The sequence below is a fragment of the Brachionichthys hirsutus genome, chromosome 4 (assembly GCF_040956055.1).
Source record: "Brachionichthys hirsutus isolate HB-005 chromosome 4, CSIRO-AGI_Bhir_v1, whole genome shotgun sequence".
In the NCBI taxonomy this organism is placed as follows: Eukaryota; Metazoa; Chordata; class Actinopteri; order Lophiiformes; family Brachionichthyidae; genus Brachionichthys; species Brachionichthys hirsutus.
Window position 1 is genome coordinate 9,266,247 of NC_090900.1, and position 72,089 is coordinate 9,338,335.

Genomic DNA, 72,089 nt, shown 5'->3' on the forward strand with positions numbered 1-72,089 from the left:
TCACTGAGGGACTCTGTCTCCACCAAAGCTGCATCTGGAAGCTGCAGCGCTTTTGCAGAAGATTAGGCTGATATCCAATAGGATTTCGTCCATTACACCCCATGAAAGCACCATGTAAATGGGTCCATCAAATGATCCAACTTAATATGATTAAAAATAATTCTACCCATATACACATGCGTTCCATCTCTTGTTCCGTTGGTTTGGGTCTGACACACCACAACACTGTTTTACCCAGGGCTTTTCTCATTATACAGTACCAAGCCAGATGTCCACAATTTTAGAGCAGGATTTACACCACACTTTACACAACACCCACTAGAGCTCTGACCGTTTAATACACTGTGACGTAACATTTGAACACCATGTAGCCACAATGACTGCGCAGAGCAAAATGTTTTATTTCATTTATTTATTTTCAATTTCCTTGATGCAATTTATTTGCCGGCAAATGGTTATTGCTTGGAGGGGCTTGGAACTATGCAGCAACACCGGTGCCGTCTGGTGCTTTTCCAAGTATTGTTAGTTGAATTGGCCTCGGTTCTTGGAAGCGGTGTTCCTTGACATTTCTGCTGTTCGGCTCAATATACAGTATAATTATGTATGGCTTCATGTCTTGAAAGTGAAGGTAATTGTTAAAGGAGCAAAGACCCACATGATATCTTTGCCTCCTTTCAGTTGCACTAGTCCCATTATTAATGCAGCATGCAATGCATTTATATCAACGCATACAATTACTCATGACGTATATTAAAGATACATTTTTTACAGATATTGACATAAAAAAAAAAGGCTTAAAAATTAAAGCACTCAGTTCCTCAGGAGCCTAATCAAATATGCACATGAGGAAATGCGTCATTCAAATTGAGGGTTACTGACAGCAATGAATGACCATCTCCTTGTGGGTGTCTTCACTACGTACAGTATGATGGATATGCTGATTTATCCAAACTTTTGATTGGACGGTCACATCAGCCACTTAGTTTGTGCTGATCTTACTGAATAAACAATTACACTTTCTAGTGCTCATAAGAAATGTTTAATGTTGATAACAAATTGCCCACGTTTTTTTCTGCTTTCTTTTTTTTTTTAACAATAAAACAGCTTGTTCTCAATTTCCACCACTGTATGTTGCAAATGCTTGAGAATCCATACACAGGAAATACAGTAGGTTGAGTCGTCTCACTGAGTACCAATGAGATAAACAAGGGATGGATGTGCTTATATAGGACTAAGACGAGCCACCATCCAAACCCATACGTTACAGAATGAAACTCAACACAGGACTAACATGTTGGATAGATGTACTAATTGCAGCAAAAGCCATCTTCGTGGTCAGAACATGGTCTTAACTGGGAGAGCTGTGCAAGCCAACATTTCTTGATATTCTTCAGGGGTTAAGGGGCCTGATGCCACTTCTGTACACTTCTATGTGTAATGGAGCTAAATGTTTGAGAACTAAATCAGGCCTCCAGCACTACAGGGCTTCAGAATAAAATAAAATCAATCTGTGTTCATCTTTTACGATGAATAATTCAAATAATAAATGACGAAGCCCCTTTACAGCCTTTTCACCAGATATTTTTCTTGATTTCTGTCAATGGCCGTATTCATACTTCAGCCATTTTTTGTAGTTCTTAGACATGTAACCAACTCAAAAAGCTGAAGGACATAATTCTTTTCTACTTTCCATCCAGGATTGGCTTGTAATTATTCTCCTTCACTGCTGATAACTTGATCACTTATTGGCACAGGTTAAGTACTTCCAGCCGTTTTATGCCTGTAAATACTACTGATTCCTTTTCATCTGCATCATTGTGTAACACTGAGGTTTGTCTAAATCTCCTCCTTCTAGGATTTAGACAGTGAAGAAAGTGCAAAGAGAGAAGAGAAGGGAGAACTGGAGGGAGGCAGGTGGGAGCGAGAGTTGTTCACTGCTGCAGTGACTTCAGCCAAACCTTAATCATTTGTCTGGTTAGAAACTGCTCTGGAGCTGATATCATTAACTTGCCCACACACCCATACCCTCTCAAAGGGGCCTTGCAAACTCTGAAGAACCTTATTCAATGATACACCAACATATAGATAGATATATTTTGCTTGAGTAAAAATGTAGAAGCCTGTAATGGAAGTGAAAGAGAACATTCACCGTCTAGTAACGATCACAGTGGCGTGTATAGCCTTTCCCCCCACTGTCACCCACTTATAATCCTTTCCTATCTCCCCTTATCTGATTGCAGCCACAGGGTTCATGGTGTGAGATTACAAACATCTGGTGGGTCATCTACTCTCAAGCTGTTATTATGAACTCACATAACATAGGCCTTCTGGAAAAGTACAAGGACGTTTAGTGATGTATATCCTACACAAAGTCCTCATTGCAATGCTTCATCATTGTAATGAGAGCCACCACCTAATACCCTGCTGGGGTGGATATGTGATTAAAAAGCGTAATCTGAGAGGTACGGAGTGATGTGTAGTGTATTACTTCACAGCCAGACCGCTTCCTCTCAGCTGTATTTTTTTTAAACAGACTATCAAGTATTATATGCCAAAATTCAACTAAAAAAAGCAAACAAGGGAGATAAGAAAATAGAGGAAGAAATAGCCTACACATGACTGAGCCCAGATATTACAGGAAAGCGCTGAACGTGTCATGGGAAGAAATTATATTCATACATTGGCATGCACAGATCAAAAAAAGATGCTTATTCTCACCAGAACATCCGACATGTCTGAAGGTCTGGCAAAAGATCAAACCAAGCACCAAATGGAGAACTGAAGCTTGTTAGGATGGACTGCATTAGATATATTATATTTTGCACATGCAGCCATAACAAAAGTGGCAAAATAACAATAAGCCTTTCCAGTAATTAATTTAAGTGTTCAGAATATTTCCATCAAAATCAGGCTGCATTTTCCATCAAAGCTAAAGTTAGGAAAGGTGTTTATTAGTGATTAATAATCAATTTGAATAGAGACAAAATAAAAAATCAGTTGTGTGGGCAGCAACTGTGACTGGAGAAAACACATTTGTGAAATGTCATTGCTTGAATTCAGTTGTCCATCTTACTATGAACAATTTTGAAAAAAGGCCATGGTTTGCATTAAATTGAAACTCAAGAATTGGGCAAAGCTGTGACGCCAGCCAAGAGAGCGAATACCTCTGTGAGAACCTGAGATACAAATGATGCATCTCTGTTCTCAAACCACTTTTCCTCTGACCTCTCATAACAACTTCATATTAGGGAACAGATTTTCACGAACACCAAATAAAGTCTGGCAAGAGACCCAGCCCAAGAATCATTTAAATGAATCCTTCTGCTAAGGCTTGCCTTTAAGCTCTAGATCTAAAAATGTGCTGGTGAAACAAACAGGGAGGCAGTTTGTTTTCATGCTCATGTAGAGTTGGGGAAATAAATTGGATGTGGATTTGGCAAATTAGAATTCATTGCAGGAACTTTCTGATCCTTGAGATTCAAGGGTTCTGGATAAACAAGGCTGATTGTTTCAGCATGCATACATTGCCGGTACCCTTATTTGAGCTTGAGCTAGTATGCATGGACGGCTAAGGGAAAGGCAAACAAGTCTCATAACTGTTCTGCAGAAATAAATATGGCTGGATGAGAGACTTTTCTTACTCAAGTGAAGAAGGTCTTGACACAGGTTTCTTCTAATTTAATAAATGTTTGATCAATCAAATGCAAATTATGTACCTTTCAGGATCAGCACATATATTGCTCATCAGTTTTCTGACCTTACATTGAGATCGTTGTGCTGTTATTAACTTGTAATGTTTGCTTCTAATAAAAATACAATAAAATCCTCTTTCAGACTAAATCTATCTCTATGGTTGTTGGGCAGGATACAGCGGGTCAGTCCAGATCATGTGAGACTTGTGTGGAAGATTGGCTGTACAACAGCAGCTTGGGTTTGACATCCAGGCACTGACCTGAATCTGTTTGTCTACAGAGAGGCATTGGGGAGTGATGATCAAATATCAAGAACCCCTTACTAGAGACTATAGTTGGATGACAGGGCGGCGCGGCATTGATGAGTAGAGGGAGATCTGAGAAATGATTGCATCTGAAACACTGCACCAGTTGGGAGGGTGTGTTGGATGACGTTTGGGGAGAATGAGGCTTTGCTTTATTCAGGGGGAGGACACTCTGCCAGTTCAATCAGGAAGTACTTATGTTATTTATTATATTACTTGTCCTGCCTGTCTTTCCTTTAAAACAGAGTCCACATTATTGGAGAAAATAATAGTAAAGGAGGCAATAATTAGCCAAAGTACAAACATTTAGTCATCACCTAAGCCGACACAATAAATGATCTAATGTACATGTTTCTCATTTGGTCTGTTTCCTCTTGGGTTGTTTGCCAAGATGTGGTCAGAGCAATCTACTTCATGTAAGTCCTTAAAATTGGTTCAGAGTCTCTACTTCACACCCCTCTGATCTAGAATTGTCCATTACAGCGTCTACCAAGCAGCTGACTTGGGAGTCACGGACAGAGAGGCCGGATCCTCACAGGAGTAGCGGAGAAAAACTCTGTGAATCTTCCTCACAAGCTTCTCACCAGAGTTTGACCTTTGGACAGTTAACAATTAAATACAATATAATTTTGATTTATTTGAAATAATAAATTAATGTAGGTAGCATGAAGAGCTTTTCTATTGTGTTTTGTGTATTAATATAATGTTCCGTATGAATAGTTTTCTTTTGTGGTGGCTGGTCTCTGCCGAGCTAAACTCTCTTTCCTCCCATATGGGTTCACTCATAGGTAATGAATCTATTTGGCTGCTTTATATTAAGATTTCAATGCTGTGGAAGTGAACGTCATTACTTTAAATAAGTTGTTTAGATAAATCTACTGACAGAGATAGACTGACAGATTTTAGAGAAAAGATCTGCTTATGTTCCACAGTAAAACGATAGCATTACAGTACAATAAATTACAAATCCTAATTAATAAGTAATGACAAATGTGTAACTCTTTTTGGATAATGTTAAAACTGATGGTATTATGGGTGTATCTGGAACAGGTGATGATTAACATATTTATTATATAGAATGTTAGAGCAGTACAATTACAGTCAAACAGTAGTATGTATTACAGTACAAGTACAGTGAAACATCCTGTCTAAGAGGAGAATTTCGGTCTTGTTTCCGTTGAAAGTCCTTAGTACATAAATCATCGACATTTAACAATACCAGTAAAAATAAAAATAAATTACTCCACTGATGCAAAATAACAATAAATTAAGAAGACACATAATATGTACAATGTCTGTATATCATGTTGGGAAGACATTTAATGCATATGCCCAAAAATATCAAAATGCTATCAAAGCTTTGTTCCACAACAAGACAGCAGGAAATTAACATAAAAGACGTGTGATTGTGCCAAAATGCCCAAATTAGTATCAAGTGCAGCAGCATATACCACGGAGATGCGTTGTCCTTAATAAGAATGTGGCCCCAAATGATGAGCTGCTGCTACCTTCTGGTGCAAGTTCTTGAAGTTATGGCCCCTTTGTCTTTACGTTGGTTCAACAGTATGCAAATCGTGGTATTTAGCAGGATTTCATTTTGTGCATTGTCAGAGAGAGAACTAGTATTATTAACTCTTGCCCCAAGACATGTTAATTGTAACCAAGATTGTATTTGTTTTTTGAATGTAAGTGAAGATACTGTGTCTGCATTTATTGCACCAACAGGTTTTAGAGACATATTCATCGGCTGTGGTAGGTCAACCAAGAGGTATTCACCTCACAAGCCCTTTTGGAATATAATATATTAAAGAGGGATAAGCCTTTACCCAGATAAGAGGTTTTCCTTTTAATACCGAAGGTTAAAATAGCACCACACATCAACGGAAATCAGCCGCTGATTTATCCGGAGATGGGGTCTGATAACACATAAAACACATTTGTGAAACCAGTAAAACAATGACTCCTTCAAGCACCTTCTGTCAGTCAGACACAGTTTAATGTCATTAATTTGATGAATATATATGTTCATGGAGCTTTATCATGTCTCCAATACAAAGATCCATGTCAATATTGGACAGTATGGGATCGTAAGTTTCATTCTTCAACATGTCATGGTGTTTTGTTTTTTTAATTGTTGTGTTGTTGTTGTTTTTTTTATATTTTGCTGTTGACTTTTTCAGCTATTTTGTCAATTCTTGTACCATTTTGTCTTTCCCTGCCTTTCCATGGTTTCTTGTTCTATGCTGTTTTCCACTTTGTGGGTTCCTGCATGTTTTGGGCTGCCCCGCTCTGATTGCTATCAGCTATGTGTCATTATCTTCTCTTCTCAAAGTGGCAAATGCTGCCATTTTGTTTGCCCTGTTAAATGCGTTGTCCTTGTCTCATGGTCTGTGTTTGCATTGTTGCATTTTCTCTTTCTTTCATCTTCTTTGTGTCCTGTACCTACCTGCCCTCTGCTTGTTCTCCACAGTGATTGTCAGATTGTTCCCAAATACCTGTGATTTTCTCCTCCTCATGCCATTTATCTTCATTCCTGAGTTCAGAACCAGATCACAAAGCTAAATCTTTGTCAATTACGTCCCTAAACTCATTTAACAGCCTGCCTTGTCTATGGATACACTTTCTTTTTTCCATGATTGTTTCATATTGTATTATCCTGCTGTTTTTTTTTTTTGTTATCATTAATAGTACAATTTTCTAGTTTGTTTCTTTTGGTGCATATATTTAAAGTTATAGTTATTCTGAAATGCAAAACGCATTCTTTAAAATCTAGCCCAGTGCAGCATCAAACAGTCAATGTAAATAGAAGCTACCAAGAGTGAAAGAATCCTGTTCAATAATTTGTGACTATACCTAAAAAGGTGAGCCATTTTTGGTAGGCATCATTAATGTCAATAGAGATGAAACCGAGTCAGCCGTTCAAACTTGAGTGGCAATACACTGCAGCTGTCAGCTCATTACTGGGGCTTCAGTGAGGCAAAGCTGTTTGCAGGATGGACAGCGGTTTCCCTGTAGCCAGGGTAAATGCCTTGCCCTTCTGCTGTATTCCCAAGATTCATTATACTGCAAGCCAACATGTGGGATAAACTGTCGGGATATACCATTTCCATTACCCACTAAATCCTTTTACAGTTGCTTTAACTTGTTGAATGAGACTGATGTTGATTTAAAGTGGGTGGTGAGGGTTGGGAGTAGTACTTGGGTTGATTCAAATGCCAAAATTACTTGGAAAAATACCTTTTGCATATCAGGTCCAGCAAACGTTTTCACAAGCAATGTTTGAAGGAATTGTGGTGCATATAATCAATTTCTGCTGATCCAAATTATTTTATTGATGGGTCTGCATTGCTAAATATTAAAATTATTATATTATTTGGCAAATAATGTGACACATAAATGATGAAAAAAAACTTTCAATGAGATACAGATGAGAAGAACAGGTAAAACTGAAGTAAGAATTTATTTCCTTTTATTTAGATGACAACTTGTTAAAGATCCAGGCAACTGAAGTCACCCTCAGCCAAGATAGTGCAGGTGTTTTTATTTTAATTCATCCATCCATCCATCCATTTTCTTGTAGACAAGACAATTGCAACTGTCTCGTCTACAGCCACTCGACTGCCTTGCGGCTCACGGGTTTTGCTGGAGCCTATCCCAGTTGACTATAGGCAAGATGCAGGAGGATACATCCCGAATGAGATGCCAGCTCATCACGGGGATGCATGAAAGACAAAAGAAAAAAAAGCACACACGCTCGCACACATGGACAATTTGGGGAGACCAATTCACCTAAATTGCATGTTTTTGGAGGAAGAAGGAAACCGGAGAGAATCCACGCCGAGAAAATATAACCTACTAAAAAAGGAATCGAACCCAGAACCCAGAAGCCATTTTCCATTCTAAGACTGTCTCTCCCAGGGGATTACTTTGTGTGTGCCTGTGATTCATGATCCTACAACATCTTGCCTTGAAGAAAAACTGACAAATATCTCCAATAATTGAGGTAAATGATGGTTATGTCTCCTATTAATTGATTTTTGCCTGCAGTTCGTTGAGTACGGTACACAAAGTATCGTGCATGTATTTCATCTTTTGAAGCTACAGTAAGGAGTGTTTACACCCTACTTCAATACGAGAGAATAGAATGTATGTGTACTTACACTATTAAATGTACGACAACCAGCTTTGTGGACACTATTCTTATAAAAAAAAAAGATCCATGTATTAATATAAATTGTCCATAAGTCAAAACCATTAGCTAACTCTCCCTGAATGCAATTGCACCATCAAGCTTGAATTACCAGTTCTCAGCTCCGTTCTGCACAGTTGGCCGTTGTGATTGGAAATGCACACAGTAGCAGATGATGTGGAAAAAATCTAAAGGTACATGTTCAAAAGCCTCAGCAGGTTCACATCTCTGTCAGAACCACACCCCCATGGCTGTTACCTCTGACAGTCATATTGATTGCTGCATGCTGTACATTCCTGCCACACACTTTCAGAGCACAATACCTTTCACTCTCAAGTAACGGCATCAAAATGATGGACACATTTCCTCCGGTGGCAACATTCACACAAGATAAATGCTTTCCATTTATAGCAAGGGGCGGGTGCTGCTAGAGCTACATGCGTTAGAGCACGGCAGCAATTATTCTGCAAAATAAAGATTCATTTTACAGCTCATCTGCCAATGGACAAATACACAGGGTCACGCTGAGGTCACAGTTCCAATAAATCAATGTTGGAACAGTGACCTCACTAAATGGTGAGCAACGTTTTGCAAAGTCAAGATCAACCGGTCGCCGTCACCAGTTGCTCCACAAATGTAGTGCAGCTTTTTAATGACTATAATGATGCTGCTGCAACAAGGAATGTGTCCCAGATTGACATGACAGTATATCATACCTGTCAACTAATACGGGTTCGCCGTATTTTCGTGTGGGAAAATCGGATTTTTGAGCAGTACGCCATACTGTGGAAATTAGTACAGGAAAATTAAAAATAGAGCAGGAATTCTGAAAACACCGAAATGAAAAGCGAAGACGCGAAAGGAAGTGTAAAGTGACATGTCCGTCTGCTAACTGCTAACATTTTCTTTCGCGTCTTCGCTTTTCATTTTGGTATTTTCAGAATTCCTGCTCTATTTTTAATTTTCCTGTACTAATTTCCACAGTATGGCGTACTGCTCAAAAATCCGATCCTGAAATTGGCGTACTGCTCAAAAATTGGATCCTGCCTATGCAAGACAGTGACTCACATTATTCATGCCGATGAATTGAAATTTGTTGCATAGCGCATTAGAAAATAGTTGATTGGATGGTATAGAGAGAGAGAGAGCTTTATCACAAACTTGAAACACCTCCAAAACATCTTTTTGAACGAAATAATTATTTTCATCAATGCAAAGTCAGTCTAATTATCTGTGTCCTCCCTATGTTCTGTAACCAGTGGCAACATTAAATAACTGTTCTTCAGATGTCAGGTTTCCTCCGGTTGTTGCTTGCCAAAGGCTACACCCGATTGGAAAATCCTAATTAATAGCCTTTGAATATCCAATACCTAAAGGACCCCACCTATAGTGTAAGTTTCAGCACATTTCCTGTGCGAGGCTGGACAACTCATTGACTCTGTGGATCATTGGCCACTGACCAAATCCACACAAGTTGATTAATAAAGTACAGGGTTTTTTTTTCTCTGCTGCACATGAGGTAACAAAATATGACTAATGATTAATGCATATATCTTATAGATGCGTCTAAAACAATTGCAATTAAAATGCACTATTATTTGTTAATTCAGAAAAATATAAAATCAAAATTGATCCAAGAAACATCACTTGAAGGTACAGAATGAAATGCAAATTCAGAAATGGCTTAATTCCACGGTAATCTATCAAAATACTGTAATTAAAATATAATTCCATTATGTGTGTTACTGGATACAATAACCAAATGATCAACTGTGGCCTCTAATGAGATGAATATTTTTAGATGCATGAAAAAAAACATGTCCTCATCATTATGCTAATTTCATTCCCTAAATGTAATTGCTTGGTGACCCGCTCACATTTCTGATTTTTTTGTTCTTTTCTGTTGCTTGAAAGAGTGAGCATAACTGGCACTATCATCTTGACGCATGTATGAAATTAAATCTGTCCTTACTAATTGCAATGTAATGAAAAAGGAAGTGTCCTTTATGTTTGATTAGCTAATACTAACCCCCCCCCCCCCCACAAATAACTCTGATCGATGTCTAAGGCCATGGCACTTAAATGCTTCTAACACTCGAGGAAATTGGCACATTTCAAATCGACTCCTTCAATGTTGAACAACTCTCATAGTCTGTTTTAAATGCATTTTTCAGCAAATGAAAACTTGTATCATACTTAAATAACAGATTTTGTCAGGAAAAATTCAAAAACCTGATCTCCTCTGTATTCGTTCTCCACTGCTGTTCTCTTGATCACCTCTTGCTGTTAGAGTGATTGTTGCAGGTTTTATTAATAAAGCATGCATTTCTTCAGCACTTTCCCTAGCTGTGATTAGTTTTTACCAACAAAGGTGAAATTTTGTCAAAGGAAAGTTGATGACAAAAACAAATCACATGACATGAGGCATGTTTAAGCAACAGCACATAAATATCCTTCATGGCAGACAATCACAAAAACCTTCACGGACAGCAGTTAGATTAATGCAATATATCATCAAATACAGGGGAGATTACTAAAAGTGGCATGCACATATAGTGATGGAAAAGCCTTTATACTGTGATTCATTACGCCATTAATGAGGCATTTGTCAGATTGGTAGAGATTGACTAGACATAATGTATTCAGACTGTAGAGATTTTCTGATCCTCCTTGCTAACTGTGAAATGCCTTTATCACAAAAAAAACAAGTGTCCTGTGATAAAGTAGCGTACCACAATCTGGATCTGATGAATAATTCTGGTTCTATCATACAGTGAGTAATTATGTAGTCCCCACTTTTAATGTAGGTAATGCAATAAAAAAAAAAAGTCTATAAAAGAACCAGAAATAATGAAACTGGACATGCCCTCTATGTAAAATTTTGTAAAGTTAAACAGATATGTAATCACCGTCATGTAAAACTTAGAATCATCAGGAGAGTATATCCTCTATAGAGCAACATATAATCATAATTGACAAAATTTGTGTGTCTGTGTGTGCGGGATTTGAGTTCGCAAATAAACAATCAAGGTCCAAAAATAAATGAACATGTTGCACAGTGTATTACTAAACTGCAGTATGGATAAGCCTGGAGACTACACTTCTCAGAATAATAAATTTTGAATGGGTTTTGCGATATATTTAATTATACAAGCGCTTACATTTTGAATATATTACATATTTGGCAATTTGTTAATATTATCTTTAATGGCTCAACATTAGTCCAAATCTCTCTGAGAGCAGTGCACTCTAAGAGTAGTCTTTGAGAATAAGTATTTCAGTGTGTATATTGGGGGAAATTCCCAGTTGAATGTTTCAGAATCAGTTGATAAGGGACATAAGTCTTCATGGATCCCCCCGAGGAATAATAGCTGCCAGTGTTGCAAGCCATTCAGGGAAGCACAGGAATGGAAATGCTTGGAAAGCCTCTGTAAGAGAGACTCCCAGATGGTATTTTGCACTGAAGAGTCGGTGACAGTGGCTGGTTTCTGGTTATTTTTCCAGCTCAGGGGTTTGCAGAAGTACACTTGTTAGATTGTTTGTAACATAGACTGGTGATCCTGTAACTGCTCATCGCAAGGTGCCTTACAGAAGTCCTGGTACAAATGGAGTATGTACCTGGGCAGAGACATGGCGCACACACACACACACAAACAACCACGGGGCACTCACCAAATTAACTCCTCCACCCTGGAGGTAAAAAATAGTTTCCTCCTTCAGCCTCTTGGCACAGCATGAAAGAGTGCAATCACTACATATAAGACAAGGTGAAGGGAAATAAATGACAAATGAACCATAGAAGTAACTGTCTGGAGTTCATCTTCAAGGACTGAGACGAGCTGCCTGACAGTGCTGACATTTGATCCGCAGTGCACCTGATAGGTCAGAAAGCAGCAAGCAGAGTGAGTTTACTAAGGCCAAACTGCATTCAGCAAGGTTTGAATGCAGGGATGGAAAGTCAATACTTGAAGAATTGATTGCACATTTGCTGAGACAAGGCCAAGCAAAAGCTTGGCAAATGCCAACAAATTTTGAAGTTGCAAAGCCGTTAGTGTATCAATGGGTTGCTGCACTATTCATTTGATTTCAGAAAGTTGAACAGCAGTGAAAGGAGGGGTGATTGCAAGACCACACATTTGGCAGGAGTAGCTTTTCATTACACAAATTGCTTTCTGTTATCCAACATTTGGATGCAAACTGAATTATATCCTCTTGGGCTAAAATATTAGGAATTGAAATAATGTTTCATTCTCTGACATTTCAGTCATACTGTATTTACACAGTGCTCAAATCTCGTGTTTATTTAAAAACCCAGAGTAGTACTGGCATTTTTTAAGGGAAATGTAGTTTAAACACACGTCACATATAGTACTGTTACAGTTGGTGGTTGCTAACATATAATTACCAACTCCCTTTTTGGATTCATGTATGTTACATGAGTTGCCTTCATCTGGGATTATTAAATGAACTTATTGAAGTACAGTTAGGCATTTCGTGCATTGTACATGTCTAGGCACAATACTTCATATTTATGTTTTCCAAGTAAACAAGAAGTCATTCATTTAAACCAATCAGAAACCAATATCTGAACACACATGTTTCTTGTTTTGATTGTATTTTGTTCAACACTAAATCTTAGATTATGTTTATTTGGTTTAAGGAAGAGTTAGGTGATAGCTAGCCATGCATTTGCATGCAGCCTGACACCGACGTGTAATTGGAAAATTTATTTATGAGCTTTCGAATGAAAGCCGTGATTTACAGAGGTAAACTGCGATTTCTGTCAGCAGGTCGGTCCTGTGTTTGGTCCATGATGTAATTTTGTGAAACGTCTATTTGCTGAAACAGAATTATTGACGAGACCGATAACAAAGTTCCCTTACATGACATGTGCTAAAGATCCACAAAGGACTGACACTCTGAAGAGTTAGCATATTGGTTGATCTAGATGGTGGTTCATAGGAAAGTACTGCACAAATTCACATTGCATGTACTTAAGAAGACAAGTGCATTTCTAATGCAGATATAATTAAACGAGTGCAGTGCACATTCTAAACATTTCTGAAAACACAACAGTAACATTATATTCAGTCAATGAGCCATGGCAAGTAAAGACAACCTGTGGATGTAGGAGAGGACACCCCAGACTCAGTAAGTGCAAACTTGAGTCAACAATAAGATGGCACGAAAGGGGAGGGGGGAAATGATGCACCTAACAGAGTGGGGAGGACACTCACAACACGAGTGGGGTGTGGTAGATCTAAATATAGGAAGCAGGTGAATGACAAAATAGAAAAGAAATCTGGAACTTGGAATGAACTGGTACAAAAAGAAGGCGATGACATCAACTAAACACAAGAAAAAAAAAAAGGATTAATCAGGGAGAGGTGAAACTAACTGTGCTGAAACAGGTGGGAATTAAGAGAGAGGAAGCGTAAAGTGAAACGGGACATAAAAAATATGTTACAAAATAAACGCTGAACTGATAAACTAAAATCCAAACTATCAGCAGCATAAGCCGTCAAATCTGATTATGTAGCTAAACTGAACGTTTTAGAGAACAACCCATCTGAATAAACACAAGCTTGAAAACACACAGAAATATGCATCAAAGGGTTTGACTTTTTTTGGGCAGCGGGGGGTATTTTGGCTACAAAAGATCATGCAGTATGGATGAAGCCATTTTTATTGATTTGTTTTTTCTTTCAGTGGTTTCCAGGGTTCCTTGCTGTGCTATGCTTACTACTATGAATATAATGACTTAATGGTAATCATATTCAGTTTATTCACCAATGTCAGTTAAAGGATTCACAAACTAGGATTTTTTCTTGGTGCAATCATGCAACATGTAACATAAAATGTCATAGTGGGGATATCTTATAAAATGGCATCAAATTTGTATCTGTTTTTGAGTTAGCATCAAAGTTATGGGACCACTGGCTCAGGAAAACGTTGCAACACTTTTATTTGAAGCTTGGAAAAAAAAACTAATCTGTGGACTAATAAAACTTCACCCAACTTCCTATCAGCATGGCGGAGGAAAACAACACCATTTTCACATGCACTGTTCATTTGAGCTATCAATGCACACAGTGAGTATAATTCAAAATCCAAATATTTTGAAATGATGTATGTGATACCTATCCATTCCTATTTTTAAGGAGTATTTTGAAATTTAGATTCTGATTTCATAATCATCATATATTCACCACATCAGCATCCCAAAGGGGGTGCTTGGGGGGGGTTATTACCCAACACACATGCTGCATGTGATTTCAGTTAGTTAATATGAGCCTTTATTGAATGCATGTTTAATAACTTCTCATTTACTACAAGGACATATACATAGTCGAATGCTAAAATACATTGCAGGTTTCCTGCAGAATAGACACATTCTTTTATTGAATCAATTCAAGAACTTCACAAATTGGCAGCAAGACATCTGTTGGGCTTCTGGAGATAGCAGCACTTGAGCCAGTCATGTAGAGAGACCCTCAGATGCCTCTGTGAGCCAAGCAGTCAATAAAGAGGTTCAGTGCTGCTGTTTGGCTTGTCTTTTTTTTCTATTTGGCCTTTTGGCGGCACTTGATTGATTAGCCTTGTCTTGCCATTTGCCAAAATGGATGACGAGCAAAAAGAGCTGCAGTCAGGGGTATCAGATGCCTTTGAAAAGCTGACCTTCAAGTCGTGAGATTGAGACACACTTTTGAGTCGAGCACATTCAAACCAATCATCACTTAACAGAAATTAGGTTTGCCATTTGTCCACACAGAAGAGACTACATTCATGGAATGAGCCGAACTTTCTTCATAAAAAAACAAGTTTTTAATCATATCCAAATGAAATTGGAACAGCAGTGCCGTATCTTCAAATGCATTGTCATGGATCAATTTGTTTGTTTTAATCAGGTTGGCAATAAGAAAACTGTAGGATATTCTAGCAGCATCATTGGAACAAATATTCAACATGCTTGCACATAAAAAAATAGTACTGTATCTCAGCCAGTCAGCCTCGAGGCCATCAATAGTGTAAACTGTAGACCCTTTTACTGTATCACAGGCATTGAATTTGTTTAATGGTGAGATTTTAGGGCAAACATAGAGAATAATTGCTCCTCCAGGGACAGGCGACAGTGTGCCTGGCAGTAATTGACTCATGCTTCTCTCAGAGGTCAGAGGGTTTGGAGTATTTCCCACGATCCATCAGCTAATTCCAACTGTGTGATGCAACTGACATTTTCTAATACGCATCAGCAGAGAAAGAAGTGGAAATATTCTCGCCTTATGATGTCATTTTACAATGAGCTGATTCCGTATTTTCTTTTTTTTGTCTCTCCTAAATTTAATAGTGAATCCCCTGTAACACTTAAACAGATTTAAATAATTAAATATATTGAGGAAAAAGGACGTTCCTTTTTCTCCACGGTCCTTGTAAGCACAGAAATACATGTTTTTCATGTATTGGTTTTTAATTGTGATTGCCTACTCAATCCTCCAGTGACTGAATCTCTCATTGGCCACGTCGCCACCTAAGATGCCTTTACTTTTAGTGTAAAGAAAGTGGATCTCTAATTTGTGTGACATCAAATTGCAAAACGCTGACTGTTCCATAATCGAATCAGCAAGCGTGACTTGGCTGAATAATAACTGCTGTACCATTAGCCTTTAGCCCACAACCAGGTGGACTTTATATTTCTTTTATCTTTATCATATTTTATTTATGTAATGTTTTTTTGCCACATGTGCATCAGTCAGGTTGGAAGCATGCTGTGGTGGACGTTTCCACCTTGCTTATCCTTCAGGATTAGCGTTTAAACCATGACCTAGTGGCTCCAGGAAGATTAGAACAGTGTTCCAATCTCCCCATCTTCAGTGTGGACAGGAAATTGTGTCCATCAGCCGAGAGCCCGCCACCCCCCATCATGGAAACTCACTCAGGCACGCGCACATTGCTTCAAGTTAGAGTTAGATTTTTCAGACCTCTAAAGTCATCAATTGGTCTGATATGCCGAGATCTGGTAATATGGTTAGTCTAGAAATGAAAAGGTTTATATTTTTAACTTGATAAATATGAATAATGAATTAAATGCAGACTGAGATCTACAATGAGTTTCTAAATTCAGCTTTATTTAGATTTACATGCTGCAATTAGTGTGACAAGCCCAGTCTTGTTAAAGGGAGAAATCCTGCTGTCAGCTGTACTGGCACCACTCTTCAGCTTATCAATGCCTGCTCTTCTTTTCACTGAAGTTTTACAGTTTAACTGTGCGGAAGTGTTTCCAATTACTAATTGTGTAATCAAACTTTCAGGTACAGACTAATCAGCAAAATCATCCTGCGGCTTAGTGTGAGAGAATTGACAGAATATTCATTACTGGGAAATCTCACAGGTGTTAACATTGGTCATTCTGCCCACTGTAACAACTATCACACAGGACCAGCTTCTTCATGAACCGACACCGTATACAGATTTAGATCAGTTCTGAGTTAGGAGTGCAAAGGATCCTGGGACTCTTAATGTTCAAGTTAAAAAGTGATGTTTTGGGGTATGCTTCTACTTTACCTGAATCACTTGTTCTTGTATTATATTGTAAAAACCTGGAGGACAATAATTCAATCTGGTATATTGCAACTCTTGGTACCAGCTCTCTGTAATATTTGTGATGCTACTCAAATGAATATGCTGACATTTTGAAATACTAATGTTTTAAGTCAGGGGTGCCCAAACTGTTCCACGAAGGGCTGAGACACTGCAGGTTTTCCTTCCAGCCGGTTAAAGCAGGTGATTTTTTTTATCAACACCTCCTTCAATTTGAGAAAAGGTGCTCATTAGTGAGATCAGCTGCTGGAGAGATGGTTGGAAAGGAAACCTGGAGTGTGATAGATTACAGCAAAATCACACGAGGTAAACTCAAAGGAAGACAAGGAACAGTTTGGACACCTCTGTTTTAAATGTTTTTAGACCACCTTGTGCAGTCATGGCAACAAAAAGATTTTGCACACAAACGTATCTCGTACCTCTGGGGGTCTGTGTCCCCACAAAGGTCTGACCTCAGAACTGCCCCTCTCCTACGCAAAGGAATTATTTGGCAATTTAATGGGTTTTGCCGTTTGTGATGGAGGATGTGTCTTGTCTTCATAAAAGCTTGACTCTAGAGCCCAGTGACTTCTGCTTTTCTTCTGCCTTTTCTGTAACCTTAGCTGGATGGCCTCCTCAGGCCAGCTGGTGGATGGTACAGAGACACACAGCTGCATGTGCAGGAGTCTGCCTAGAAGGCACTTGTTCAGGGAACTGAATAGGATTAGTCCATCACCCAGTGTTTCCTGTTTCAAGGCTGCTGCCCACGGTCCCTGAAATGGTGTGCCAAGGCCACAGAGCTTCCTGCCTAAACTGCTGCTTCTGTGGACTTGGAGGAGAATAGGCAAGCTACTGTGCCTTTTTTTTCTTCTTAAATGTTGCAAGGACACTTCAGAGGACCATTGATCTCATGAGCCCAATCTACACGATGTATTTACTGTCTTGACAGTTAGAAACTAGAAGTATATGGCTTGTTGTGACTTACAGAGAAGGCTATTTTTTTACATTTAATGTAAAAAACATTCTAATTTATTGGGTTTTGTTTGTTTCTCTCTGCTATTATTGCAGTCATTTTTATTGACAACATGCAACCCATTTTCTATTTAATGACAAATTAAATAAAAATAAATAAAGTTCAATAGTGAATAATCAGCTTCACTCAAGAAGAACGAGAAGGCACAAAACTCTACGAAAGGGAATATTTTACTGAACACAAAATTATTAGAACTCCTCTTAGACACAGGGAATGTTGTCATCCCCACTGGGGGTGCTGTCAGTACTACCCACCATAGATTCTGCAATGCGTCTGTCAGTGTCCAACGGACACAAAAAATAATATCTGTCTTATCTCCTCTATTCTAAAGCATACACAATCAGAGGAGGGGGAGACGTGGATGGCCTTGTGAGCACAGGAAGGAGAGATTCCCTTCTAATGAGTATCTGGCGACTGTTCTCTTGGAGTCATGACTTGTTTGTTCTTCTGTTATTCCCAAAGTCCTCTATTTCTCCATCCCAGCTCATGTGAGGGACCCCAGCTCAGAGATGATGTTGCTCCAGCGTAAGGCTTGCCATGGCCTCCTGTCTGAGGAAGCTAATTGGATACAGGCAGATTGACACTTATTTAAATACTACACTTCAAATAAAAATAACAATTTGTCTGGTTTAAAACATACTTCATAAAGAAACGCAATATTTCAAAGGCTTTTTAACCAAGATGTACTTAAGCCTTATTGTTTTATTATTACTTATTATTTGGAACATCCCCCTTTTCTTACAATAACATCAAAAAACTTTAGAATGAACTGGATTTTAAAATCTTGACTCTTATTTACTGTGAGTTTAATCTCTTTCTTCTTGTGGTTCCTTCATTGGATGACTTTAAACTTCACTTGTTTGGACTCCCAAACATTGCTTCCTGACCCATTTCTTTCAGCACGTATGTATTTTGCTAGAATTTGCTGGATTCCAGTATCCTGGAGAACAAGGAAGGGAAGAGAACATGGTGTGAGCATATAGCATCGACTCACCTAATTAGCAGGCAGAGGATAAAAGGCTGTCATTCATAATTGAAGCTGGTGGAGGAACCCTGTCATCCTTGAATTTGCAAGTGAGAATGTTGAAGATGCGTGATGCCTGCCCTGCTTTCATCTGAAGAAAATCTAAAGGGCTAGATGTGGCAGTATTTAGGCTGGAGAAAGAAAATCAAGCCACAGTAAAATAACCATATTCTAACAAATATGTTCTCTTTTCAAATGTAGCTTTTTTCCAAGGGGTGATAAACAGGATGACTATCAGCTGATTTGATGTGATCCAGAGCAGATGAACCCGCTCTGTGGAGTTACACCATGTGTCAACACTTTGCAGAAAGCTAATCAATCAAGTGCTGAAGGAGAGCTGGCTTCCTGCTTCTCACAAGTCTACAGTGTTGAAACAGTTTTTCTACATTGTTATTCTGAGTCACAACTAGACCTTTGAGATTCTATCGCTGCAGCAAAATTAGCTCACTGCAATGGGATCTAAAGCAGAACAAAAATAATGAGTTATTGTGGAAGCAGATTTCATAAGTAAAATGGAGACACTAAAAATGCACTTAATTTAGCAATTTTGTACTAACAAATTCTGATAGACATTAGATGTGGACAGTATTGGCGTCAGATGTGTTTGGAGGTTTAGTTTAATTAGTGCCAATTTTGCCTCATAAGATCTGTCTTCATGTGGCGTCTCCCAACTGCATGAAAACATAATTAGTATATATCTCAACCTATGAGCACTCTCTCGCTCTAGGTGTGTGCAAGTGTGTGTTTGCATGTCATATAGAATCAAGTATTGGTACACAATAAGCCCTTACATCTGCAGGTGTTTGGTGTCGACCGTTTCCCCCCTCGTGTCCTCATTATTAGCTCCGCCGAGGTGAGGCAGAGGTTATGTGATCAGCGGTATTTGTCTGTATGTCCGTCCATCTGTTAGCAAGATAACTCAAAAGGTTCTGGATGGATCTTAATTAAATTTTTAGGAAATGTTGGGAACCAGATGGTTACATGTTGGTGATGATCCAGAAGAGATCCTGGATTCTGGATCACTTTGAAATTCTCGTTAACATGATGTTTATGGAATTTGACACAGTCATGTTGGGTGAGAAACTCTATCTTAGCACTGAATTTCATTCGGATCGGATCCAGAATGGAGTCAGTACAAAATATTTCATTTTAACATTGAAAACGCCATTTACTGATTAAAAAATCTGTTTCAAATACAAATCAACCATAATTCACTTTTACTTTTCATGGTTGGTGTATAAAGATGTTAGAACCTTTTGATGATGATCCAGATCACCATGTGGACGGTGTAAATCCAATCAGGAGGGGGAATGAGCTGCTCGGCGGAGGTCTGTGCTCTCTGTGCTTTTCTTTGGGATTAATAAAGTATTCTGAATTCAAGGGTTTCTTTTGTTTTCCATCCTCCGAGTATCTGATGTCTGTTGTTTCTCCCAGTACGTCTGTCTCTACTTCAGCAGGGCGGGGCTAACATTCCTCCAATACCTGGCCATCTAGTTTCTACACAGCACACCTGAAGGTCATCTTCTCATCAAGGCTCGTTCTTTCTCTCAGTTTGTTTCCCGTCTCAGCATCCACTCTGCCCTTAGATTTCTTTTCAGATATTTGCTGTCTGTTCTTTTGTAAGTTGGTTGTTTTCCTCTTTTGACTTTAATCTCTTGTGCTCCAGGTTGTCCTGTTGCTCAACATTCAACTTTGTCCCATTTACCCCGGTGCCCATTGATTTGGAGCTAGTGAGAATCTGTTGCCCCGTCCTTCCTGGGTTTGTCTCTTGTGTTTGGACAACATGTTTTCCCCTGCCTTGAAACATTCAGTTAAAATTAGCCTCTGGCCTCCTGCCTGTCCACTCGCAGTTTGTGTTCCATCCAAGCCAGAGGTTGTTTTGAATTAGTCCCCTGCAACTGAGAACGGCATAATGACATCACACATCAGCCTGGGGTTATTTATTTAGTTATTCATTTTAATTGTCAAACAACACATACAAAAGAAGACCAGAAGCAAAGATCAATAAGGCCACATGCTGATCTGTCAATCGATATTGCATGACTTCCCCTGCATCTGAGTCGAACATAAAATACAGATCTTCACAAATGGGTTTCAATTAAAATGTTATTCTATACAGGTTCAACAATTTCCGGAAAAGGTTGAACATTGTATTTTTTCACAACACGATTGCATTTGCTGAGGACAATTTCGGAGCATAGCCTTCATGCATCACTGAGTGAATCTGACCGGATATAGGTTTGATGTAACCAGCCCTTCAGTTTGGTGCTGTTGCAGGTCGCTGTAACATTCTCAACTGAACCTACTTTATTGAGCTATCTCCCAAGACTATCTTACATTTACCTCACTGGTACCAATCTAGGACAATGCACTCCCATCTCAGCGGTCATCCTGAGTCTTTTTGCTCTGCTTGGCTTTGAATGGTCCCTGTGGTCTGCAGCTCTGGTGTAATGTCTGCCTCCTTGTCGGACAAACAAACACTCAGGGAAGAAAAGGAAAGACCGTTTCTAATCAATGCATACAGCTTCCATATAACACCCGTAGGAGCTGTGTTAAATTTAGGCATTAATTGTCGAGGTAGCATGTATGCATTAAAGTGATTGATTTACAAATTCGGACAATTCTTGTTTTAAAGAATCAAGGTGGCATGGTGGCACAGTGAGTAGCGCAGTTACCTCATAGCAAGAAGGTACCGGGTTAGACTCCCTTCTGTGCGGAGTTTGTTTGTTCAGATTTAGCCTCTTCCCTTCCCAACATATTTTAAAACTGTATGCAGAGGACTGCATGGGACAAATCACTGTAGGGGGACAAGGCCTCATAGAAATGTGTTATGTGATGCAAAAGATGAGGAGACACAAACACTTCAACAGACTGACCTGTTATACCGGTGCTTCCTGCTGAGTAGCAGGAACGACCATCTGGTAGTCAGAGCTAACCAACCATGATCTGCTGCTGTCAGACTCTGTGTTCGCAGTGGAAACACAACGACTGTGCTACATTCAGAAGCAAAAAGTCCTTGTGGTGTTTGTGCTGTATGTGAAGGAGGAATTCATGAGAGGCTGCTTCCAGAGCATGTATTTGTCGGTATGCAGACATAGCCCTAATAGAAATTGGCTTTGTGGTGATTCTACAGACGTCAGAGCAGCACGCTGATAGAACCACTATGATGTTAAAAAGAAGAAGAGAACCGATGAACATTCAACAAATGTGATGCAAATATTTTGCATAAAACAATCACATACAAAGCTGAGCAGATGCAAATTTGATCTGTATTTAGAGGGATGCTAATGGACAGCACGGTGGTGTAGTAGTTGCGCTGTTGCCTCACAGCAAGAAGGTCACAGGTTCAAATCCTCCTTTCTGTGAAGAGTTTACATGTTCTCCCTGTGTCTGCGTGTGTTCTCTCTGGGTTCTCCACCAAAAACATGCAAATTAGTCAAATTGTTTACACTAAATTGTCGGTATGTGTAGGTGTGTGTGTGTGTGTGTGAATGATTGTATGTCTATCTGTGGTCCTGCATTGAACTGGCGCCTTGTCCTGGCTCCACGACCTGGTAATGAACAAAGCGGATGAGAAGATGAATGAATGAATGAATGACTTTAGATGTTAATGATGAAAATGGCATTACAGTTCTTGCTCTTGCTGAAAATAAAAGTGACACTGTGGTGCAAAAGTCATTCAGTGTTGAGATTGGCAGCGGCGGCTTGAAATTATGGCTCTCTGCTATCAGAAAAATGCAAATGCCTACAGGTGATCGACCTTATCTTGACTGCCTAAAATGTGATTTTAAATGTTCCTGGAGTGACTGTAGAATGCAGAGCAGAAGTATTAGCTCAGACTGCCTTCAGAGTACTCACGAAAACCTAAATTAATGTTAATTAATTTGTATTATTTTACATTTTGAATTAAAAACATGTTTCCATGTAAGTAATGCAGTACTGCGGAGTCATATTATATTACCGCTGATTCTTGTTTGGGGTTGATTCTTAAATACTAATGTTGAGCAACAAAACATTCAATGAGGCATAAATACCACATTTTATGACTTTAGGGTATTCATTGCAGTGGGCCTGAATCAGTGTGTATTGGAGGCCACATGGCTCTTTCTCCTTATTTTTCTCCTTCCCTCAGTAAAAATAAATAGGCCTAATGGCGCTCCAGTTCGACATGCCACTTTCCAGCAGATGGTGGCTCCATGTGAGGCTTAACTAATCATAAACATGTAAATAATGCAAGGCATTCTGGCCGAGAGAGCTTGCTGTCGTGAAGGAGACAGAGAGACAGATGGGACCCAAGGCTTCCTCAAATAGGCTCACCTTATCTGTGAGCCACTAAAATGCACAAGTACCGAGGCCACTCCATGGCATCTTCCATTTATAGGATTTCCATATTAATAGAGGTAATCTTTTTCATCGGAGTAATTAAGACCTTATGTGTGCGCAGTATGCTGTGTATATTTACTGATGAATTTTGATTAAGAGTCGGGCCTAAGTCTGTCATGACATCGTGCAAGAGGAATGAAGTGGAGATTCTCCACAGAGGAGAGACACTCATCATCAGCCTGATGAGTGAAGTCATTTCTAAGACAACATGTTTCCCCTTGACGCAAATCATTATCTTCAGGTGGTCCTTCAAGCTCATTGACTTTTATCTTCACGTTTTGTCAAGCAATTTATCTCCCTTTTAAGTGGCAACCCAAAGATAGAAATGCGTCCAATGATCAAATAATAGATCTTTAACTGTTAGATGTTCCTGGTTGTGGTTACGGGCGAGAAAATTGGCCGTATAGTATATGTTGGTCTCGTTATCTGCATATCTCTGGCAGTGTAACAGTGTAAAAACAACATAAGCTCCAAAATTACTCACATATTTTTTGAGATATATATTTATTCATTTGTAATATTTTGGATTCTCTAAGATTCAAGGTACATTCTGCCTCCGAATAGGGCCCAAGCCACCTTTAGCTATGTGTGTTTTGGTCAGAGGAATATTGAGGAATGTCTTATGGCAGAAGCACTACAGAGCATCTTTAAAATCTAAGTAATAATTCATCACATAGCAAAGCTCATGATGAAGTGAATTGTCTAGACTTTTTTCCTCCCAGGAATCTTTGTTTGGAAATGAGAGCATGAAAGTTTGATGAGACAAAGCTCCATGCTGACAGTCAGATGTGGTTGTAATGACTTGCACTATAAGCTAGAAAAAACAGGGTCGTGCAAATCTTTTTTTACCTTCAAAGCTTGACATTATGACACATTTGTAATTTTCTGAAGCATAAAATGCTGAAATAATTTGACATTGTGCAATAATCAGACCTTGGCATAGAGGTGACTCATATTTTAAATTCAAATTACTTGGCTTTTCTCACTGCTTACTTTATGCCGAACAAAATTAGTGTTTTATCATCAGAGTTTTTATTTAATCGACTTTAAATTCTGGAAGGAACAACATGGTTTATGAAACTGAGCCAAAGCTGTATTAATTAATTTAGCTCCTTATGCATTAAATGTATATGAAAAATGTCCACATGCAGAGACAAGTATTCACATCCTTCTTTCTCAGTAGTGTAATATTTTACAGAACACACTCTTGATTTTGTAAAAGAGTTTCAAATGTGTGGAAAATATAATTGATGTTTATTTTTGTCAAAGTCAGCAGTCAATCAACTTCAGATATTTCTCACATCAAAGCTTCAAGAGAAAATGGGACTATTCCCATGTTAGCACTTTATAACCACTATAAGAAATTAAATGTTACATGTTCCTGGTCTTTTCCAGGATGTGTCAGTCACAATTCAACTTGCTGTGTACTTTTTGCAGTGCTTCTCATGTGCTGTATTGACCCTTCTTTGGTTTTGCACACATGAAATCTGCAACAGTCTGTCAACAAAAAAGATCCCTACCCTCAGATGCAACGACCAGCGGACCTTCTGTTTAAGATGATGCTTTAAAAATGCATGTCTCACCTGCCTCCAGTAAACAAGCCTAAGGCTACGGAATCTCCTGCCCTTCACATTGAGAGACAGTGGTTTTGCCAACATGAATATATCTGTACTCCACATCTCTAACAGGAAAAACAAGCAAGATTATAAAAAGAAAAAGAAAAGAAAACTTCTTTTAAACATCATTCAAGAAAGTAATCACAAAATTGTATTTATACAATGGAGTTTGTGCCGTTCACCATACAGTTCTAATGTTACTCTTTGACAGTTTTGAGTTATGGACAGTCGAGCTGTTTTTGTAGGTGGTTTCGTATCACTGTGTTTTGTCAGACACTGAATAGCCATCAAAACCTGAGTTTGTGTGAATGCTAACCACCACTGATGAACAGATGGTGTTTTGTATGGTAGCCTCAGCCATCATATAACGTAACTTGGCTTTAGCGGGGGTACAGTCTCCATCAGCCACTCAGTACCAGAGAAACCCAGTAATTGTACGTCCTATTCCAGTGAATGACGACTACACCAGGAACATTTTATGTAAATCAGTGGTTTGTCACAAAATGCATGCTTCCTGTTGTTATCACTGCAGTTGACATGGCTTCAGGTCCATTATCCAACATGTTCAGTCTGGTAAAGATTGGACAGTGGACAATGCTAATATTTCATGGCTAATAATGACCCCCAGTTCTCTGAAGTAAAAGGTACATATACTACAACAAATTACTGCCACTACTTTATTATCTAAATTGTCTGTTCCTATGTAGTTGTTAAGTGATGTCGCTACTTGAGCAATAAAAATAAGATACTGGGGAGACTTACAGTTGCAGCTCCAATATTCAGACAACAGGCAATTCAAATTAACTTCAGTGTACATGGTGATAAGTGAAGGAGGCTCTTGCCAACAGGTCAATCAAACTGCGTGTAATAATAACGATAGGTGAAGCAGACATTAGCTGAATTAAATGCACTGCTAGAAAACCCTGACAGCTACTCCTACAAAGTAATTGCTTCCAGGAAAGCAGAGGCTTTGAGGTTCTATTGATGCTGTGGGTCATATTTTGTGTGGATTACACACAGCACAGTGCATGCATCTGGAGGCCGCACTTGCATTTCAATGACTGAGCTTTTACCCCAATGAAGTACCGGTGATTGTATAATCATCACTGAGCTGCTGTAATGAGGTACGACCTGCCAGGCATCAGTCCCGTATAAACGCATGGCAAAAACCACGACAACAAGTTTACCTTTAATTGTGGAACCACAATGTCCCCTGAGAGATAATAAATCATGACTGATTATTTCTACTTTCTTTATCAACCACGGTTATAGTCAAGCTCTGCACGTTTCGTTTTCAACACTCACTTGTAAAACTCCAGTCAGATTGAAATTATGGAATTATCTATGTACTGTATCTCATTGTGTAAAATAACCACGCATCTATTTTATGTTATTTTTATTCCCAGTCTAGAATGCTGGCTAAGCATTAACAAGCTAAACAAATGTATTGAATCAATTGAGAGTTATTTAAGAAGAGATTGGAATTTGTGTTCATTGTTTGAGCATTTTGTTTTTTGTATGTACTTTTTTTTATGGGGGGAAGATACTTCTTGTGCCTAAACCGATGCATAATATTTAAATTCTCTTTGCTGCACTGTTTTCTTTAGGAAGGTTTTTATTTATTTAAATAATTTGTTACTTTCATCAAAGATAATTGTTGTAATTTTGAGCTATCCTAAGGTAATATATATATATATATATATATATCACTACATGTTGTAATGATATATATAAATTAAACGCCAGCAATGAACCTTGAATGCTAACTGAAATGTGAAAGCTCGAAATACGATTTAGGCGTCTCCCATTATTGAATTGCCTCCTGTAAAACGTGCTGCTGTTCACAACAACTGATTTCAAGGTTTTCCTCTTTGAATTCCTCCTCCCACGCATCCTTGAGCGACTCAGAGCCGACGGGCTGCGGAAGGATACAGCAGAGAAGCACTGAGGATGTATCAGCAGCAGGTCAGGAGTGCTGTGTGCCCTGTGGCCACTCGATAATCTCATATGCATGCTGACCATGTTGTACCCTGCCCAGCCACATTTGCATTTTTCTTGAACATTTCAGCAACCTCAACCATGACACTTCAATACTTTGCTCAGAAGTGAATAGTCCTGCCTAATTCATGAACATGTTGCATTTGCTGTCTCAAAAGACACCAGTAGATATTCAAAGGACGTAATTCGTTTGTGTTATTACACATACAGGAGGGCAGCAAAGAAACAATGGAGGCTCAACATCCACTCGGGGAATAATGTCAAGGACAGTTGTGCAGACTGAGCTGAGATGTGCAACAATTATCTAGAGCAAATCCTAATTTTCCTGTCTCAGTCTTAATGAAATGTACACCCTCTTTGATTAAGTAATTAACAGAGGTCACAGGCACACTTTGATCAATGAAGAATGCAATCAAACAACAATTACAACAATAATGATGACGTTCAGTGTTAATGCGTATTAAATGGAGTAATTGCACAGAGGAACACCGCTCAGTTACATACTGTGCTGTAACTCCAAGATTCATTATCGCAGTCTCATTACCAACCTGCTTATGATTCTCCTCAGTTCTTCTGTGTTTTGGGCCTTGGATGTAACAACAGCGTGAGCTGAAAAAAATACCTGAGGCATCAATGAACTGTTATGCAACAATGATGGCTCATACAGTCCGACCTATTGTTAATTAGCAGAGATCGCAAATCTCATCCCTGTGCGATTTCTATGTAAAAGAAAATGAATTTGAGCCTCAGTCATATGAACATGGGGAAGACAACTAAAATACATCCTGGCAATGTGTTTCACATATTACCATATTCAGAGGATTATCAGCTTTGAGAAGATAGGATAAGGGGATGGTGGGCTTATCTACAGCAATGGGAAATGTATTAGATCTTTGTACTTTGGTACCTGTCATTTAAAAATGGATTTTCACACTGATTATTAAATTTTTAAAGTAATTGAAGTAATTGACCTCTAAAAGGGTCATTGCATCAGGTAGGACAGAGTGTGCAACCAGGAAAGTGGAATGCACTTGCCCTTTCTTTTTGGTGAGCAGTCTGGTAATGCACATAAAGACTGCCCACATGGTATATACTATATAGATGTTTGAGGCTTGCAAGTTAACTTGCTAACATGCTAAGTCAGGAAGATGTGGTCAGTCGGCACTCTGGGAGATTATCACCCTCCACATACATTATGAGCAACCTCCTCTTTTGGATACGTGAATCTAAGTGCACTGTTTTTGCAATGAAGCAGGTTTCCTTCATGTCAGCAAATCAGATCATCTTAAAATTCACACCACATATTCTGTGAGCTTCACTCATGATTTCCACTCCACAAAGGTTTACTCTGTGGAGACAGATCAGAATGTGCCGGAGCCATCCTGCTCTTTTGACCCCATTTGAAGCCGACAGGCCGTTTTTTTTTTTCAGGAACCTTCAGGAAGTGCAGTGTTTGTGCATCATAATAGAACATCTGATAAATACTGGTGTATGATTAGTTTTGTTTAGCTCAAAATAAAATAATTGTTTCATAATTATAAAAATATTAAAGTTGATGATACAAAAATAAATGTGGTGATATGGTACCTCGTCATGGGCATTGCTATATTATCTCCATAGGCAACCATGAGAAACAAATATGAAAAGTGAAAAAGTGAGAATCAAAAGCAAGTTGGTGAAAGAGAGAGTGGGATGAGACAGACACGAGTGCGAGAACATGGGACAAAATGACTTGGCACTCACCCAGCTGGATCATTACCTTGTGCTCCACACATGTGATGTGGAGGAGAAGGTGAAACTGATAGTTTAGAAAAGAGAGGGGGGTGCCGGACTGATGCTTAATCATTACCACCACTACAGCATGGCAGCTCCAGGCTCCAAGGTGTTCTCTCCTGATGTTCACTGGAATAGATCGACAAGCTTGTTCTCCACCTCCAAAGGAAGGAGTGTGGCATGAAGCGATTAAAAAGACACTGCCCGCGTTATAACTGTCTGCTCAGTACAAATGGTCTGACAAGAAAATATTTGCTTGGAATTAGTTTGATTTATTGGTGCCACGCTGTAAACAACAGATGTGAGTGTGCCACTGGTCTTTTCAGGTGTGTGTCAGATGTTATACAGATAGACTGTATAATTCTGGAAAGTGTATTAGATGTATAGTCACATTTTACGCCATGAGTGAGGAACGGATGATGACTTGCTGATATGCGTCAACCTGCGGTGACATGCATCATTATTGCTGCTGCATTTTCAGGATATAATTTAAAAAGTATGTGTGTGTGTATATATATAACAAATTAAATATGTGTTCAAATGACAAAATATAAATGCAATAGGTCAGCATCCTGATAAGATGTCAATGACAGAGTGAGAGAGGACACCAGCACCAGACCCGGTGTGGAGAAACACATGTCACTGGACTGCAACACTTTAAAATATATTTTTTAAATGCACATCATGTTTGTATTTATTAAAATATTTTCCATGTCATGGAGAAAAAATTGAAGAATATTTCCATGAACCGTAGATGGCATTTTTCATACATTTGACCCTCACTGAGAGCAGGTTCGTTTTGGTGTCATGTTACCTGATATACCATGCATGACATGTGCAGCAGTTTCAGTGTGTGAATTACATTTTATCGCTTTCAATGAATACTTTGTTATATTCTCACAAGAATATTGTGACGTGGCCACATTACATAATGTTGTTGCAATTATTTGTTTTATTCAATAGAGACAAATCTACTCTTGAATGTGAAACACACAGCAAATTAATCCAATTCATTTCATCATCATTGTTTGCAGAAACTAGGCTGATTATGCAATCTGTGTCGTGCTATATCTTCAGACTTAAAGCTTTAGCAGCTTCAGCCATGCAATAAAAAAGAAAGAACCTATGTGATCGCAGAGCCTACTTCTTCATGAGCAACGTCGAAGCTGTGCGATTTTAGTACACTTGATAGTCGAGATAAGCAAGTTCAAGTGGTGATTTGACAGACTGAGCATTGAAGCAAGAGTGAATGCACCTCTGAGAGAGCTCAAGCTGTCTCGTATTTCCTGAGTCTTTGGTCCTCTGTGGAGAGGATGGTGGCTATTGATCACTGTGCAAATACCTTTTCATCTCATCTAATCAATGGAATTTTGGAATTTCTCTAATGATGACAAGAACAATGACTAAGTGTGCCAAGGCTGTATTAATGCTTGCGTGGACACCCTCACAAACGGTGATCAATACACTTCAGACACATAATTTCTCCAATTTTACTCACATTAGTTGGCTGTTTAAGTGGTTCTTGGCTCAGAAGTCAGAGTTATCTTACAGGTTGAAAATTGCTGTATGGCTCCTTGATTCTGATTGGGTAGGTAAACAACCCAAAAGAACAATAGAGCCTCCTTAAAAGTTGACTTCTGCTGACAGTCAGCTAAAATATATGTTGGTGGAGAATTGTGAACTTCAATAAACAGCAGCTTGATAAATGGTAGGGTTTGAAAAACAAAAGCACAGCAATGACAGGCTGTTCCAATTTGGTGGCTGCACTTCCCTGTTGCTTGCAAAACTGTGGGGAAGAGCAACTTACAATTTGGAAACAGTTTGTTTTCACTTCACTTCTTCTAGTACCTATTTTCTCATTTTGCATGTCAATGGTATGATTTCAAATTCTGAAGAAAAGAAAAGTGCAATAAGACATTGTGAGTCATTGCTAAAATGTTTGCTATCAAGGCAGCCATCCCCAGTGTGTTGTTGCAAAGGAGCAGACTGATGTCAACATACAGAATCAACTCATGTTGAAAGTATAATCATGTCCCTTCTAGATGTTTTCTTTTTCAGTAAAATGTTTTAAAGTGAATAGAGTAAGCACAAGCAAAAGGTCACAGCAATTGGTGAGAATTTTATTCCAATATTATGAAATACATTAGGCATAGAAAAATATAGCAGTTATGTGTAATACAAGTTGACAGGAATTTCTGTTGCTTTATCCAATTAAAATTCGTTTTCAGTCACAGCCTCAATGATCAAGGATTTCAATATGGAGCTGGGAGAGTTATTTCTAACTCATTTCACCGTAATGGTGTTCCCTGAAAGCATGTTGCAGAAATTAATCAGGGACATTTACAAACAAGCATAACAGTGAATTTGCTGATGCCGACTCACTCATTGTTCACATGACTATTTGAATTTGCTGATCTAATTCATTATGCATGTGATAAACTGGCAGCTTGTCCAGGGTGTACCCCCCTCTTACCTGCAGACTGCTGGGATAAGCTCCAGTAGATCCTGCGACCCGGATTTAGGAATAAGCAATTAAGAAAATTAATGAATGAATAATTTATGTATTGTGTGTTCCTCCTCCAGTGTTATTTGTTGGTGATACCCACTAGATACTTGTACTTTCATAAGGGTGGAAAGGTGGCGTAGTGGTTAGTGCTGTTGCCTCACAGTAATAAGGTACATGGTTCGAATCCCATCTGTGTGGAGTTTGTATGTTCTCCCCGCGTTCGTTTGCGTTTCCTCCCACCTCCAAAAGCATGCAATTTGGAGTTTATTACTCTAAATTGTCCGTAGTGTGTGCTTCAATGGTTGTCTGTCTCTGCGTGGCCCCCCGAGTTGTGCTGGCAACGCGTCCGGGGCAACGCGTACCCTGGATCCCGTCCACAACAAGCTGGGACAGGCTCTAGCAAACTTCCGTGACCTGGAAAGCAGAAGTGAATGAATGAAATATTTTGTGACATGACAGTGACAATAGTTGAAAAAACAAAAGTAGCATTTATCTTTGCACTGCATAAATATTTCCTGTACAAGAACAAAAAAAATGCCATATTCTATGACCTTTGTCAAGGTGAGTGGACTTGGAAGGATTATGTGATGATAAAGTTACACGAGAACATCAACGTAATGCGAACATTTCTGTCACGGTGAACTTAGGTTCAAACAGATAAAATCTAGAAGTGTTACTTCTCTTCTTTCTGGTGTGCAGAAAGAAGAGAAGGAAGGTGAAAGAAAGTAAGAAATAGGCTTTATTATTACATGTATTATTACATGTAGTTTTGTTGTACAATCACAATTGTACAACAAAACTACATGTGTGTGGGGGGGAGTAAGACGACAATTAACCGTATACAGGGTGACAGCTATATTGTCTTATTACAGCAGATCTAACCTGGTATTACTGAAATAGTCAGATGTATGCTTTAACATATTCACAATAAGTAAGTTCTGATTCTACAATATAATACTACTAATGCCAGATTGGGTTACTGTAAGGCTTGGTCGGGGGGGGGGGGATTGTTTGTTTCCACTTTAAATAAAGGCTTAATAAAAACCTGCAACCAGTCTGCTCTGAAAGAATATCCACATCTGCCTGAGTCTGACAGCTGACAGTCGACTCCAGAGCAATCTCCTTCCACGTCATTCAGTAAAGGCAGGGAAACAGTCCCCAGGTAGCAGTTCCTTTCCTCTTTATTCATGTCAACATCTGATCTGACAAAATCCAATTTAAGGCTTATGTTAAGAATGTTAAGAGGTGACTGTATCTGATAGTCATGTTGGGAGGGAGAAAGGAGGATCTTGGGTTCACTTTCAGAATCAGCCTCAGCGAAGCAGCAGATCTAAGAAAACATAGCTCTTTTCTTTATGTGTGCATTTAATCTCCATCTATTTATTGTTGGGCATGAGTTAAAGTGAGCTGATCAACTGTGTTTATACTTGCTACGCAATGCGCTGGCGAGTGGCGACACATTGGGGGGTGTCCTCCGCCTCTAGCCTGTAGTCAGCTGGGATAGGCTCATCAATGTGGAGGTTTGTGTGAGGAGAGCTGAAACTGTTTTCGTACATTCTTTATTAACTCTTACTCTCGTGCGTGGCTTTACAGCAAGACCGTATATTTGAACCAGAATATCAAGCATGCACAGTGGGTACTACGGCAACTGGTGTAGGACACACGTAATAAACATTAAACCGAATGATCGACAAGCAACACCCACGAACCGCAAGGCGGAAAAGCAGCTGAGACGAACGAGGCCATCTCGTCTACAAGAAGAAGGATGGATGGATGGACGGGCGCATTTCTATTAGTTAGCCAGTACTACTTACCGGTTACCTGTTTTACTAGTATAAAACGACAGTTATTCTTATTAATACTCCATGGATGCAAATAAGGTTTGCTCAGTTATCCATGCCCCAATTTCAGTCATATTCTAAATTAATTAAGAACTAAAACTAAAATTAAGATGTAAAACTCAAAATTGACAATTTAGAGTGTGAAGTTGGTTTCCTCCTGTCAAAAGAAGTTAAACCGGCTCAATTCATCTCCATGGTCATGCATGCATTAAGACATTTGATGAGCTGCATGAAGGCACTGGGAGATAAGATTGATGGATAAGATGGATGGATTCAAGGCCCCCCAATGAAGCAGACGTGCCCTTGGTTCAGAGATATTTGTCAGGCATTTGCTGAAATCAAATATTTTTGATTTTGAAACCAATTTGTTTCTCCAGATTCCATCTTATTCATCAGAGTGAACAAGTGCAGCTTGTCAAAGAGACACGAGAGCAATACATGATGGTACAGCCACCTTCAGCAAAGCTTTACAGTTTTAATCAAGACTGATTATTACAACTGTGAAAAGTTCATTGCATCTATTCTGTGAAATAGAGCATAATCCTCTGAGACCTACATTTTGTCGAAACATATTTCAACATAATTCAATTCATGTCTGACTTTCAATTTACCTGTCATGAAAAACATGAATAATTGTCCTTGGAATTTATTTAAACAAAATATGTAAACACACACATTCTTGTAAAGCAAAGTTTATTCAAAACAATTTAATATTAGCGAATAATAAAAAAAAGTATTGTTTTATTATATACGTTACTGAATTTGACAACTGTAAAAGCATTATTTATATATTTGTTATTCATCTTTGGAAGCTTCATTAGCCTCAAGCCTTACTATTATTGGTCAATAGCTTCCATCATGAAGAGCAGGTGTATAATTTCCTTACATATTAAGTCATACTTAGTCTTAAAATTATTTTTGTTTAAGTTCTATGTTAGACAAAGTTCATAATATAATGGATCATATGGGCTTAAACAAATATTAACTTTTTCTTTACACACTGCAATTAAACCTAAAATTGATTAACTTATCAACATGCTTGGGTCATATTATCTCTAATTTCGCAGGCCTCTTGCTGTGTTGACTTGATACTTATAGCTCTGGTGCATTTGCATTGTTCCACTGCTGTCTGAACAACATTAGGAGTCTTGGGACGAAGCACCAATGGACAGCTTGCAGAGGTTTCTCTCTCCATGCGGATTGAATAATTGATGCCTTGATTGCCTGGGTATTCATGGGCACAAAAAGGCTTTTCCTATTCTCTGTCTGAAACACTGCTTGAATCTTAAACAGTCTTCCCCATTGGTGCGATGCAAAGGGAAGAGAGTTATGTGGCTCTGAGACAGTACAGCACATCCAGTATGCTTCATCATCTACTTAACGCTGTTGTTATTAGCTATTAGCTGAGACAAAATTAAATTATTCATCGTGCTATTTAAGACACTATTACTTTTATCACCACACAAACTTTGTTCCGTCGTGTACGTAAATGCATGATGTTTTTCTTTTTAACCCCATTGCAACTTTTGCTCTTTTCCACAATACAGTTAGCAGCTTCTTGGGGAAACAAAATTGTAATGTACTCGAGATGGATGTCAAAAACTGGGCACCTCAACCAAAATGACCTTGCAGAATGTTGTTCTCCATGGAAGCATTAACAGTCTGCGTCTTCCTCTCCTGATTTGCAGTAATTTATTCATGTTTGCACTCTGCTGGTGTATAAATCCTATAATTAAAGGGGATTTGCATGTATACAAAGAGCAGCAATGTGCTGGAAGCTATTAACAGAGATAATTAGCAGTGAGGACTGCCATGTTGCATGAGACCCTTTACAGCACTTAGTGACAGAAAATGCTTTCTGTGACCAACAGCTGTGGTGTAATAGCAATCTTTACACGCATGGCACTGAATTGTTTCTATAAGTTAAGAACATGTTAGCAGCTTCATTGGCTGACCATTAAACAATTAAGCCACCACTCATCCGCCCATTAAGGCTATTTACCTCATCTGACATTAAAGAGCATTTTGACATGAAATGGCTTTCAAGCTCCTGCTGGGTTGTGATTATTGATCTGACAACTGTGGCACCTTTATTATCTGATATGATTGCTGGAATGGTAATCTGGCACACTGGACATGTCCTTGGTTTTAGAGTGACTACAGGTGCACAATGTGATATTTTTATTCTTCTTATTTTCAGTATTTTGAATTAAATCCTAATTTCTTTATTTGCAATGAAAAAAGAAATAGTTTTGTACACTTTTTTTTCATTTTTCATGAAGAGGAATATTTTGTCTTGTTTAAACAATTTTTATTAAATGTAACTTGAATCATTCACTTGAATCTGACATATGACAAAATACATAATAATACAAGACACAATCTCTGGACATCTTCATTAATCCTCAGTTAATATAATGTCTATACTAAATCCTTAGCTATGTAGAATCTGAATCTATATTATATATTTATTTGTTTTTTTATTCTTAAAAGTTTCCAAACAATGTATTGATATTTTACCCACAATATTGCATTTAAACTAGTACTACTTTACTAGAATAGTGCCAAGCAAGTGATTACAGTCTAACTAACAAGATAATTTGGTAATTAGAGAGAAGGGTTTTTTTTCCCCATAGATAACAATTTCTTAATTAAAATATAGGTCGGTTAATGAGTGCAAATTTACAGGGATCTTTTTTTAATCTATTTTTTTTTGTCTCTCAGCCTCTTTCACCGGGTCTTTCATGCACTTTTAATCTCCTAACTAGTTATCATTCACACGGTACTCCTCCTGTCTCGGACACCTGCAGCCTCTCTTACATGGATTAATTGCATTTGGTTTTTGCCTGGTTTAGCTTGTCATAAAGATTTTTCAGTCAAACATGTGTAGATGAATGGAGTGTTTCTTCAAACTACAAAATTACAAGCAAAATAAAGAATCGAGAGGAGAATATGTACAATAATTATACATATGTTTTTTTGTGAATGCAGATGCAGTAGAGCATCTATAGTGGCAGCAGAACCCAAATGCAAACTGACACGCCTATGCAGAGTGATGAAGCTGGACTACGTCAGCAGGAAGGCTGAACATTTCCAGTAATGCATTGTCCTGTACATAAGACATGATCGTCATTCATTCATTCATTTTCTTGACTACGAGATGATCAATAAACATCTCGTCTTCAGCTACTTATCCAAATTCAGGTCAAGGGTTTATTCTGGATCCTATCCCAGCTGATATCAGGCAGGAGGCAGGATACACCCTGGATAAATCAAGGTGTATCACTGTGTGTGTGGACCTGCCACACACATACAGACAAACACACATTCACTCTCACCATCAGTCAATTTAGAGCGACCAAAAAATGCTGCATGTTTTAGTGGATGGAAGCCAGAGAACCCAGAGAGAACCCACGCAGACACAGGGAGAACATGCAAACTCCACTCAGAAAGGTCCCATGTGGAATTGAACCTTGCTATGAAACAACATCACTAACCACTGCGTCACTGTGCTGCTCATGTGTGATGATAAAAAGTTATTTAAATGCAATACTGGCATAAAAATGACAGTCTACTAGTACTGGCTACTACGGGCACACACGCACGCACTCAGCCACTCACTACCGTAATTCTATTAGCATTTTATTCCTAGCTTTGCATAGTTCTGCAACGCTTTTGCAATCTGACTATTGCTGATCATTTCATGGGGTGATCATGTCCGCAATGTATCAGATTGTTTGAAAAGTAATCTGAGTTAGATCTGCATGATGCCTGCTTTTAGTCATTGTTTATTAAAATTAAGAGGCAATTTCCCATCTTTATTTTTAGTATGTTGTAGATAGCATACTATAAATAATTATATTTATTATATTACACAGCCTTGTGCGGATGATTAATAATATAAGAGGCATACTTAAGGGGGCCGCAATGATGGCGAGCTGCTGGATGATGTTAGTTTTTCTGATGTCTGCACTAAAAATCCCTCTGTGCCTAATATGTATATTCATAGCTTGGGAATAAGAAAAGTTTTTGAAATGTATTATCTTACAAGGATTTCACATTTTACTGATGAAGAAAATTCCCCAGACACCATTGCCAAGCCACTCTCTCCCAGAGCCTGTGAAGCTGGATACTGATGTCCAGTTATTTTTCTTTTATTATTTATTGATGCTTATTAAAAAAAAAAATATGGAAATATTAAATACATGGCTGGAAATATACTCATTAATCTGAAATCTACACTCAACTGCTCTATCTGGTTGTGGTAGGCAGGCATTTAGAATCTTGCAATGCATTTTATGTTTATGCCCATATGATAATAATGTGTTTAAAAAAGATAGTTGTCTTGTGAAATATTTGACTTTAAGTAATCCAAAAAATATGCAAAGCTATGCATCTAATTTGAGTAGAAACATCAAGTTTAGGGCGGAGACAACAAGCAGATATAGATTTGTCTGGCTCTCTGCGTGTCTCTGAGTGTTGTCATTCGGTGCAGTGAATGTCGACAGCGAGATTGTAGAGATTGCAGCATTTTAAAACAGAACCTCTCCTGCATTTAGGGTTACCGTTTTACAGTACATGAGGATATAAAGCATCTTTCATTTGAAAAATAAATCTCTGAGATTCTGCCAGCGTCTAAAAAAAAGACTGAAAGGTATCTCTATATGATTTAACTGCAGAAAAAAATCCTCCACTGCAGGCACCATATCACCATCTCCTAGGTATAAAGAGATATGAACACACACGGGGAGGCGGTACTCATCTGGGACGGGAAAGGGGAGAAAAGTGTGTCTTCACTCATCAAGCCTTGTTTTGGCCTGTGGGCAACGGTGCCACTGTGACTCTCGAGTCAGCCAGTCATGGCGAGATAACCAGACACACAAACAGATAACTGGTACACAGAGAGAGAAGGGGGGGGGGGGGGATTGAGAGCAGGAAGGAAGGAGGGAAAGTGGGAGGGATGAGAGGATTCATCCCAGGATGAGTCACGTCTCTTCCGCACATTGTCAGCTGTGTGGAGCGAAGGCTGCGGGGAATAGCAGGACTGGTGAGATGGGAGTTTCCCCGACGCTTGCTGCACAGCTGAGGGCTGAAGAAGTAGGGTGGTAGAAAAATGCACACAGACCAGCAGACACAGCTGAGGCCATCCTATATTAGACTGCTTCAGATAGCTTTTTACTGTTGTTCTCATGCGGAGGTTCACAGTAAAGTTGGGCTATACTTCAGTGACCTACAATCTATAGCAGGAGTCGGGAACCTTTTTTGGCTGAGAGACCCATGAACGGCACATATTTTTAAATGTAATTCCGTAAGAGCCATACAATATGTTTAAAAGTAAATACACGTAAATGTGTGCATTTTATTTAATAACACTTTTAAAGTACAATATAAGTATTGTACTGTATAAGCAACTGTAAGTTGTTATGCTGTTGCTAACCGATGATGGATATTTCTTACCATTAATGCAACTTCTGGTGCTGCATGTATTTGCTGATGGCTTTGTGACTACAAAGTGAAAAGTACGATACTCCTTGTCTTTTTTTTTTCTTCAGCCATCTTCTCAAAAGGGTTTCTAAAATTAGCTCGCTGACAACACAATTTGTCTTCGAGCCAGATGCAGCCATCAAAAAAGCCACATCTGGCTCCCGAGCCATAGGTTCCTGACCCCTGAGCTATAGTCTTACTAAATGTTCCAGTAGGGACAAAATTAAAGTATCTAATGCGCATTTGTGATTTTGCTATGTTGTACCATGTGTGTGTGACAGCTTGCGTAAATGCCCAAAAATGGAGTGTGTACGCAAAAACAACAACTCCAGCCGGGAGTTGTGCACTGCACATAGCTGAGATGTCTGGCTGCATGCAGGAGGGAACTGTTCCTTGGTAAGACTAATTACACTGCATTGCGGATTAGGTTTGAGGATTGCACACAGACATCCTATCAATTTAAATATACAAGACTCACAGCAAGAAGGTACCAGGTTCGAATCCCATCTGTGTAGAATTTGTATGTTCTCCCCGTTTCCATGTCAGAAGGTTTCCTCCCACCTCCAAAAACATGCAATTTAGGTCCATAGTGCATGAGTATGTGGGTGAGTGGTTGTTTGTCTGTGCAGCCCCAGGATGTGCTGGCGACGCGTCCGAGGTGTGCCCCGCCTCTCGCCCATAGCAACAGCAAAGTGGAAAAGCGGCAAGAAAATGGACGGACTAGAGAAAAAAAGCACAATTAACACTCCTCAGATAAGCTGTCTGATTTAGTGACTTCATATTGTCTGACTGCTATGATTGTTCATATCAGGCTGTATTATAAGATGCTGTTATGCAGTTATTTACTTAAACATTAATTTTGGAAAGATAAATTATGCTCACAAACACAAACAATTATCTTCATCCCTTCACTTCACGGCCATTTCCTCTTTTCCCTTACCCCTCTCTCACCATCTTCGTCTCTCTTCTCCAGGACAGATGAGGTGAACAGGGTGATTCTCAGCCCAAGATGGCTCCAAGGGCATAGTTGTGTGTGAATAATGTCTGAGCTGAGGAGTAAATATCATCTGGTGACATGTTGTTTGGATTGGTGCTCATGTGCAATTGGATTCTTGATGTATCATGGCCCAGACTGCCTGGCCACCAGCCTTGCTGGAGAAGACTCGCCCTATCAGTCCCCCTGAGACGCTGAGAACACTGGACGGAGAGGAGTCTTTCATGGCTGGCCCAGTAATGCAGTGTTGCCTGAAACGCCACTTTGACTGTGAGCTGTTCTGATAGAACGGCCCACTGAGGTAATGCACCTGATATCCTGCAGATATTCAAAATTGTCCATTTAGGCAAGTGGATCAATTTGGGGTTTAAATTACTGGCACATTATGGAATGAGATCAGTATCAGCATTGTCCAACTAATAGTATGAGCTGAATAGCCTGTCCTCTGAGGTCAAACCTTACACCGACCCGGCCTGACAATAGCTGTCATTAGTGTCATGCAATGACCTTGCAAAAAGTGTTTGAGCGCTTATCTGGATTATTAAAATCCTACCCTTATCGTATCCCCAGAATTCTTATCAACATAATCCATGCACTGTTTGACTTGACATGCTGCAGAGTCCGTACGTATTTGTCGTTCCATTCAGAAGCATATTTATCTAACACTTAACCAATCACACCGATCAGCAGAGGTAATCAACAGTGAAATTGCATCACTTACCTCACAGGAATATGGATACGAATTCATCCATAAAACTGTTTAAAGCTTTAGCTAAGGGCTTCAGCGAGGGCACCATGTGACATGCTTTCACATCCTTCCGCAATCTTTTATTATCATAAACATTCAAGCACGGTTCTTAGAATATAGGAGTTCTGTTTACCGGGAGTCATCGAGTTGTTTGTACCTTTTATATAACAGCACACATTTAAGTTGTCAGTCGCAGCCAGCAGACGCTGCACTGAAGCCCTTCTTCTGAATGAATTCTATTGCTAGTGTAACTCCGGTGGGCTGAGAACACCCACATACACAAAACCTTTTTGAAGTACATACAGTGATTATTCAAAAGATATTTGTGTGTCCATCCAAAGGGGGTTTTCACTTTGATTTGATAAAAACAACAACAACTTTATTGCCTCTGGAGCTAAAGTGAGCCCCTTATAGCTCTTAAAGACATCAGGAATATACCTTATTACGGAAAATACACATTGATTTCCCCAAATAATCTGTGAACAGGATGAATAAATCACAAGATCAAACAACTTCTGCTTCAGCATTTCGTATGCATTTCCTCTTTTATGTCTGAATTCAAAGAACTCCCACTTATGTCTGATTCTTTGAGCTACTGTCTGCCCTCATGAAATGATGTTCACAGCCTGCATCCCCAACAGTGAAGCTAACACCTTAAGCTTTTTTTCCCTTTTGATCACTTCTCAAAGTCTAATTTATGGCAAATTCTCACCAGTTGTATTTATTTTTTATTTTGGGGTTTCTACATTAATTATATGTACAATTACTTGTTAGTGTTTGGCTATATTAGCAAGGGAAAGATGGGGTTTGTGCAATATTTTATTTTGGAGTTCAAACCAATTTGTACTTGTCTTAAATATTATAGGTTTTAGATACAGTACATTATTCACTGCTTGATGTCTAAATGAACTAAATGAACATATTGGGCAGGCAAAAAGTATAATATCTAAATATTTAGTGGTGTAGTGATATGATAAAATGAGAATGTGTCAATATTTAATAGGAATCTGTTAAAACTGAGGATTCCTATATTGACTGCAATGCTTCTTGCAGGAGGCCGCTTCCAATAACTATGAAGCTGAATCTTTGAAGGGAAACCTTTTAAAGATTTCAGTTTAGCAGTGGACAACAAGTGGACTCTTAAAACTCCCAAACCTTCCCGTCAGTGTTATCCCCTGCCAAGGAAAGTCTTATTTCCATTCAAGGTCTAGTTAAAGAGCAGGCAAGGGTTACAGATGTTAATCACTTTAGTAGTGGATCAGCCTCTCTGATCCTTCATCTAATATGCAATGCTGATGGCTGATAATATATTATTGATACACCCCCCAGCTGATCCTGATAGGCCAGTTTCAACCATGACTATCAATCCAATAAATATTGTATTACAGTTTCCTCCAAAATATGAAGACCGCACGCACTTCCAGAGGTCTAAATGATGAATGAGTCAAAGGAATTCATTTGGCAGTGCCCATTCTGATTTGTCTGCTGGGATATTAAAGTTATGTTTCTGGATTCCCTTTTTCCTGTTGTGCTTTTGGGTTTTCCCTGTCTGTGCCCTGACTATTTGTTTAGAAATATGTGAGTCCTAAAAGTAAACAAAAAATGGTAATTAAACCATTTGAACGTTGAAAGTTAGATAAACAGTGAATTCACTTAATATTAGTTCATTTGATCTTGCATTGGGATTTACGATCCTTCTGACAAGGGTTAAAAATGACAGTAAAGAAGCTTTAAGTCACTTTGACAGCTTCACTGAACACACTGTCATGAAATAACCTTCTACCTGTGAAAGCTCAATGACCCCATGCACCACTCACTACACAGAATACATAATTCCTCACCTAGCGGGGTGGTACAGTGTGGCTTGAAGCTCCAAAAGACAGCACATGCTGATTTGGTGGAATCCCATAGCACTCAAGACAACTTCACGAACAAATTATACTTGTATGTCAAGGTATTACTGTATTTTATTTCCATATTTTTAAATTCAGCACATTCTGCTCCAAGGTCATCAGAATCTTCTTTGTTTGGGCTGTCACTCAGATCCTCAAAGCCCTCTTTAACACTTGTGTGCAACGTGCAAAGCTTCCGTTCCACATCTGTGCATGACAGAAAAAAAGCTTCTAGCCGTGACACCAGTCTAACATGCATCGAACATGAAGCAGCACTTTGCTGTTAGTAGTACCTGCTTCTGTTGAGGAAAACATTGTGGACATAATTTAGGTTCACGCGTGATGTTCCTCTGGGCCTCACTTTTACAACATCGTAATTATGTTATTGAACATCACACTTCTAGTGGATCCTAAATGAACGTCAGCCTCCAAACATGTTGCTGTGAAACACGTTTACTGTCTCGCTCTGCATCTAATTTTTCAACAACACTGCAGTTTAGAACACAGAGATCTATCCTCCAGATGCACTGCACTGAAAATAATCAGGTCAGGGTATGCTAATGGCGCCCAATCCTTAAAGTTTCATTACAACATCCACTTTATGAGCACAATTTCCTTCTGCAGCTTTGAGCTATTTCATTTTCGTGTGGGATGGCTGACTAGCTTTTTGTTTCACCACTAGACGTGTCCTTGTCTGCTATTTATTCACTGCATTGAAAGTAGCTGATTTTATAATATGTGATGCTAAAAGGCTGTCTGATGTCTGGAGGATGTATGCAAGTTTGTGTCTGATCCATGCAGGATAAAAAAGCTTTTAAAACAGGTGCAGCGACGAGAAGGTTGTGGCAAGTTCCAGTGGCCATTAATATCAACACAAACTCCCAGACAGAAGATGAAAAGCATTGATACGTTTAAAGTCGGAGATGAGTCCTTTATTTTTAATGGAAGAAAACGTCAGAAGGCAGATGGAACATAGAATGTATACTGGAATTATGCACATAGCGTAAAAATATAGATAAACTCTACAGTTCTATAACTGTGCAAAGAAAAACAGAAATATGAGTCAAATTCGTTCTTCTTCTCTAAGCAGAAGCCAGTAAAATGGGATTCAGTCATTAATGAGAAGGAGGAAATTTCATCCAATTGTGTGCCAGTGCGACTCTTCAAGTTAGTAATGCCGCAAGGCCACACTTGTAATTAGTTTAGGGAAATAAAGGAGGAACCATTGAATTTATCCAAATTAAAGAAAGCATATTGATAATTATAATTTAATTCCAGACACACCACATACTGTATGCTCACACTGAAAAGCTTCTGAGGTAAACTACCACCAGCATTAGTCGCCATCTCCCATATACTGACACTGTCTCTATAACATCCTCCTGTTATCAATATCCTTTCCTACTACTGACCCAGTCATTTCCTCCTCTCCTCTTTGGCATGCTAATTGTTTGCCTTATTCATTATACATTGTGGAGACAAAGTGAAATCCATCAAGCAAGTAGGCTCCCTACTTTATCAATTGCATCCTCAACATCATGCTTTAAAGGATCTGTTTACATTTTCTGTTTCATACAGGGCCAGCATAATTCATATTTGACAAGCAGTTGTCTGTGCCTAAATGACTGATTTCACTTGCAGATGTTTTTTTTTTTTTTAACTCCTCTCTATCAAGACCTGATTGCATTTAGTCCCCAACCACCCCCACTCTCATCCCCAAACCCCCTGTGGTGCATCATGGCTCTGCCGTTGCAGCTGATGCTTTGACCTTTTTTCACCTTATTATCATGTTATATTGATTACATGTGTCGACGGCAAGATTTGGCTAGCTCCACATAATGATAGCTCCTACCTGTTCCATTGTTTACAATAGATTTTAAAAGTGTCGCAGGGCCAACCCCTTTGACTCAGATCATGGCGCTGCTCATCGGGGTAATTTATGAGTGGCGATGAGCGATTCCTTAAACTGCAGTTGACCTTTGAGCTGCACGGATGTATTTCGTCGCTGCTCCTTGAGTGCAGACACACTCAAAGCAATGTCACGTCATCTTTGTTTCTATTAATCTCTGTGTATAAAATACCTTTTGTGTCTGTGCTGCGTCATAACCCGAGCTTTCTATTGACCTTATAGTTGATTATGATTCACATGCTCCAAAGTCTGCTAGGCAAGAGTAGTAATTGGAAAGGGTTGCTATTAATCTTGCATAACTTTAGGTCTTTATAAATCTGATATTTACATTATTAACCCTGAAAATAGCATGATCATACAAATTACTGTTTACATTATGATACTGTATTAAATAGTTTAATATCCTCCATAGGTCTCTAGTTTTCCTTGTCGAGTCACATCTCCATTGTGCATTACTGAAGCTTTGCTTATTGTGCAACATTTCCATATTGAAATGTATATGTCGCTGCAACTTAGGCAGAAATGCTGGGAGCAAGGGAAAAAGTCTGGGCACATGACTAAACACAGCTTGAATAAAGGTTTATAGCATCACATCATCCGTGAGACATGTCTGACAGATTTTCATCTGCAACCGTGATTGTTTAACAATGAGAACAACAACTCCTCTGAGCTCTGGCAGCAATTACACACTATTTTAATTAAATTATTCCCCAGAATCAAGGAATATGTTAACATATTAATTATAACTCTCATATACAGTGTGTCTGCTAAACATGAGGCTCCAGGCAGAAGTTGATGAGCAGAAAGACTGTCAGCAGGTATTATATTTGTTTATAATACCTCTATGTTCAGACACTTTTGTTCAGACAGTATAGTTGTTGTCACCTCTTTATCGACTGAAGGGTCAGGGTCAGGGCTGGCCAAGGGTCATACAGGTCACCAACCAAATTGTCTGCAAGGTGTGTGAGCAATATCGTTGTCCCGTTTAGCTAGATATTTAGTAGACGATGTAAGAGAGGGGTCAATCGTCCCGTAAAACTCTCAGCTAAAAACAAAATAATCGTTCAAAGATTATCAAAAAAAATTAATCACCCTGACGAAAGCTGCAATTTTCCTTCACAAACCTGCATTGGCTAAGACAAGACAGCCTCTATGACTACTGCGGCCCACTTTACAGAGAACGTGTGTCGCAAGCTGTCAATGGCTGTTGTTTCAGGGTTTCTGCTTGGAGGAGTGCTATTGATTTCCTCTCTGCGCTCCTTCCACAAGTGATATACAGCCTTAATCTAATTGGTGTGCAGGAACTTTGGGGGGAGTGATGTCTACTGAGACGTGTGTTTTTGTATTATTGCTACCTTCATACTCTGAGTTTCACTGACCTGATGTCAGCTGCCCACACGCTGACAAAGCATATTTGATCACAGGAGAAGCCATGAACAAAAATTGTTGAAGGGGGGAGGAGTATTGAGTAAAAGTGAGATTTAATTTGAAATTGCAGATCTGTCAGCTGGTGTTGTATGTAAAATGTGTACAAATATTTACTGCATGTACATTAGCAACAATGGACATGAATGAATTCACCAGTGTAGAAAAATACTGCTAAGTATGCTCAGAATTAAACTTGATTCATTAATGCATTTATATGTTGGTGCAGAAGAACCCCCCCCCCGAAGTTCAACACACCCTGCAGATGAGGCAAGTTCCTTGGCTATCAAGATAAATAAAATAAAATAAAGTATTTCATAGCATGGTGCATAAAACTGCTGACAATATTTTACTGAAGGTCACATGTCTGTGAAACCGAAGGGGGTTGGGGGGTTGGATGAGTCAAAACAAGTCTTTACAACCAGAAAAAGTATGAGAACCCTTAATATCTACATGATTATATTTAGAATGCCAAATTTCCATGCAAAGATACTTTCCAAAGAAATCAAATATGTACAAAAATGCAAAAAATCTGACACGTCGAGGGGGCCTTGACCAAGACATAGACAGGCTGTCGTTATCGTGTGCTCAGCCCTGGGACCACACCCACACCAAGTCCCTCAAATGCCAGGTTCACCCAAGAGGCCGGCGTCTGCCAGATAGATATTCTTCATCCAAAAGCAGTGTCACAGCAACTCTGTCTGTTTGGCTGTTTACATCTTTATTGTGGGTTTTATTTTTTCCAAACTATACAAATGTGGGTCCTTCAAAAAGGCCAACATAACGTCCAATGGTGAGACGCGAAACAAGTTCAGTGCACATTTCCCCTTAGAAGCGAGGCTGGTTGCTGTGTCCTCCTCCTCGTGCCAATCGTAAAAAAATCAACTTTGATGAAAGGCAAACACCATCCAGATGTACTCGAGCCTTGCCTCCAGACACCTTCCGCGGGTATCTGTAGCATTTTCAATCTCACGCTCTTGTACCCCTTGAATCCGGTGGTGGCGTTCCTCAATGTGAGTGTGAGACATATCGAGAGATGCCAAGAATTTTTTTTTATGCAGTTTAATGCACTTCACAATGCAGCCAAGCCTATAATCATCTCCCATAGAAACATCAGATTTGCTATATTGTAAAATTTATTTCAAAGCCCATTGAAGCTCTATTTCAGTTGCCTTAAGATGTTCAGCTCTATCAGACCATGATGTGCTGTTTTTCCTACCAATGCTAGGTATAGCACAACTTCTCTGCTTGCGTGAAATGTTATCAGTAGGCCTGGGTCTTCTTTATATGTGAACGTGTTGTGTGTGTTTATATTTTAGCCATAATAATACATTTTATTTATATAGCGCTTTTCTGGACTCTCAAAGTCGCTTTACATGTGTACATAAGATAAAAACAGCAAAGGAACGGGTGTGGGTGAGGAGGCGAGCAGCGGAGTTTTGGATGTATTGCAGTTTATTGAGGGTTTTTGATGGTGTACCATAGAGAATGCTATTGCAGTAGTCGATTCTGGGTGTGACGAAGGTATGGACACTCCTGATAAATAAATGGATGTATGTTTGCATGTGCGTCATGAATTCTAGCACTCGATGTTAATACCTTTGTAGCGAGAAATTAAATTGTCCTGATATCCTCATTAACCACTGAAATAAAGATACACATCTAAATTTGCTCATTGTACTTTGATCATATCATAGTGCCACTTATGTTCAATTAAAATGCAGTGCAGTAATTTAAACCAACACGTGGATCAAGAAGATGAATGAATGAATGTACATAGATTTTATATCATGGATCCATGAATTGTATTTAAATGATGCTTTTTTGGTGAGGTAGCTGTGACCTTTGTACAGCATTCTGTACAGTTAACAAAAGAACACCTCAAGGTGTTATGGACAGCTCAGTGAATCTACCCTCTGTCACCCCAAGCCTCCACCCATGTGGGCAGGGCAGCGGGGGGCAGGATTGTGACCCTGACAGCAGAGTGCTTTTCTACCAGTGTTTGCAGCCACAACCCTGTGCCATCAGGCCACCGTTTACCATGAACCAGAGATGTGAGAGGGAAAGCTGTGTATTTATGTGAACTCGCAGGAGATCACATGTGTGGTGGAGATAAAAAAAAAAAGAATTCCAAAGGGAATCTTCTTGTGGAGTTTAAGTTGACTGGAAATTCAAAAGCAATATTAGAGCAACTCTGCCTCACTATTTTAATCTTGGGAATGTACTAAAAAATACCCACATGCTTTTAGGGTTTTTTTTTCTTGAAAGGATTATGAAAAAAAGGGATTTGTTGTAACAAGAGGATGCCCTCCACCGCCACTGTTTCCACCATCTTAACTTTGCCAACTCCTGCTTGTTACTGTGATCACTGTCCCTTTGGCAGCTTTGCACAATAACATGTCTTCTCACTGCAATTAAATACTGCAGGGTCTAACTTAGAGAGATGGCCCCTTAGCAGGGCTGGTACCCTGGGGAGTTGTGTAGGAGAGAGATGGAAAGGAAATAAGAACGCACAAGAAGAGTCAGTAAGTAGATGGAGAAAGATGGGAGGAGGGAGAAAGCGGGAATGCAACTTGCCAAAGCTTCCCACCCACCGCTTGTGTCTGTAATCGCTTAGGGAAAGGCTATATCAGGGAAAGACTATATCAGGGAAGGCGTTGTGGTGTGGTTTGCTGACATCTTCGTCTCTTCTGCCCCCTACTGCAGAGGAAGTACTGATGAGAGATTTCAAAGGGACTGGGAAAAGAAGAGGCTTTGATGTCTAAATGTCTCCCTGTTTCTTTGCAGCAATGTGCCTGTAGATCACAATGTACAACTCATTAATCTGTGGTGGCAAAGGGCAATTTTATTTCGTTATTTCACTGATGGACAAAGGGGCTTGTTAAGTTTCTGATCCGCACCAATGACCCAGTGATTACACTGCCACGTTTATAGTGTTTTCTGTTTTACATTTTTAAATGCTAATTCACTGAGAAAGATCATTTTAGCAAAGGCTGTCTCAGTGACAATCTGCTAGTATTATTATTTCCATATTTGACATGCCAAAACAAAATTGGACTCTTGCTTTCTTTTCAAGTCATATGGAACATTATTTTTCATGCTTGTTTCTTTAGCTCTTCTTCTATTTGTCTCATACTTTCCGCAGCACAAAGCGCCAAGGATCAACTCCATTGTTTTTTTACAGCTCCTGAAAACTTATTTTAATCAGCTTTTAGAAAAGGATATTCTATAATGCTATTATAATCTGCCAAACAATATTTAATCTACTCATCTCAATGCAGGTTTGAATTACCAAAGCAGTCATAGAAGTGCAGCATTTAATAATTTTTTTAAATTTACATTATTATTTAACATAGCCTATGTGAGTGTGGTTGGTTGTTTGGTGAGAAAATAAATCACGATGAATAAAATCAGGGGTATTTGCTAACAAGAGTTGGTTTGATTAGATGACGAACAGGTGCATTGACAACACTAATAATTTAATATGCATTCACACGTCAAAAGGTGCTCTTTTCTGATAATTGCCGGCTGTTGTCACATCTCATGGGCTGAATATTCTGAAAATGTAACTCCCAAGTGTCTTCTAATTGCTAAGAAAGACATATTTTATTTTAATATCTTCATTTACTTCCAACATTCCGTTGCATATAATGGTATGCTCTTTTTGCTGCACAGTCATGCTTGATATAATCAGAACCATGCATTCAAAGAAGTCACTGGGGAATATATTTTTGCATATTAGAACAATGTGCAGCACTGTGCTAATCCACGTGGAGCGATTTAACAATTATTCAGCTCGACTCTGGAGGTTAAAGAACAATACCTGTCTCACATGCTTCGTCAGTAAATGGTGAGCATTCCTGGTGTCCTGCTGAATAATGGCTGTCAAGAAAAAGACATGCAATCAATCATGAACAAAGTCAGAGCCATAGTGAAGGATACCAGTCCAGCTCGGGCCTCGCGGTTCTGACAAGGCAGCAGTTGTGTAACATTTGACACCAGATTGCTGTAAATTGAGATTAATGGACACTTTGTGTACCCTATGTACTTTAAAGTGTATAAGATAAAAAACGTTTGACCTCAAATGGAGGAAAAGAGGTTTCATTGTGCATGTGTGCAGAAAATTAGGGGCCTTGATCTCCTGTGCCCGTGTAGATTAACAGTGCACATAATGGAGCAGAAAAAAAGCTACTGAGTGTAGTTTCAAGGGTTCTGCTAAATGGGATCGCATTCTTGGCATGGTTTCAGCATCATGTCTCACATTTTATCGCTCCCCTTCTATTCTCACTTGGGAATTTTGAATTGCCCAAAGTATAACATGAAAAATATCGTCTGCTGCTGGCGGATTCCTTTGTGTTTGTTCTTTGCGGTGGAGTCCGCAAACAAAGTCTTATGTGAACTTCTTTGGAGTCTCTCTTTTTTTTTTCTTCTCCTAACTCTGGCAAACCAATTCTCTTATTTTTTTTATTATTTTAAAGTTAGAGAAAAGGATCTGACACCTTGATGTTTAAAATCTTTGCAGCAGCCCTTCGTTTTCTAGCTGAGGCAGTCACTGGATGCCGTTTTTATTTGGGACGTTAGTTATAAATTAACTCGGACAGGGTAGTTCAGGAACTCACTGTAGCAATAAACACCCAACTGTGTCACCATCTCAAAACGCAATCGTTTGTAGGAAAGCATGCTATGTAATCTCCCACTCATGTCCATTCAAACATCCAGCCAAAATGCCCTTAAATGGACCGCTCGTCCCATTTACAATGCAATTCAGTCTATGTATAATGTGTGTGTGTGCGTGTGTGTGTTTCCCCATGATTTTTGCTGTTTCAAGTTCCAGAATTCCTGCATATTTTGCTTTGAGCATTTCTGGGACTCGAACTTGATTGGATGTGTGTGTGAGCAGATACTTATAAGATTTATAAAGCTATTGCAAGCAGCTCAGTACAAACAGAGATATGCTTGAACTCTTTGCTACAGTATGTCTATGCAGGCCTGACAACAAGTATCATGTAATGCACGTCTTTGCAAATCCATGGACATTGTCAATTGGCACATCTTGTGTGTGCTAAACACTAATCCCCAGCAAAAGACAGCCAGAATTCTCAAAGTCAACACAGTAAAGGTTTTTCCCCCTTTTACACTGAAGAGAGTAAAAGGCTCAGACAGGCTCAAACATGATGAGTCAATATTACAGATAAATCTGATTACTTGTATAACTGCATGAGCCGAGAGGAAAAAAAAAATATATATATATATATTATTCCTAAAAAAAATCACTTTCATTTTAATGTGTTAGCAATGTTGTCAAAAATGTACCGCATATTAAAAAAGTTTTTATTTCCTTGATTCATGCATTAATAAAACCATTGGTGCATCCAGGGAAAGAGGGGCATTTGTGAATGGCACCTGTCCTGTCACATGCCTTTTTTTTAAAGGAACATCTTCTAAATCCTGCCTTCCTGTAATGTGGGAGAATTAGAATGGGAAGGATTCCCATGGTTATGACTTATGCTGCAACTTGGAGCTCAATGCAGCCGCAGAAGTAGCATGGGTAGTGTCTCCCTTGAGCCGGTCCCAAGCCCGAATAACTGCAGAGGGTTACGGTAGGAATGGCATCCGCCGTAAGATTATGGCAGAATTAAGCATGCAGTCGATTATAAGGTTGATTAGCTGTGGCGACCCCTGATTGACTCTTATTTATACATTAGAATTCCTAAAAATCTGACAGGACTTTGATGTGTAATGAGAGTGTACTTGCAGAGTCATGCAGACGAAGGCGTTAGCAGTTGCAGGCTAATGAAATTTATTATGGTCAATGGTTCGTATACAGTCTAGTTAGCCATTGCTTTATTATATTTTAAGGGCTGGCCCGCCTCCCATGTTCTGTTGTTTTGAAGTTCATGTGTTTTATAACCACCCCTTAGTTATTTCGTCATTTCGCACCCTCTTGGGCTGCAAAATAATTGTGTTTCTTTGCTTTGAGTGTTGTATTTCGTTTGTGTTCACCATGAAGGTTTATCTATATTTTCACCATCCGGGTTTTCTGATACCTTTATTTCATTATTTTTCCTTTCTTTTCCTTTCACTGGTGCTGACGGCCTTGGCAGCAGTTCACTCCTCTTGGTGGGGATTTTATTGGGCTCCTGACTTGCTTTTGCTTTGCAGTGGCACAGGTGATTGTTGTGTAGATCCTTTCTCTATTTTGTTACCTGCTGTCGTGTAAACATCAGCCCTGTTGGCATTACCTTGTGTTTTCTTTCATGTTAGTTTGTGTATGCCCATGGTGATCAATATTTTAACTGATGATGAATCAATAAATCATTTGTGTGTGCCCTTGGGAACAATGGATAGATAGATAGATCTCATTTTCTCAGTGTTTTCTGGTCTAAAACTAGTGATTTTGGTGAAAGCAGACTGTGGAAAAGGTGGAAACAAACTTTTTTTCCCTGCTGAAAGAAGACATTTTACTCTTTCTTTAGGTAGTTTTGTTTGTTTTACAGCGTTGTTGAACACAGTATTATGTGGGTCTTGAAAGGTCAGTCAAAATTCTCTTAAACCGCAAGCGGTATGGGGAAGGCAGCTAATGAGTTAAATGATCCTTCATGTTCGTGGTATTTACTGTTTGTGATTGAAACAATACACAAGGGCAACAGAGCAGCATCATGTCTCATGTCTATCATGCCTCTTCCATGGTCTATTGAGAGCCCAGGCGTATAGCTAATAAACACAACCCTCCACCCACCTAATTGAACTGCCAGCTGGATTGTTCCTGCTTCTTTGTAGGGAATGGATGCCTTGCTGGCGCTACACAGTCTAATTATCAGTGTCTGCCTTCTGTGAGAAGGGCTCACTCTTGGTGGCACCCATAGTGGAAACCTCCCCTTGTACCTTTTGAAACTGGTTCTGCATGGCAGGAAAGGTTTATCATAACAGCCATCCCTACGAATACAGGCCCTACTGATGATTGACACAACCCACAGTCACTATTCCTGTCTTTCAGGTTGCAAAAAAGAAAGAAACCCTGTGTCATTTGATGGACTCCTAAATAGTTGTGGTGTTTCAATTGGGAAAGAAATAGTTTTGAAAATGTGGCAGCGTGCCTGCCTGTTACTCAAGGGAAATTATTGATGCTTGTTAATGGCATTTAGCACAATTGACCCTCATTCAGATTACCATCAATTTGCATCAATAGTCTGAGACACACAAAAGAGAGGTGGGCTATTGCCTGAAAGCAACTGTGAGGGACTAGTGACTAGTCCAAGGGAATTTCTAGCTACACAATTATTTAATTCCAAAGTTTTAGTGTGACATTAGGAGAGAAGGCGCACAGCTGCATGCAAATCAGGTAGAAAAAGCATGCGATATCAAGAGGAGTGCAACAAGACCTAGATCTCCAGGATCATTTTAAATTTTAATATGAATTTGTTTTTGAATGTATTTCTTGTTGTAATTATCATGTGTGCTCCAATCAAGAGATGGGGGTTGTGTTTCCACAAGGAATTAAAGCTACATATTAATGGACCAACAATCATATGGTTGACCTACTGTTTAAATGCTGTTCTGAATCAGCCATAACCAACTAATGCAATCCAGACCGCAACGAGTCTAAATAGTGGCTCAGCTTTTTGTGCTCTTTAGAGGTTAACATCTTACAGCTGATAGAACTGTAGCAACAACAGCACATTAATTAATATTACCTTTTGTTTAAGCAAAAAAATGTTTTGTGATTTTGAAACGATCCCTGACTGAACAGGCAGCGAAAGGGGGTTTCTGCACATTGTTCTACAACACTGACTTCTTTTTTTTTTTTGTGGAGACAGCATTTTTTATGAAAACAGGGTGGACTGTTTCATTTGAGCTGCTGCTGCAGGCTCATATGTGCCCTACTTTTAGCTCCTCCTCTTCCCCCCCAGGTGGCACAGATACTATTTGACAAGGTTTAAATATAGTCTGCAGATGTTTGTGCAATTATTTGCATTGTAGGTGTTATTTTTTTAATCATCTGTAAGTCTCGATATGAAACTTGAAGAATAAATGACTATGATTAGAAAGTATAAAGAAAAGGAGGATATGAATGAAGAAGAATAGGAAGGCTGTGCATCAAATGGAAAGTGTGTGTGTACGTGTGTGTGTGTTGTAGAATGGTAGAATGTGTGTTTTACATAGGACCCTGTTGAGTACCATCTCCTGTCTGGCTCTGGTCAGTAGCTGCCCAGTGTCAGTTCAAAACCTCCTACTTACAACCACAAATGTAACTCCAGGAGCTGTATTATTCATGTGGACTAAATACAAGGCCAGAAACCGGGATGAATGTGCTGCAGACTGAACTTACTGTCACGCGTGCCATGACTTTGCAAGCCACAGGAAACCCCATCCTGGGACAAATATGCTACCCTATGGTGTCTGCATTTAAGAAAAGAAAATGCAAAACATAAAGATAAAAACAGTAATTACCTGGATAGTAAATGTATCATAGTTTTACATTTTAAAAACAGTGTTATTCTTTTGTTGTTCTGGCATAATGCTGAAGTTATTATGCAGAAGTATTTTTTGTGCTGTAGAAGGAAAACCACCTCAAAATTTGGTCTGCAGAGAAGATTGCACCAAGAAAGGTCCTTAGAAATTATTCAAAGGAGGTTCAAATCTGATCATTTTATGCAGCATATTCATGAGTCTCGCCACTATAAGCAAAACCTAGCACATAGAACTGAATGTAAGCGGCTGCATTAATCAGCCGAGTGTCGGCCTGAAGAGTTGTGTGTTATTGTCACGGCAGGAATCCATAGGTCACCGTACCACAGCGTGCAAACCTACACCGTGTGGTCACAATCTCTCAAGAGTGTGAGCTATCGCTTGGTTTCATGTTAGATTCTGCAGTCCGGAGCGAATTTCATTCATTTTATATTTTAATGAAACAATAGAACAAGAATGTGAATCTTTTTTTTTATTCAATTTTATTTGTTTTTTTAACCTCTGAACAACAAAATCCAGCATACAACATTAATTCTTGCAATGAATGCCATGCCCTGTTGTTTTATCGGCCTCATAATTATGTCTTTATAATTAAATATAATTAAAATGTATTTATTTATTTATTTATTTAATGAATTAGTTGTATCATCAGGTGTAAATTCACATTTAAGATCTTGGCTTTCTAGTCAAGTGCTTTTTTGAATTAATTAAGAGGATTTCAAGGAGGAAAAAGGAAATGACACAGACACAGGTCCCTGTTTGTTGGAAAGCCCCGCCAAAAGACTTGACTGCAGCACAATAATAATGCAGACACATTTTTCCTCTTCAGAATAGAAAGGCCAGCTCCTTGATTAAATATTGACTCACAATTGTCTGTGTTCATGTCTCAGTCTAATCAATAATTCATTCAAGTTAAACCTACATTGTTGAATCATCCCAGATAATATATATTTCGCCTAACATCTGGCTAAGCTTAGTTTTTTTTCATGCACAAAATTGAACAAAGCAACAGACTACTTCAAATGATCCGTCCGTTATTAGGTTACAGCAGTGAACAATTTTAACATCATTTCACCAGTGTCAGGTAAATTTGTTCAGCGTTCACTGAGTGGAACAGAATCAGCTACAAGTATGCTCCTTAGCTCATCTTCAACATCCCCATTAGACACTCCATTTGCAGTTTGTCATAATATCAGTAAACTAACATGAGAGTTTACCATGAAGTCATTGAAAATGTCTATGTGGACTCTTAGTATTCAGTGCTTAAAAAGGGAATTCTGTGACTATATTTGTATTATAGATTAATGGACATGCTTCATTTACTCTGTATTTAGCATGGGACCATGTATTATTCAGGCCGCTGTTTGTCTCTCAGTGATAGCGCACCTGGAGATCTGACTGCTGTTCAATTGCCACAGCAAAACAAGAAACATCATGAATGTTTTATAAGAATGTGAAAAGGCAGATGATGAGTACAGTTCACAAAGTCTTTCATGATGCGGTAGAGACGTTGCACCAAGCAATTGTGTCATACTCAGTTATTTCTTTATACAGAGGGCTTGTATTTTGGACCGAAATGCACTTGGGGGGGGGGGGGGGGGGGGCATATTCAGTAGCTATAAAGACATGTTTGTTTGATAGATCTTAAGGGTAGGTGAGGAAAAAAATGTTTGATTAACGTAAATCACTGTCTGTGAACCACCAGCAAAGGTATTCATCTGGACAGATAGATCACTTCAGCCAGTTTATCAAATCCATGAAGAGCATCCAAGAAGCTTCTTCACAACGGGGTTCCGACACAGATTCTAACGGCTCAGCTTATTCCTCACATTTAGCGATGCCACGTCTTATTTGTTGCTGGTTTCTGACACACACATATTGGATTTTAAAACCATAAAATATGCCTCTTTTTTGACATGTAGGGTATTTGTGGCCAAATAATACCCTGTCCTATTGGACACATTGAAGTGGGCGTTCATAAGACAAGAGAAATAAAAGCTGTATACAAATGTGTTGAGTGTTTTTTGTTACTCTTAATACCCATCAGTAAATCACAAAGAGCAAGAAAAATCAACTGGAATTATTCTTTATTTTTGTGATTTACCATTTCTGTCAAAATGTTAGCCTTGATTGCTTTAAATCGCAATATTTAAATTAATTACATCATTTGCAGACATATCATATGCATTCATGTCCTAATAAATTAGGTTGTTTGGTTTAATCAGTATGACAAAGATATGTTTTATTGTGTTAAGATGAATGTCTGATGTACTCGATCTACATAATTAATTACATTTCAAATAAATACTTTTTTTTGTCTCTGACATTACTAAAAGAACCTGGAATGGAAAGCAGAAATCAATGAAAATGAATAATATGCTGCATCTATGCAGTTAATAACTCATCAAACACTATTATGCAGTATGCCTCAGCTGTCTCCATAGTACAAATCATATATATTCCAAATATGCACACCTGCAAGCCTACAATATGTATGCCCATACCAGCCCTCTGGACTGATTTAGTGAGAGATGGCGTAGGATGATCCCAGAGGGAGACTTCTTGAGATTATGCAGAAGTGGGTAAAATAATGATGAGGATGGTGAGTGACTGGAATAGTGAATAAGTTAAAGAAGGTGAATGAATGTCAGCAGATCTCCCCCGGGCCTTCTGTTTACTTTCTCTTTTATATGAGTGAAGCTAAAATCATTGAGTGTAATGGGACAGAGAGAAGGCATGGACTGTAAAATAAAATAGAGCCACAGGACCAATGCATGATTTATTTTTATTTATTCATTTTTAATTAATTTTATTTTTGTTCTTTTCACTTAACATTTACAAATATGAATGGAGTATTTGTGCTCTGTGGCCTTCATTAGGCCCGAGCGCCTATCTAGGCTCAAGGGGCTATTTGTTCTTGAAACTCAAACAATATTTATGTAAGCATTACTTTTTCTTTTTTTTTATTCTATATATGTGTTAAATGTGATATTCACCTAAAACCACAAATGTTTGAAGAACTTTGCAAATGTGCATTTTGAGTTCATCCTTTTCAGAAAATTTAGACCCAGTGGTCTAACAGAAATGCACCATCTCTATAGCACCGCTAAAAATGTAAAATCCACAGGGAAGATTTCAGAAGTTCCTCTATAAATAATACTTTCTTCCAGTAACTTACTTTGATATGAGTATTTTTTTAAGTATCTACTCTGAAATATTTTCAGTCCTGGAATGAAACCTCTACATTGAAGATGCCTCACTTTCGCAGATTGAATTGCATTGTGAACAGAGTTGTATATAGGAAGCAACGCGGAACGGGCCCTCTGAATTTACAACATCAAAGTCTAACAATAAGTCCATGACTTCCAGGAAGATGTCCTCAATGCCTGAAATTCATTAAGCCCCATTCATGCTTGAAGTTAATTATCTCCCTATTTTGTTTAATTTGCTAAGATACGGGGATTTACTGTTCTTTTCACAAGGCTACTCCTGTGACCCCATCTGATGAATTGCTAGTCCGTGGTCACAGTTCCACATGAATGCTAGTCCCAGCTCCATATCTTGCTCACACATAGTGATATGAATCACATTAAACCCACGTCCAAATGTGGTAAGAGCTTCAGAGGAAGCTGGTCAGCCATAACGCTGTGGCTTGTCCTAGTGGTCTCTCATTGGCAGTCGGCAGGAGACAACCATGAAATGGATGTGCAGTGTCTCAGTATAATTCAAAATAGTATAAATGGCTCTGGCTCTGTTGCCTGTGTTGCTGATCTCAGGAATATAACCATATCATCATCATCATCACCAGGAAGAGACAGAGTTTTTTATGCTGCAGTCTAAGCACCAAAGTTCCAACAAACTCTCACTTTCATTTAGTTTGGTTGACAACTCAAAATTACTTCTGGCAATGTGTTAAAAGATGGCAGCACAATTGACTAATGCATATGTATTTCACGGGTCTTCAATTAAAATAGCAAGAGGTCTAGTCAGTCAGACCTCCTCCCCTCTGAGGTCCAAACAGTTTGACATATTCTCATATAGGCGTATACCTTTTGGCAGCTTAGTTCACATTTTTATATGAAGTATAAAATGCAGCAGGTTTGCAGTAACCTGCATTTGGAATACTCATCTTGAGTAAAAATGATCTGTATTTGAGCTGTTCTTCTGTCCTCCAGGATGCTTTGATAAAAGTTTGCATGCAAACTATCTCATCTAGGTTTCTATTTATGTTCTGCCATAATGACATACTTTTTGAGCTCAAGATAAGTAGAGACATAGAACAGATTACCCACCGAAATGTTTCCATCCATATTTAACAATCATGCAGCCATGAAGCATTAAAAGACAGATGATCAGGAAACCTGGAGGCTGTTGCTTTACTTCCAACAGCGATATGATTTACCAGGCTTTTCATTGATGATCTTAACCTCATATTCCAAATAAGATCAACATAGGGACCCCAAATTACTTGAAATGAAGAAGTGTTATGCAGATCTAAATACCAGAGGCCGAACCAAGCCGGTTTCATTTTCTGTTTATTTTCCTTCTTCAAGTCTTTTTTCTACTGTTACAAGAGAAACAGGCTTTAAAAGATATATAAAAAAAATATTAAGGCTAATGTTATATAAAGTAAACGTATTGTGCAACACAATATTGGAGTAAACCTAATCACCTGCTTGACGCCATTCAAGTCGTAACAACAGGCCCAGAGTGCAAACACAATGTGACTCCCGAACTTAATCTAAAAACAAATCAGGGACTATGTTATAATGCTGGAGGTCTGACTCTGCATTTCAATTACAGCAACAAAAGCGATGCTGCTGCTCAGAAGAACAAGACGATTGCCTAAAAGCTGACTCCAGCAAGGATGTGGATGTGGACAAGCAACACTGTATGGAAACAGGCATGAATATTATCTTATTTGACCATTTCATTCATTTCAAATTCCCCAAAGTTTTACATCATGAGCTTTAATATTTTTTTCCTGACATTTTTCACTTTTACTCATAGTGCATCAGTGCGAGTCACTCAGAGCTGTCTGGTGTTATTATTATAGAAAATAAAGCAAATTTTGATTTTACAAATTACATTCTTTATATATACCAGACTGCAATGTGTTGGATGATTCCCAGGAGCTGAGGCTGCCACATAAAACTGTCGAATTTAAGTCTGAGAAAGAAAAGATGGAACGTCTTGATAATGGTGAATTTAAAACAGACAAGGCCAGTGTTTATGAGACTCCAAGCAAACACTTCACACTCGAGGAATGTGCTGTGCATCACCATTATCTTTCACATTATCTTGAGTGCACTAAAATGGACAAGGCACCGTTTTTAAACCATTTCTGCAGCAAGTAGATTAAACTAATTTGGAAAATTCCACCCACAACACTAAGCTGTCGAAGCTGTATAGTCACAGCCAAGGCTGCATAAGAAACACAGACTTTGTTGAAAGATTGTTTCCATTATATACTGGAACAGTAAGTAATAAGTAAGGGAAGGATGAAGAATGAGATTGATAGACGGATCGCTGCAGCAGCTGCAGAGATGCAGTCGTTGTATCGGTCTCTCGTGGTGAAGAAAGAGCTGAGTCAAAAGCTAAAGCTCTCGATTTACCGGTCAATCTACGTTCCTACTCTCATCTGTGGTCACAAGCGAAAGGACAAGATCCCGGATACAAGCGGTCGAAATGAGCTTCCTCCACAGGGTGGCTGGGCGCACCTTTAGAGCCATGCAGGGTGAGGAGCTCAGTCACCAGGAAGGAACTCGGAGTAGAGCCGCTGCTCCTTCACATCGAGTGGGGTCAGGGGCATCTATTTCGACTGCCCCCTGGACGCCTCCCTCGGGAGGTGTTCCGGGTATGTCCCACTGGGAGGAGGCCTCGTGGACGTACTGGGACACGCTGGAGAGACTATGTCTCTTGGCTGGCCTGCGAACACCCCTGGAAGAGCTGGGAGGAAGCGGCTGCGGAGAGAGAAGTCTGGAAGTTCCTGCTGAGACTGTTGCCTCTGCGACCCTGCACCGGATAAGCGGTGGAAGATGGATGATTGGATGGATGGTTGGATGATGCATTTAAGGACGTTATGCAAGATATATCACAATCTGCAGTACTTCCGAGATTCATGCACATGGTTTTCCACAGTCTCATCTCCACTTTTCTTCGCCATTACTCTTTCCTCTATTACTCGATGGATTTTGAATGAAAGCTTCAGAAATAAAATAAAAAAGTCAGCCTGATATTAAATGTTTTGGCCTGAGACCTTTCCAAGAATGTAGCCATATACAGCAAAAATCCCAAGCCAGTCATTTTGAGTCACGTTTATTAATGCTGATCACTGCATGTGAAACTGCAGATTGTGCACATAAATTAACAGCTCACCCGGCGGCCTTCACGTAAACAGCGGTGTGGTGATCCATATTCACACCATATGCTGGCAAAGTCGATGGCCGAACCAGCGAGGCAGGTGTAATGGATGTGACGGATAAAGGTGGAGAAGGTATTCAGATCAGGGGGTGCACATCAGGGCCAGCTCCTTGCAACATCTCTCCTCTTGCATGTGGTGGAATATATTAGCCTAATGCACATGTGTCAAACTCAAGGCCCTGGGGCCAAATGTGGCCCTCCAAGTCATTCTTTGTGGACTGCGAAAGCTGTGTGCAGACATTTGTTTTTGTAAAATGCTGCATCTGTCACACATGTTCTTAACAGCCCACATTTGTTGGTTGGACTGCCGTTCTGCCCCTCAACTGTGACAAAAGAGTTTTGAACAAAGTTAATGCCATAACTTGTGTTGTATGATATTTTTCTTTATTTATTATTTAATATTATTTACTTGAATAAGTTTGATTATTGATCGATGGAGTAGTGTGTTTTTTTTAACCTGATCAATTGAAAGGATTTATGTTATAATAACAGCAATAATCTATCCATATATTTTTACAACTATACAATTGAATATGCAATGTTTGTAACTTAAGTAGTGAACTGATCAAATGGTAAAATTCAGCAACATGGCAATAACAATAGCAACACGCTGCAGTCAGGAAATTAATAATCTGCTGGCGGTGACTATTGAAAGTTGTTTGAACTTTTTGTTTTCTCCAGAATGTGCTGACATTGTTGACCCCGGCGACATATGGCGCTCAGGATCAGCACTGGACAGCTCCATATGGAGCTGTCCAGTGCTGAACCTGAAAGTGACGTCTTTTCCGCGGCATTGACTATGGGAATGTTCTTTATCTTGCCCACTTCGGTTGATTTTTACCCTCGCCGAAGAGGAGGCAACGGTATTGCAATTGGGTCCTTGGGTCTTTGATTGTGTATCAATTATCTTTGTTCCTGCGTGATGATTGCGTTTGAATGGAACTTTTACACATTATTTGATGTGGTAATTTATTCCCATCACAAACTTTGGTTCATACTTTTGATTTTTCTCATTTATAGTATGACTTTATCTCTAACAATTTTTAAGTTACAACCTTTTAAACAAGTGATATCAAAACGGAATATATTATCGTAATTACTGTGGTGGTTAAAGAATTAAATAAAAAAATTAATAATTATTTAACAGCATGTTACGGAGTAGTTACATTTAGTTACATTTTTAATGTGTTACGGTTTACATTTGGCCTTTGGTGGGCAAACATAATGCTAATGTGGCCCTTGGAGAAAAGCAGTTTGACACCCTTGGCCTAATGAAATAGCAAAGCACACACTGTCACCCACTGTAAATGTGTCATTGCCCACCAGCCCATTGTATGCTGAAGAGTATCTCTCTGGCAATACGGCACTTTCACAAAATGATCTAAATTCATGTAATTTACATCATATATCTAATCTCATACTTTTAGGACACAGGCTTTTTTCATTTCCCCTGCTCCCACAAACTATAATCATGACAGGGTAAAGCACTTAAATACCACAGTTGATTGCTTTATTCTAAAGCATTTTTGTGTTAATGGTGGAGCATACTGAAAGAGCCTTGGGTAAATGGTTATGAAATGTTTAGTAAGAGCTTGAAACTGTCTGCGGTTAAGCTTTGCAGGAAATCCACATGGGAAAAAAAAAAAAAAAAGACATTTACACTTACCTTGAACGCTGTAGGCAGATGTAAGCTGTCCTCAGTTTTTACAGTATCGTTATCATGTACATAAAAAGTAATGACGGTCTGACATTACCGTAAAGAAAAAGTAATATTATTGGCCATGTAACACAATGCACCTTTTAAGAGGGCATTCTTTGAAACGATTAAGTGTCATTGTTGAAAAAAAAATCAATTTCTTCCACAGTAATCCTTTCAGAGAAAAAGTGTGTGACATTCCTATATTTCAAACTTACAGCTTTGAGTGAAAGCGACAGTATAATGCATTGCTTGGCCAATACAGCTTGACATTGCAATCCCCTCTCCGTCCAGTCCTAAATTCATCAGCAAAGTTTTCCAAAACCAAAAAGTAGGGCATTTTTTATGAGACATCACTTTGATCCTTAAATTTGCAGGCTGCATAAAAGCTGCTTACAAATGTGTTGCATTGCCAAGTAGCACCTATTTTTAGGTAACGTTTGACTTCTTATGTATGTATGTTAGACTTAGCCTACCGTTACTTATTTTCAACAGCAAAGTCATTTTTGCTTACAATGTTTTTGATGATCAAATGTGGTGCATTTGAGAGAATGCCTCATTCTCTATCATCTGGGAGCAAGCACAAATATCAATGATAGGAAAATATAATTTAATGTATTGTTTCCCTGGAGTATTAAACAAGTTTGTACTTGTAAATTCATGTTCCTCTCCAAGTAAATATGCTTTAAAGAACTTTCCGAACATATGTAGGTTGCAAGAAGCGGGGGAAATTCTAATAAATCACATTTATGTCCCTTAACGTCCCAAATCCACAAAGTAAATTTAATGTAGTCAGTGTGGTGATATCATCAAAGTACCAACAACATAATGGTACTTTAATGTACCAGTATACCTTTCAAAATGATTGATCAACTCAAATAAAAATCAGATGGTCAATATACTGTAAAACAATCCTATTTTTCTAGACTTTGACAAATTGACAGCAGGAATACAGGGGATTTTTCACAATAATAATGAATTTTAGATACACCTGAAGCAGATAATTGCCCTTTTTGCTCGTCATCTTACATTGAAATGTTAAATTAAGATGGCTTACATGTCATGGCAACTGTTCCTTTGCTGTTTATCTGGTTATCCCTTCAGTTTTAAAGGGAGTTCTCTTATTCGGCAGGGAGTGTGTCCTCCACTGAAGAGTAAGTCTCTAATGATCTCTCAGTGGAGTCTCCAGTCTAACTTCTCATTGAAATAGCAGCGCCCACTCACCACTTCACCGCCACACTTTAAAGATGTTCAGTAGTGAAAACCTTTCCTGGAATCTTTTTTATCTGTGAAGGAAGAGTAAACACAGGCTTATATGGTGGGATGGAGAGATTCAAGTGTGGATTCATTGTTGCATTTTCCATAGTTACAGTGAGAGAGCACTAGTATAATTACTGGATAATGGAGTTGACTTCCTGTCCTGCCAACATGTTGTCACATGAAAATGGATAAAGTCATTCTGTCTTTTGTCCTGACCTGAGGTACAACTGCAGAGCTTCAAATAATATTTATCAGCTGGAGTCACCCATAATAGTCTCAGTGCAATAAATGTCAATGAATGCTCCTCATCATTCCTATATGGTCCATGTCCTTACATGCAAACAAACAAATATATGCAATAAACAAGAATGTTGCACCTTGTCAGACAGGCAACGTATCTCTCTTACCTACCTGTTCTCTGTCTGCAAACCATCCTGCTAATTCCACTGTACGGCAGAGTGTAAATTATGAGATGCAACGCAAAACTGTCAGAGGTAAAACAAGTACCCATCCAGGTGACTTGCTCATTTTACATATTAATTAAAAGGATAGTCTGCCCACTCTGCTATAAATAATTTAGAATACAATACTGTATATTAACGGAGTCAAATAGATATTCATAACAAAATATTAATTATTGATAGCAATTATTATTTGTTTGTCAATGTATTCAAATATATTGAATACATGTATTACCCAGGCATTAGCCTGCAACAAGTGGAAAATCATCCCAAACTATTTTTGGGCTATTCACCTTCTCTTGGCCAGCCCAATGGCAAGAAACACTATTTGTTAATCATTTTAGCTTAATAGCTGAGTAAACTCAATTACAAGGTTACAGTTCCTTGACCATGGTCACTGTAGTACAACACTGGTATGAATCCTGTAATGTTCTTTGCAGCAGAATGAAGTCACTCTTTTTTTCAGCACCATATTCATTGAGGCCAATTCACCTTGACATGCATTTGAAACACGAACAGAGTGGAGCTCCCGGTTTGGTGTGGAGTCGACCCAGCATCTCTTAGAAAAAACAACGTCTACAGTCTATTCACAAGCAGATACGTGACCTTCTCTTCCATATCCACAGAAGCTCAAAAATCCAGGTGGAATTTCACCTCAATGCCAAAGGTGTTGTTTTTCTATTAAAAGAATGACATTAGATTTATGCTTTTTTGATGATGTTATTCCACACTGGTATTCATACATCACTTGGGTTGATCTGTGTCTCCTATATGCCTTGATCAAGGCATGCATTCCTGTTCTCATGACATTTTGTTATCCTGTAGTCTTTCCCATTAAATGTTTCATGGTTATTGAATATTTCCAACATTCTATAGGATATGTTTTAGATGTGAACGTGTAATTGTTGTTTAAAGCCTTCAATCACACCTTCCTCTGTTTCTGCTCCACTAATTATGTGACAGTCCTCGTCCACTCCATCAGCGATACATGTAGCTACACCTAGTGCTTTTATGCTCACTAATGCATAATGTGACACGGATGAAACGGTACAGAAACCCTGTAACTTCAGGGACTATATAAACAGTTTGAGTACAGTAATTTCAGGACACAGATATCATATTTAACCAGGGTACACTTAATCAATCTCTACTCTGTGGTTCATTCAAGAAGGTAAATTGTGTTTAAGTGCTTTAATTTACTTCCTGCTACACTCACTTTATACTGTGTCAACTTCCTAGACCAATTCTTTCTCAGTTCTGACAATTCCCATGGTGACTTTTGACATCCTCCTGAGAGCAGCCTTGAATTTGTTGAACCATGGATAGCGATGTACAAAGTGAAGAGAACAAGATGAAAGAGGAAAATGTCTCACTGGGATGAAGTGAATTGTCTTCTTAATACAACAGGCTCACGTTGCATTCCTGTCCGCTGGGGTCTGTGAATCATGGACTCTTTACACCGGATTTCTCCCTAAAGTGAATATTCAACATGGTTATAGTTTGGAATGAAAAACCAATGGCTTTTCAAATTGTTTTTCCAAAGAAAAAAAGAAAAGAAACCCAAAAGACGTTTTAGCCTCACTCCAGTTAAATTTGTGCAGTGATCCAAAACAATAATGACCAGCGGTATCGGGAAATAAAGCACCCCCCACCAGTGACTATCAGTCATGTGTCTGAGAATAGAATAATTAGCTCATGTGAGGCAGCTGAACCAACTGAACCAAGAGGGCAGCCATGGCAACGGCAACTGATCCAAAGAAGTTACTAAACAAGTTGACAAATAATTTGTACTAATGAGGATGAATGCGGTAAATTTGTAATCAATGGAACGTCCTGCTTTTTTCTCACCAGACAGGGTTGGCAATCGTGGAAAGGAGCATACAGGTAGTTGCCGACTTAAGACCACAATTGTTTCTGAGGGTTTCTCGGTCGTAAGTCGGCCCATGTTAAAATACTGATTTTACTGATACTAAATGATTCTGTAAATGAGGATTAGAATGAGACAATCGTGGGTGAGACCGCAGAAACTGCCGTACACTCGATTTGCTCGCTTGCTTTCCGGTATGTCGTAAAAACACCTCGCAAACAGACAAAACAACAACAGACGAGAGCAGTCGTAAAATCGAACAGTCGCAAGTCACATAGGTCGTAAATCGATGATCCCCTGCAATGTATTGCCGATGATACAAATATTTTCCATTCTAACAGTGATGTCAAACTAAAATCTGATATTTGCTGGTAATTTCATTGATGTGTCTAATTCTAATACTATGTAGCGTATTGCTACTTTGTTTAAATATCCAAATTATATGTAATCTCAGTCAGGAAGGAACCAACCCCTGCAATTACCCTCCATTTAACAAATTACAGGATTGGCTTTAATCTACGTAATTATTGCAGATTCAGCGCTTTAAAAGTAATTTGTTTGACATGCAAATCTGTGTAAAAAAAATACAGCAAGCCAAAATGTAACAGAAGCAATGTGGGACCAAAGAAAGTGGTATATTTCAGACTGACATGCACTGAAAACCTATAGAACTGTTTCCCACCTTCTTAGGTTCAGTAAACCTTTTGCTATCACATTAAATTGTACCTCTAAACACAATAAACCAATTTAAATGGTCAATTTAAAACCCAATTCCATGTCCAAATCCAAAATGAGATGAGCATGCTTTATTCCTAATGGACATATTGTAATTAGCTCTACAGAGGTTGGCCTCAGGAACACACTTTGATTATATTGCGTATTTGTTAGGTACACGTATGCCCACACATATCCGACCATTAATCGTGGGTGTTATTTCTCTTTAGAGAGTACTGATCTGGATAAAACATTTTCTTTCTTTGGTGTTTTTTCATTGGCATGGTGGAAAAGCTGGCGTCTTGTCAGAGCCCTTACAGAACACTGTAATTGGCTTTTATATACACCCACATCCTGAGAAAACCTGTGTACAGCACAATGTGCATGCACACATACAGTAGTTAGTCACCTTATCTCACTTTTCTATTGGAGGAAGAGACTGATATCTAAAGAAAGCAAGTCAAGCTTCCTATTTACACTGTTCTCAAAGCACTGAGACTCATTATGAGGACAGATGACTTGAATGGCTGCACTATATGTGTTCTGGCCACAAGCGAGGCTGTTAGACAGCAGGAGCCAAACGGTGGTGAAGATTGCATTTTCATATTTCGCATATTGGTTTCACAAAATTATGAGTATTGATTTGATGGTTCATGTGGCACTTGCTGCAGTACACAGTGTCCAGTATAATATATCCCCCCGAGGCCATAATCGTCATTTTGCTGTCATATTTGCCTCTGACCCCATGCAGAGGTCAGGTTTCAGTGAACACTGGAAATTATGGAAATAATTGTAAACAAATGCTTCATTCTGCGTAGGTGTGGAGTGATTGTGAGAATTTGTTGTGCAGCAGTGTGTGCCTAATGAAAACCTATGATTTACTGATTAGCCTCCTTGTAAGTGAAGGGCAATTGCTTTCTATGGCTTAACAAAGATCAAGGCAAATAAAATTCCTGACTGTCTGCAAAATGTGCAGAAAGTGCTGTCCGGTAAAGAACAAAGAAAGTGTTTGTCAGTTCTCAGAGAGAAAGGAGGAACGGATTTGGATTTTATTGATGAGTGATTGTGATACGAGTCGATACAGAAAAGTACTATTCTTCCTTTTAAATCTGACGGTATGTGAATGGGGTAGTCAAAGAAGCTCACTTACTGTGAAGAGCCGTATGTGGATGAGGTACAATTAGATTCTGAGCCCTATAGACCAAAAAAGAAAACAATTCAAGGAGTAACATTTATTCAAGGTTGAGATGCAAATGAGTCTGAAAGTGAAAGCGTTTTGGTTCTGCCTTTCTTATTTTCTTTTTTATCTTAACGGGTGATTGGAATATGGTAAGCTTCGTAATGTTAAAATGTGCGTGTCAGAATTGGTAGGTTGTACACATTAACAAAAGATTCTTTACTCAGACGAGGGGGGTCGGCCTGTTGATGAGTGGTGCAGTGATACATCACACGAAATGCTGATGCTGATGGGGCAGTTGCTGTAGATTTGTAGATTAGGGACGTACCCCTGACTAGGACCTCTTTGATGAAAAGACTAGACTGGAGGGGAGTGATGTGAAGAAGATGTGCAGCTGGATGAACTGATAAAGATGGGATGCAGTGCAGAAAGTAAAGAGTACATGATAAAAGTAGAATGTGGTGCTGGCAAGTCCAATTTGACGTACAGTAATTGCACAGTTCAGTCAATCCTTCAGAGGGAGGGGGGGGGACTGTTATAGTGACAAGAAAAGACAAGTTGCACTGCAGTGAGTTACCTGGAACATGATTCAGAGACGTATTTGAGCTGGCTATGACTGTTGCAAGCTCTCTGGGAGAAGTGATAGAGCAACGGGGAAAACTGTAATTACCCGGAAGAAGTGAAATGGGTGGATGTTCGGTGGATGGAAGATGGGTTACAGGGGGTATAATAAAAGCCAAATGGGAAGTTGCTGTTGGTAATGGGATTAATTATGGGTTGTGTTGTAAGAAGAGGAAAGAGATTAGTGTTTTCAGGAAGGGACGGCAACAACACTTCTTTCATGCAATTATTTTGATCAGGTAATGACATCAAGTATGAATTTCATAGTACAGAATACCAGTAAGAGATTGGAAAAAGTCAGAATTTGAATAAAACAAAGTAAAATGAAATTCAAATCTAAACAAAACAATCCATGACGTGTTAGAAATGTAATACTTGAGATGAGGAATAAATTAACAAAAGTGATGATTTTCATGATGCACTTAGAATCATCCCTAACACGTGAGCACTGATTCACGAATCACTCGATTAACATTCAGGACAGTTGCCAGAAATCTGAAAACATAGTAATTCCCAATTACAATGGAATATGGTTTATTTGATACTCCTGGAAGGTAAACAGAAGACTCAACAATAAATATTGGAATTTCACGATTACACACAATAACCGCAGCATAAAAAATGTGTTGCACAATATGCTGTAATGCTGCTGATAAATTATGGCACACGCTGTGGTGTGCCCCCCCCCCCCCCCCCCCCCCCTTGTCTTGCAGGTCCTGCCAGGTGTAGGAGATAATGGAGGTGATTGGAGTCTACCTGGGAGGACACGCTCAGAAGATAAATTGCTTGGAGCATCTATTATTGCTATTAAAAGTATTACAACATTTTTACAGTATTTTGAGAAATGCCCAGAAATTCATGAATTAATCTCCTCAATTGCAGATGTGGTTTGAGATTTGAGAGCTCCTGTGGTTTGAGCCTGGCAAAAGGAAAGCTTGAGAGAGGAGCCCTAAGCAGGTGACTGCATGTTCTGTAGCAGCAGAGAGAAAGAACAGCATGTGAGTGCAGGTAGAGGAGTAAGAATAGATGAGAAAGAGATATGTAGAAGTTCTGGGATGTGGGTTTAAAAAGTAGCTTGAGTAGTGGAGGGATGGAGAGAGAAGAGAGGACTGTGTTCTACAACCATTTGGCCCGTTCACTGATCCAGAACATTGGCACTGGCAGCTGAAGAAGAGGAGAGGAAGGGGAGCAGAGGGAGCCTTTACTTCTTTGTCTGAAGGGAGAGGTAATTTGGTATGACTTTAATCTATCTCTCTCTCTCTCTCTCTCTCTCTCTCTCTCGCTCTCTCAATAAGAGCTGTACATCCAGGAATAGACTTTGCCAGACAGACAGAAAGACAAACAAGGAAATCACTCAGGATAAATTCAACAAGCTGATTGTCAGTTCAGCTCCGTGGTGAAGAGTAAACACATAAGGAGCAGGAACTCATCTGAGTCTGAATTCAACAAATAGCAAGACTGGGATGAGGCTGAGCTCTAAGATGCAGAGTCAATAAAAGTGATGTGTACATAAGTACCGTCTTTTCCAGATTGGAAATGAGCACGTAGTGCATTAAGAGAGCCTTTATGAAAGAGACAAAAACATTTATACGTCCATGAACTTGAGTTATAACTTGTGTTTTCATCTGATGAGAGGGAAAATATTATATAATATATAATTTACAAGTGTGCTATGGTAACTTACAACGTATCCTGCATGACATTTTGGAATGAGATAAGGCTGGTAATTAGGATTTTGTTCGGTATGACTGTCTCAGTCATCCACATCATTCGGCGCTTTGCTGAGGCCGCATTCACTCTTCACGGTTGTTCACACACCAGATCAGTTCACGGTGGCATATCTAACCCAAACAGATGGTATGGGTGTACCTGCATGAATGAACACGCACAAGCTCACACTGCTACCCCCCTCCAACACGCACACACACACATACATGGAAACACACTGAGAGATAAACAAGGTGCACAAATCCAGTGAAAGACTGAAAGTAACGTGAACACAAATATGAAAAACAAAAGCCAGTGTCAAGTTCTGGAATGAATGTCATCAAAGAAAATAATTGGGTGTGAGAAAAAACTTAATGAACATATTCCTCTAAAAAAATGTGTTCATAGGAAAGCTTACAGTGAGTTTCCTCTAAACAGATTGTATGCAGCATGATTGAAGAGATGGCACTACTCCCGTCTAGAACACAATGATGTCACTGTTCATGGCTCATACTATGCAAATCAAGCTACAAAACAATCCACTGACTATTTTCATCCATTATTTACCTGTAATGTCCTTCAAAGTTTGCGTTTGTGGCTGTTCATTAGGTCTCTGCATCAAACAGTCATTCTTAATGTCCAGGATTCAAAGAGGAGCCAGTTTGTTGTGGCGCTATCTGTGTTCTCAGGAACTGCCTCGGGGTAAGAAGCAATGCACAGGACCCCGAGGAAAAACTCTTGGGGTTCAGCCAAAGAGACTCTATTGAACATGTGCGGGGAACAATGACTGAGACGGACTTAAAGCAGGAAGCTGTGATTGAAAACTTCTTCAAGTTTCATCCCAGTGCTCAATGTCTACCGTCTTTGATATGGAGGAGCCGTGAAAAGTTCAGGCTAATTATGCATTTACAGTTTAGCTGTGATTAAACTTTAGCTGCTATCCTTGTGAACTGTCCCATTTTGATGTCACATCTGTCACACAACTTGACCTACACGGTTTCCATGGCCCTTCAGTTCTGACATGTCGCTGAACTACACTTGCACTGCTCTGCTCTTCCTCGTGTCTGTCTCTTCTGCTCATGAGGGATCGGCTTGTCTTTGTGCATGCAGGCTGGCAGCTCTCAACCATATTCACCACCTCTGAAGGCAATGCAAGCCTGTCCGTCCCCCGTCCCCCCTCTCTCTGTCTCTCCTGCCTCACTGCCGGGTTTAGGGTTGGGATGAAAACAACAACACATTTGTTGGATTGCCAAAAGTTGATTCATGTATTGAGGTGACTGTGTCGTTCATTATGCATATTGAATTATAAATAATTGCATAGGTCTGGATTCTCCATACTTTTCGAGTGGGAAACAGTCGTTAAAGATAATTGCCTTGCTGTCCTGAAAACATTTTAAAGATGTTGCTGCTGATTCTGTTTTGATTTTGAAAAATAAAGAAATACACATTGTCCCCTAGATTTTATGTGAGCTGCAGCAATATCTGCCCTAATTACATTACATAATTCCTTAGTGTGAGCAATTTCATTAAATGGATCTACATATGATGTGGATCTATTTTCTTTCAATAATACTGTTCATAAGGAAGAATGTATCTGTTCATGAGAGCTATGCCAATAGAATGCAATTATTGTTTGTATCCTGCCTTGTCAGTAGCACAGGTTTTTCATCCATGATCAGGTGAGCTGATACCTGCATGGTGATAGTTGAAAGAATACTACAAGAAAGCGTTCACAGCAAGCCTTGTGGCTTATTTGGAACAACTGGGTGCCAATTTCTGGAAGAAATGCTGTTTTTGTGCCAGGTTCGTGGAATCAGAGAGCTGAAAGACATCAGGTGTATCTCATTGATTGTGATTTTGGTATCTCTTTAGTCTGTATTACATATAATTTTTGCACATCACAAACAAAGAATTAAATACATATTTAACTGAAGGGGTCAAAAACTTTGAATTCTTTATCACAATGATGTCACCACATCTTTTCAAAAAAAGTCCCCTCATTGATATGTGAAACAGGTCTGTAATGTCTGAATCTGTAAGAGCATGATTCAGTATTTCTCATGTATTTATTCCTCAGCAACTCTTGAAGATCTTTTTCTGTGTTCACAGAACTGTGGATACACCATGTATGGCTTAGTCCTTTAGATCAGACACGCCCAACTCCAAACACACAATTATTAGATAATGCAATTCGCCCATCCCAGCCAGCATGCAGAAAGTGGAGACAGATCTAAAGGTCCAGCTTTTCACTGGTACTGTGAGGAGAATACTTGAATGTAGCTCACCATCAAAGGCACAAGAAGCA